The 72,089-nt window shown below is 41.5% G+C and overlaps 1 long non-coding RNA gene across 1 annotated transcript; it reads left to right on the top strand.

Annotated features, from left to right (window-relative positions):
- Positions 1-50,501: 50,501 nt before the first annotated feature.
- LOC130360710 (uncharacterized) lies at positions 50,502-56,263 on the top strand. Its single transcript, XR_008890770.1, has 3 exons — positions 50,502-50,652; positions 55,837-55,970; positions 56,059-56,263. It is a non-coding gene; the product is annotated as an uncharacterized LOC130360710 (long non-coding RNA).
- The last annotated feature ends 15,826 nt before the right edge of the window (positions 56,264-72,089 follow it).

Genomic DNA, 72,089 nt, shown 5'->3' with positions numbered 1-72,089 from the left:
ATTAGCCAAAGGGGTGTGGTTATCAGCGAAAGTGGGCGGATGAAAGCGTGCCTGAGCCTCTGCTGTTAACAGCATTTAGAGAAATACCTTTCATCAGTCACATTAATCTATGCAAGAATGTTGTAGGCATGCTTTGTTACCTCTGCAGAGGTCAGCGTGAAATAAGGGGGAGTTAAAGGGGTATTCCGCCCCTAGACATTTTATCCCCTATCCAAAGGATAGGGGATAAGATGTCAGATCGCCGCGTTGCCGCTGCTGGGGACCCCGGGGATCCCCGCTGCAGCACCGCGCTATCATTACAGCACAGAGCGAGTTCGCTCTGCACGTAATGATGGGTGGTACAGGGGCCGGAGCATCGTTACGTCACGGCTCCACCCCTCGTGATGTCACGGCCCGCCCCTTTCAATACAAGTCTATGGGAGGGGGCGTGGCGGTCGTCACGCCCTCTACCATAGATTTGCATTAAGGGGACGGGCCGCGATGTCACAAGGGGCGGCGCCATGACGTCACGCGGCTCCGTCCCCTGTATCGCCCGTCATTACGCACAGAGCGAACTCGCTCTGTGCTGTAATGATAGCGCGGTGCCGCAGCGGGGATCCCGGGGGTCCCCAGCAGCGGGACCGCGGCGATCTGACATCTTATCCCCTATCCTTTGAATAGGGGATAAAATGTCTAGGGGCGGAATACCCCTTTAAACTGTCACATCACCTATTGAGAATGGTGGGATCCTTTGTTATCTGTATATTGTTGTCACCTTTTATTGTAATCCTGACTGTGAAGAGAATCCTGAAATGCACCACAAACCAGAAGGCTTTTACCATGGTGAAACAAAGAAATAATATGTACAATGGAATCTAAGCTAATAGAAATATAAAGTAATCCATGCTTACAGAACGTAATGTTCTGCTGCCTTATCTCTTACTGCAGACATATGTCATTCATTGCTTTACAGTGCAAATAAACATCGTGAAAAGGGGTTCCCTAGTAGTTCAAAGGGTCTGTTGAAAATAAGCAGGCAACAAGATGCCCCCTTGCTAAAACAGCTGTCATCTGTGGGGAACCCTGACAGTAGGCTTTTATCTTCCCTGCAGAGCCATGACAGAGGAAACTAAAGGGAACCTGTCACCTGTTTCATTCTGCCAAAACCACAGGCAGCATGAAACAAATACAGATAAGGGAATGAAACGCCTGAGCCTTTTAGAATTATTCATTTTGTCTCAGCATACTGCTGACTGTATCTGTTTCCTGCTGTTTGGGCAACATGAACAGGTGAAAGGTTCCCTTTAAAGGGGTACTCCACTTCTAGACATCTTATCCCTTATTGTAATGTCACGACATGCCCCTTGTGACGTCACACCATGCCCCTTCCATTCATGTCTAAAGAAATTAATGGAAGGGGAGTGACGTGACGTAAAGAGGGGGCGTGGCCGTGACGTGACAATCACGGCCGCCCACTCTAAGCGTTCTGAACAAAATGCTCAGAAGGCTGGGGCATGGGAGCACCCCTTTAAGCTATACATGCTTTACTTTGACATTTGTGGGTTTTCTGTGTGATGCAGCACAGGATGGTTTCTCACGAACAGGTTGGGAACAGAGCTCCACCTTTATTAGCTCAGAATTCCCAAATAGGGTATATGAAAATAATTTTTAATATCTAGGCACCTCTTTTGCGAAGTTTGGAAGACTGAAAAAATTAATAAGAAGTAACTGTGGGGAACTGTTATCACTTTCATGCTGCCTGAACAATAGTGTTGGGTGCGAATATTCGCATTTCAAATTTTTAACGTGAATATCGCAAATTCGCGAATTCACAAATATTGAGAATATATTCGCTATATATTCAAAATTACGAATATTCACTTTTTTCCGCATCTGAGCATATTCGCATATTCCTTCTTTTCACTTGTGGGCCAATCAGAATGATGCAAATACACTTGTCAGAGGTTATCAACAACATCCATAGCAACCAATAGTAAAGTTGCCCACTCCTCACAGTTTTCTTCCTTGACTACGCGAATATACGAATATTCACATATGCGAATATAACGAATATGTGAAATTCGCGAATATAGAACGAATATTCGTCTATATATTGGCGAAATATCGCAAATTCGAATATGGGCAATGCCGCTGATCACTACTGAACAACAAGTCATTGGGATATTCCCCAGTGGTGCTAAGAGAAGCCGCTGGTGACCACCCTGATGGCTCATGGTGCGGGCAGCATGAAATTGATAACGGTATCCTTTTAAGCAACATCCACACCACACCCATGACAGAGGTTGGCTCAGTGTCCTAATAGTGACAGCCACAGTATCCACCATAACACAGGCAGCCACAGTGCCCCCATAAAAGTGACAACCACAGTGCTATATCTCTGGATCAGCAATGGTACTGTGCAAGCACTAGGCAAGTAAAACAGCTGCGGATGGCTGCCAATCCTACTTTTCTTAGTCCTAACCATATATATATATTTTTTTTGCAGCCCATTAGAAATTATGAGATGTTATACTGATAGACCCCCAAAGTAATAGGGGAAGGGGGATCACTTCTGCAGTCATGAGCTGCTCTTCATAAGATCACTACTACTGACAAGGATATTATACTTTCAATGCTACCATTATAAAGTATTATGCTTAGTAGCGGCAAACAGGGCTGTCATCAGTGTAACATTTTCCTCTCAATGGAGTTTTTCTTTCAATCTGTGCCTTTTCTATGTAAGACCACTGCAGTACACTAGAGGGAGACAAACACCTTTCTAGATGAGCACATTAGATCATTAGATCAAAAGCAGTTAATAACTGTATTACATTTTATCAGCCACAGTGTGAGAAAACGTACGTACCTGCCTGTAATTGTTCAAAGCTCTTTCACCAGCAACATGTATTCAAAGTCATGCGATGAAATAGCAGGGGAACAATGCTAGGTATTCCTTTTGTTTAGAAAACACAATATACAGCATGTAAGGGGAAATAAAGGGCATTGCCGCTAGTATTATAGTATTATAATAATAGTAGTAATACAATGATATAAAATACTTTGGAAAAGGGACAGAAAAAAGTACATAAAAGGAATCAAGTATCATTGCCAAATCTGTATTTTTAGTGTAGGATCCAGTGAATCATCCATTGTTCTGTATACATAGCAATAGTGTATCTGCCATAGAGGAATGCATCGGATATGGGGCAAGATTCTAATTTTTAGCAACTGTTACAAAGATATATGTGACCATGGTGTAGTATACCAGAAAAAAGTTGTAGTTTTGCAACAGCTGGAGGCATACTGGTTGGGAAATACTGAAATATAAATATAAATCACACCATATATTAATGTGGAGTCAACATAATTATTATTTTATGCAGCAGTATCTTTTGGTGCGCGAGAGTGGTGACATTTAAATATTCATCACAAAGGCAGAGTGGGAAATATTGAGGAAGCAGGGAGCTCCTCACCTCCATTGCACACAGCAGTGCTATAGCAATGGAAGAAAAAAAAAAAAACGCCATAACTCTGCAGCTAGGGCAATGATTAAAGTAAATGACCATTGTTTTTAATGCTGTTCACCTGCAGTATAACCTAGTGCAGTAGGTTTCGTGCGGGTGAACTGGCTGTTATTTTCCCTTTAAATGTGCACCTTCAGTACCATAGACATGTACAACCTATTTATTGTAGGCTGTACACATGTAAAGACAAGAAAATTATGTGGTGCACACAAAGTACTGCAGCAAATGTCTCATCTTTCTGTTACATCTCCTTAAACTGCCCTTTTAAGTACAGCATCAGAATCAAGAACTAAACTCATAACATATATACAGCACTAGAACAAAGCTCAGTGCAGCTCAGTACCCTGCAATAGCAGTAATAGCTGAAAGTCTATCTGGGTCTCACAGTGGTATTCTGGTGTTCTAAAATAATTCATACATTTCCAGGGCTGGTAAAGAAGAAAAAAATTATACCTTCTCCCAGTCCCCTGCAGCTTTCACCTCAACTCCCATAACGGCTCTTGCTATGGGGTCCATGGTGGGAGGGGGTATGGCACTGAATTACTTCACAGCCATAGCAGCTACCTGCAGCCAACTTTAGGGTGAGGTCATATTTATGCAGCTACCCTTCCATTGACTTTATTACTGGCTCTTTTAACCCATATTCAGTTAGCTTTCTTAGTGGTGTAGTGGCTATTGGAAACCAACAATTATTTTTCATTTTTAAAAGGAGAGGATCCTACTCCGGTGAAAAACTTTTTTTTTTTTTTTATAAATCAACTGGTGCCAGAAAGTTAAACAGATTTGTAAATTACTTCTATTAAAAAATCTTAAAGGAGTAGTCCAGTGGTGATTCAGTGGTGAGCAACTTATCCCCTATCCTAAGGATAGGGGATAAGTTGCAGATCGCGGGGGGTCCGACCGCTGGGGCCCCCTGCGATCTCCTGTACGGAGCCCCGACAGCCCGCGGGAAGGGGGCGTGTCGACCTCCGCACGAGGCGGCGGCCGACACGCCCCCTCAATACAACTCTATGGCAGAGCCGAAGCGCTGCCTTCGGCAATCTCCGGCTCTGCCATAGAGATGTATTGAGGGGGCGTGTCGGCCGCCGCCTCGTGCGGGGGTCAACACCCGCTATCTCGGCGGAGAGCCGGGGCCCCGTACAGAGAGATCGCGGGGGGCCCCAGCGGTCGGACCCCCCGCGATCTCAAACTTATCCCCTATCCTTAGGATAGGGGATAAGTTTTTCACCACTGGACTACCCCTTTAATCCTTCCTGTACTTATTAGCTGCTGAATACTACAGTGGAAATTCTTTTCCGTTTGAAACACAGAGCTGTCTCCTGAATCACACGCACAGTGCTCTCTGCTGACATCTCTGTCCATTTTTAGGAACTGTCCAGGGTAAAAGGAAATCCCCATAGCAAACATATGCTGCTCTGGACAGTTCCTAAAATGGACAGAGATGTCAGCAGAGAGCACTGTGCTCGTGATGTCAGCAGACAGCTCTGTGTTTCAAAAAGAAAAGAATTTCCGCTGTAGTATTCAGCAGCTAATAAGTACAGGAAGGATTAAGATTTTTTTAATAGAAGTAATTTACAAATCTGTTTAACTTTCTGGCATCAGTTGATTAAAAAAAAAAAAAAAGTTTTTCACCGGAGTACCCCTTTAAATAAACATATATGATGCAATGAATTGCATGTTTTCAAATTGAATCTTGTCTATAAGTGTGTCATGTTTCCTATTTGTTTGTGTTTGCTAAATCTCCTTTATGGTACATAAACCGTCAATATTTGATCAGGCACATAGATAACACATGTAAATAGGTTTGCACCTCAGTGGTAAGTAAGTAATGATACCATTAGTAAGTAATGATCATTTTACCCACCCTACAAACCTGGACTGCTCACCCCCTGGTTCCAATGAATCTAGAAACCCACAAAATAAACTTGATGGTTGAAGTGTTATATTTTTACATAGTGTAAGTAGTCATTTTGATGAAATAGTATCAATGCTACCAGTTATTTTAAATGGAAGTTCTTGCAATTCTAATCATTGGACTAGATTGTGGTACAATAGTGATGCTATATTATATGTGTACTTACTGTAGAGCACAAGGGAATCCGCTTCTTCATATTATGTAATGCCAATACTACTAAAATAGGGATTACGCAAGAATCTACAAGGATCGAGTGTCTCTAAATAATATTGGCATTACTGCAAATGGAGACTAACCACAGCCAGGGGAATTAAGCATCTTTTAATGTGCAAGGCAATAGCTAGATAATTAGGCCTATAAATAAAAATAAGCAGATCTTCAATGATTAGATTGGTGTCCTCCAATAATGAAATCTGCATACATTAAGTCCCATAAATAGCTTTATTGAGGAATGGATAACACAAGCCCATGTATCTCTGAATTGTTATTTTTATAAAAGACATAAGGGGGAATTTTTCATTGGTCTTACCCTGCCGATCCACAGCAGCCCAGACCTGGCTTACAAAACTGGCTGTAGACAGTATTTTGCAAGAAGTCGCACATTTTGGTGAAACCAGGTTGAAAAGTAACAGAAACAGTCGCAGAAGAGAAACCATACAAAGTGGTTTGTGGTGTCCAAGCACCGGTGGCTGTCCCGTGGTTTTGGACTGTCTCGGGCAGTTTGGCAGCACAAGGTGTTGGGCCCACTAGAGTACTGTTGTTGAGATAATTATGTATTTACTGTAATATAAGAATAATATATTTCCCTAAATTAATTTCCTTATTGTTATATGTACATATTTTTAACATATTTTAATATTTATATATATTTATTTCTATTTCTATTCTATCTATCTTATTTATTTATCTATTTTTCACTTTTATTTATCTTTTTTATTTTTTTATTTATCTATTTTTTTTATCTATTTTATATATATATATATATATATATATTTTAATATATTTATTACTATATATATATATATATATATATATATATATATATCTGGAGGTCTGTATCTTATCTTTTTTATTTATTTGTATTTTGGCACGCGGATTACCTTATTTATCGGCGTATAACACATATTAACATTTTTAGCCTAAAGTCTATCTGCGTGTTATACGCCGATAGACTGTTTGTGACCACGTAAATGCCACTGCAGTTCAATGATTTAAAGCGGGCGCTTTAAATCATTGAACTGCAGCAGCTTCTGCCTGGCCAGAGTCCCACTGCCACTGCCCGATTCCCTCCCCGTCCCCGGTTTTATAGTTATATGTCCCGCCGCTGCCACTGCCTGATTCCCTCCCCATCCCCGGTTTTATAGTTGAATATCACGCTGCCGCCATTGCCCAATTCCCTCTCCGTCCCCGGTTTTATAGTTAAATATTCTGCTGCCGCCATTGCCCAATTCCCTCCCCGTTCCCGTTTTATAGTTAAATATCCCGCTGCCGCCACTGCCCAATTCCCTCCCTGTCCCCGGTTTTATAGTTACATGTGCCCTGGGGACTGCGGTCCTTCATGCTCCGGTGGTCTCCTGATCTGTCACTGCGTAATGACGAGTGATGTCCTCAACACGACGTCACTCGTCAGTCAGTGCGCGGCGCACAGTGACAGATCAGGAGACTGCCGGAGCATGAAGGACCGCAGTCCCCAGGGCACATGTAACTATAAAACTGGGGATGGGGAGGGAATTGAGCAGTGGCGGCAGCGGGATATTTGACTATAAAACAGGGAGGGAATAGAGCAGCGGCACTCTGGCCCCACAGAAAGCTTACTTTAAATCATTGAACTGCAGAAGCCGCCAGAAACAGTTTATCGAGGTACACCTGCACACACACGCACCCTCATTTTTCCAAGGATATTTTGGTAAAAAACTTTTTTACCAAATTTTCCTTGGAAAAAGGAAGGAGCGTGTTATAGGCCGGTGCGTGTTATAACCCGATAAATACAGTATGTGCATCACAGTAACCTCGATATATATATTCATATATAGTGTGAGCCCCCGATCCATATTTTTCCCTTTAACGTATTTTTTACATGTTATTGTGCCTTTAAGAGTGTTACCCATGAGACCCTGCAGTGAACCCCATGTGACCTGCCTCCCAATGAGACCCCAAAAGTCTCCCCTGTATAGTGAGGTACAAAGGAGGAGTTAGTCTCTAGTTTGGTCTAATTCCAGCAAGACTCCTGAGCAACAGCTTGGCTCGGGTGTGCTGTGTGTCATGTGCTCTAAGGAGATGCATACTTATACTCTAATTTCTACCCTGGTCATCCAGCAAGAAAATACTCGCGTTTGGGAAATTCATGCCCCTGTAGAGAAGGCTACAGTATATTGGCAGGACCCTAGCTACCAGAATTCTTTCATTAAACTACTACAAGTCTCAGAATGGCAACAGAGCTCCCAAGGGGTTACGCTGCACTCTCGCACCAGAGGACGGCTGTCTATGCAATTCCACCTGCATTTGCTCAGTAAAGACAGTTATTCGTAACCTGACATTGGTGTATTTATTTGCTCATTGTGTCTGGCCCAGGAGAAGCTGCCTCCAACCTTGGACTGTGTATATGATAACAGTGCCCTGGCGTCACAACGTGAACAGGTACTCTTACTAACACCCCATGGCCGCCACAGGTGTACTGAAGTCTAATTTAAAAATTGCTCACCTACACCATCCTTGGTAAATTTTCCTCATAGGCTGGACACAGAACAGGTACATTTAATATTAACACATACAAAATTCATCAAGTTTTTAATAATAATAATAATAATAATAATAATAATAACAACAATAATAATAATATTAATAATAATAATAATAATGACAATAACAACAATCATTCCTATAATAATACCTAGAGCACTTGTTATTCCATATATCCCCCATCCCTCTTATTAGCATCACTGAATAGATCCTAAATACAATAGATCTGAAACAAAATATAAATGAAAAGGATAACTTTATCCAACATCCAGGTCTTTTATCCCCTAGAGGACATTCAATATGTACGTCACTACTGCCTGATCCTTGGCGTACAGTGACCTACATGTACATCCTATTGTACATTAAAGGGGTACTCCAGTGGAAATTTTTTTTTAAATCATCTGGTGCCAGAACGTTAAACAGATTTGTAAATTACTTCTATTTAAAAATCTTAACCCTTCCAGTACTTATCAGCAGCTGTATGCTCCACAGGAAGTTCTTTTCTTTTTATATGTCCTTTCTGTCTGATCACAGTGCTCTCTGCTGACACCTCTGTCCATGTCAGGAACTGTCCAGAGCAGGATAGGTTTGCTATGGGGATTTTCTCCTGCTCTGGATAGTTCCTGACATGGACAGAGGTGTCAGCAGAGAGCACTGTGGTGAGACAGAAAGGAAATTCAAAAAGAAAAGAACTTCCTGTGGCGCATATAGCAGCTGATAAGTACTGGAAGGATTGATATTTTGAAATAGAAGTAATTTACAAATGTGCTTAACTTTCTGGCACCAGTTGATAAAAAAAAGTTTTTTCCACTGGAGTACCCCTTTAACCCCTTAAGGACACAGCCCATTTGGGCCTTAAGGACGCAGACAATAAAATTTTAACCATAAAATGTATGGTGCAACCAAAAAAATACTATTTGTGTGGTGAAATTAAAAAGAAAAGCGCAATTTTGCTAATTTTGGAAGGTTTTGTTTTCACGCCGTACAATTTACGGTAAAAATGACATGTGTTTTTTATTCTTTGGGTCAATATGATTAAAATGATACCCATGATAACATACTTTTCTATTACTGTTGCGCTTAAAAAAAATCGCAAACTTTTTAACCAAATTAGTACGTTTAAAATCCCCCTATTTTGAAGACCTATAACTTTTTTATTTTTCTGTATAAGCGGCGGTATGAGGGCTCATTTTTTGCGCCGTGATCTGTACATTGATACCATATTTGCTTATATAGACCTTTTAATCCATTTTTTATAAAAATTTTTGGGAATAAAATGTTATAAACAAGCATTTATTTTGGAATTTTTTTTATTTTTACGTTCACGCCATTCACCGTACAGTATCATTAACATTTTAATTTAATATTTGAGATATTTACGCATGCGGCGATACAAAATATGTATATAAAATATTTTTTTAACACTTTTTGGGGGTGAAATAGGGAAAAAGGGACAATTTACATTTTTATTGGGGGAGGGGGTTTTTCAAATTTTTTTTTACTTTATTTTTATTACTTTTATTTTTACACTTTAATAGTCCCCATAGGGGACTATTTATAGCAATCACTCGCTTGCTAATACTGTTCAGTGCTATGTATAGGACACAGCACTGATCAGCATTATCGGGAAGGCAGATCAGAGCCGAAGACGCCGGGAAGGCAGTGGAGCCAGGTGAGGGGACCTCCGTCTGCTGCGCTGAATGAGCGGATCGCCGCGGCATTTTAGTGACCGCGATGCTGCAGATGCCGTGATCTGTATTGATCACGGCATCTGAGGGGTTAATGGCGGACATCCGCGGGATTGCGAGTGTCTGCCATTACGGGCGGGTCCCTCCGATGCTCGCGGTTATGCTTAGGGCGTAAATGTATGTCCTGGTGCGTTAAGTACAATCTCACCAGGACGTACATTTACGTCCTCCGTAGTTAAGGGGTCAAAAGAGAAATGCGGCGCAAAACTTTTACCTTCTCTTTTGCCTGGGCTGCAAAAAAGCAAGACAAAAAAACTTTAACTCACCTTCCTACGTTCCCCCGTTGTGCCGAAATCGCTGTCTCGGTCCTCCAGCTCTGCTTGGCTCCCTGCTTCTTAGTCTTGGAATGTCAAACTGCAGTCAGCATATTGCCGGCCATAGCTATGTCCCGCTTCAGCCAGTGATAGGCTGAGCGCACTGTCATGTAAGTAGCTCTGGCCCCACCTTCTCCCTGCTGCCTGGGCTCCTTACATGACAGTGCGCTCAGCCTATCACCGGCCGAGGTGGGACTTTACTGCGGCCGACAATATGCTGACTGCAGTGTGATGTAGAAGCAGGGAGCTGAGCAGTGGCGGAGGACTGGGATGCTGATATCGGTGCAATGGGGGAATGTAGGAAGGGGAGTTAAAGTTTGCTTTTTTAGTTTTTGCAACCCGGGCACAAGGGAAGGTTAAAGTTTTGTGCCCCTTTAAAGGGGTTATCCAGGAATAGGAAAACCGAGCTAATTTATTTCAAAAACCACTTCCCATCTGTTTCCAGGTTGGGTGTAGTTCTGCAGCTCAGTTCCATTGAAGTGAATGGCGGCAATTTGTAATACCACACACAACCTGGGAACAGACGTGCAGCTGTTTTTGAAAGATATTAGCTCTGTTTTTCTATTCCTGGATAACCCCTTTAAAGGGGTATTCCAACCCAAAACTTTTTTTTATATATCAACTGGCTCCGGAAAGTTAAACAGATTTGTAAATTAGTAGTAAAAAAGAAACAGAAGTGGCACCGATACCTTAAGCCTCCTAAGACCACGAGATGGCCTCGATGCCGGATGAAGCGCATTCCTATGCGTGAAACCGCCGGCAGTCGCCTCTGAGCGCTCCACTGTCCATGTCCTCTGTGTTCGAGTTGTGACCCGAGATGGGAGCAGGATTACCTGGACTGAAGCGGTGAGTGCAGGGCACCTTTGTTCTTTATTTACTAAGATTTGTAAATTACTTCTTAAAAAATCTTAATCCTTACAATAGTTATTAGCTTCTGAAGTTTTCTGTCTAACTGCTCAATGATGATGTCACGTCCCGGCAGCTGTGCATGACGTGAGTCATCAGAGAGCAGTTAGACAGAAAACAACAACTCAACTTCAGAAGCTAATAACTATTGGAAGGATTAAGATCTTTTAATTGAAGTCATTTACAAATCTGTTTAACTTTCCGGAGCCAGTTGATATATATAAAAAATAGTTTTGGCCTGGAATACCTCTTTAAATCTAGGAATTGAGAGCAGAAGCTGCGCTCGGCTCATGAATGATGAGTGATGGCTGCTCTCAGCAGCACTACTTACCATGAATGATAGATATCATCAATCACAGTGGTGTCCATTATTAACCTCTTAAAGGGGTACTCCCATGGAAAACATTTTTTTTAAATCAACTGGTGCCAGAATGATAAACAGATTTGTAAATTACTTTTATTTTAAAATCTTATTCCTTCCAGTACTTATCAGCTGATGTATGCTCCACAGGAAGTTCTTTTCTTTTTGAATTTCCTTTCTGTCTGACCACAGTGCTCTCTGCTGACACCTCTATCCGTGTCAGGAACTGTCCAGAGCAGGATAGGTTGGCCATGTGGATTTGCTCCTACTCTGAACAGTTCCTAAAATGGACAGAGGTGTCAGCAGAGAGCACTGTGGTCCGACAGAAAGGAAATTCAAAAGAAAAAGAACTTCCTCTGGAGCATACAGCAGCTGATAAGTACTGAAAGAATTAAGATTTTTTAAATAGAAGTAATCTACAAATCTGTCTAACTTTCTGGCACCAGTTGATTTAAAAAACAATATTTTCCAGTGGAGTACCCCTTCAAGAGGCATTTAGGAGGTTTCTGACAGGAGAGGTGTCTTTTACCTGCCCAGCACCCTTGCAGTATGACTGTGGGAGTCCGGTCCTTTTCCCTGGCAGCTGAAGTTCTTCTGAAGTCCTCCTTCCTCAATGATCACACTGAACAATGCTGTATGAAAGCATAGCTTTTTTATTTTTTATTTTATTTTTTATTTTATTAAAAGAAGCATTAACCCCTTAAGGACCAGGCCATTTTACACCTTAGGACCGGAGCATTTTTTGAACATCTGACCACTGTCACTTTAAACATTAATAACTTTGGAATGCTTTTACCTATCATTCTGATTCCGAGATTGTTTTTTCGTGACATATTCTACTTTATGTTATTGGTAAAATTTTGTCTATACTTGCATCGTTTCTTAGTGAAAAATTTCAAAATTTGCTGAAAAAATTGAAAATTTTGCATTTTTCTAACTTTGAAGCTCTCTGCTTGTAAGGAAAATGGATATTCCAAATAAAAAAATTTTTATTCACAAATACAATATGTCTACTTTATGTTTGCATCATAAAATTTACGTGATTTTACTTTTGGAAGACACCAGAGGGCTTCAAAGTTCAGCAGCAATTTTCCAATTTTTCACAAAATTTTCAAACTCACTATTTTTCAGGGACCAGTTCAGGTTTGAAGTGGATTTGAAGGGTCTTCATATTAGAAATACCCCACAAATGCCCCATTATAAAAACTGCACCCCCCAAAGTATTCAAAATGACATTCAGTCAGCGTTTTAACCCTTTAGGTGTTTCACAGGAATAGCAGCAAAGTGAAGGAGAAAATTCACCATCTTCATTTTTTACACTCGCATGTTCTTGTAGACCCAATTTTTGAATTTTTACAAGGGGTAAAAAGAGAAAATTTATACTTATATTTGTAGCCCAATTTCTCTCGAGTAAGGAAATACCTCATATGTCTATGTAAAGTGTTCAGCGGGCGTAGTAGAGGGCTCAGAAGCGAAGGAGCGACAAGGGAATTTTGGAGAGTACGTTTTTCTGAAATGGTTTTTGGGGGGCATGTTGCATTTAGGAAGCCCCTATGGTACCAGAACAGCAAAAAATCCCCACATGGCATACCATTTTGGAAACTAGACCCCTTGGGGAACGTAACAAGGGGTAAAGTGAACCTTAATCCCCACAGGTGTTTCACGACTTTTGCATATGTAAAAAAAATTTTTTTTTCACTAAAATGTGTGTTTCCCCCCAAATTTCACATTTTTGCAAGGGTTAATAGCAGAAAATACCCCCCAAAATTTGTAACCCCATCTCTTCTGAGTATGAAGGTACCCCATAAGTGGACCTGAAGTGCACTACGGGCGAATTACAATGCTCAGAAGAGAAGGAGTCACATTTGGCTTTTGGAGAGCAAATTTTGGTCGGGGGGCATGTCGCATTTAGGAAGCCCCTATGGTGCCACAACAGCAAAAAACCCTCACATGGCATACCATTTTGGAAACTAGACCCTTTGAGGAACGTAACAAGGAATAAAGTGAGCCTTAATACCCCACAGGGGTTTCACGACTTTTGCATATGTAAAAAAAAATATATATTTTTTCACTAAAATGTGTGTTTCCCCCCAAATTTCAAAATTTTGCAAGGGTTAATAGCAGAAAATACCCCCCAAAATTTGTAACCCCATCTCTTCTGAGTATGAAGGTACCCCATAAGTGGACCTGAAGTGCACTACGGGTGAACTACAATGCTCAGGAGAGGAGGAGCACCATTGAGCTTTTGGAAAGAGAATTCGTTTGGAATGGTAGTCAGAAGGAGTCATATTTGGCTTTTGGAGAGCAAATTTTGCTCGGGGGGCATGTCTCATTTAGGAAGCCCCTATGGTGCCAGGACAGCAAAATAACCCCCACATGGCATACCATTTTGGAAACTAGACCCCTTGAGGAACGTAACAAGGGGTACAGTGAGCATTTACCCCCCACTGGTGTACAGTGGGCTGTACAAAATTTTTAATTTGCACAGCCCACTGTTCCAAAGATCTGTCAGACACCAGTGGGGGGTAAATTCTCACTGCACCCCTCATTACATTCCGTGAGGGGTGTAGTTTCCAAAATGGGGTCACATGTGGTGTTTTTTTTTTTTTGCGTTTGTCAAAACCGCTGTAACAATCAGCCACCCCTGTGCAAATCACCTCAAATGTACATGGTGCACTCTCCCTTCTGGGCCTTGTTGTGCGCCCCCAGAGAACTTTGCGCCCACTTATGGGGTATCTCCGTAGTCGGGAGAAATTGCATTACAAATTTTGGGGGGCGTTTTTCCCTTTTACCTCTTGTCAAAATGAACAGTATAGGGCAACACCAGCGTGTTAGTGTAAAAAATTTATTTTTTTACACTAACATGCTGTTGTAGACCCCAACTTCACCTTTTCATAAGGGGTTAAAGGAGAAAAAGCCCCCCAAAATTTGTTAGGCAATTTCTCCTGAGTACCCCATATGTGGCCCTAAACTGTTGCCTTGAAATACGACAGGGCTCCAAAGTAAGAGCGCCATGCGCATTTGAGGCCTGAATTAGGGATTTGCATAGGGGTGGACATAGGGGTATTCTACGCCAGTGATTCCCAAACAGGGTGCCTCCAGCTGTTGCAAAACTCCCAGCATGCTTGGACTCCCAGCATGCTTGTCCAGCAATACTGGGAGTTGTTGTTTTGCAACAGCTGGAGGCTCCATTTTGGAAACCGTGGCGTACCGGACGTTTTTAATTTTTATTGGGAGGGGAGGGGGGCTGTGTAGGGGTATGTGTATATGTAGCGTTTTTTTACTTTTTATTTTATTTTGTGTTAGTGTAGTGTAGTGTTTTTAGGGTACAGTCACACGGGCGGGGATTATAGCGAGTTCCTGCTGCGAGTTTGAGCTGCCGCGCAAAATTTGCTGCATCGCAAACTTGCAGCCTGATACTCACTGTAAGCCCCTGCCCATGTGAATGTACCCTGTACATTCACAGGGGGGAGGGGACCTCCAGCTGTTACAAAACTACAACTCCCAGCATGCACAGTTTATCAGTGCATGCTGGTAGTTATAGTTTTGCAACAGCTGGATGCACACGGTTGGGAAACACTGAGTTAGGAAACAGACAATGTTTCCCAGCCAGTGTGCCTCCAGTTGTTGCAAAACCACAACTCCCAGCATTCTCAGGCATGCTGGGAGTAGTAGTTTGGCAACATCTTTAGAGCCAGATGTTGCCGAACTACAACTCCCAGCATGCTGGGAGTTGTAGTTTTGCAACATCTGGAGGACTACAGTTTGCAGACCACTAATACAGTGGTTCCCAATCTGTGCCCTTCTAGATGTTGCAAAACTACAACTCCCAGTATGCCAAAACTGTCCAGGCATGCTGGGAGTTGTAGTTCTGCAACATCTGAAGGGCCAGATGTTCCAGAACTACAACTCCCAGCATGTCTGGACAGTAAGGGCATGCTGAGGATGTGTAGTTTTGCAACATCTGAAAGGGCACAGTGGTCTCCAAACTGTGGACCTCCAGATGTTGCAAAACTGCAACTCCCAGCATGCCCAGATGCCAAGGGCTGTCTGGGCATGCTAGGAGTTGTAGTTTATGGGGTCCCATTACAGCAATGCATGTCGCTTTATGGTGACGTGCATTGCTGTAAAGGGCCCGACCGCGGCTGAAGATATACTCACCTGTCGCCGCCGCCGCCATCTTCCTCGCCGGGATCCGGTCTTCAGGGACGAGGTAAGTACCGGGGCCGGTCCCCAGCACTCCCCCATCCCCCGCCGCGTCCTCCGGTCTTCCTCCCGTCCTCTCCGGACTTCAAGGGGCCGGGCAGGACGGGAGGAAGTAACCGCCCCCCCCTTGCTATTGGTCGGTTAGTTAACCGACGGTTCGCAGGGGATCGGAGGAGGTGGCAGGCTTGCCACCTCGCTCCTAGTTTTCACCATGGTCCTGGCTGTCTGTGACAGCCGGGATCATGCGAAATTACCAGGCGGTCGGGTCCCAGAGACCCGATCAGCCCGGTATAGCCGCAGATCGCAAGGGCGATTTCCCTTGCGATTTGCGGCGATCGCCGACATGGGGGGCCTACATGGCCCCCCTCGGCGTTTGCCATGGATGCCTGCTGAAGGATTTCAGCAGGCATCCAGTTCCGATCTCTGCCCGGCGAGCGGCAGAGACCGGAAATACAACAGGATGTTCTCTAACGTCCTTGGGCAGTAAAGCCCAGGTAGTGAGGACGTTAGAGAACGTCCTATGTCCTTAAGAGGTTAAAATAACCATATTTGGTATTGCCACGTGTGGAATTGAGTGACCTATGAAGATAACATTATTTATCTTATACAGTGAATGGCATAAATGCCAAACAAAGCCAAAGTTTCAAATTGCTGATTTTGGCCACATCACACCCCATAAAAACAGAATAAAAAGTGATAAAAAGTCGCATATGCACTGATAAAAACTGTAGAACACAGCACATAAAATGAGCCCTCATATATCCCTATAGACAGAAAAATAAAAATTATAGGGATCAGAATAGTACAATTTTAAGCATACTTATTTTGCTAAAAAGGTTTGAGGCCACCATAGCTGCCATATTAGGATTCCTAATATTGCCTTCCATAATGCATGATGCATCTGATGAAAGGTCACATGACCTGAAACGCGTCATGTTGCTTATCCAGGAGGTTTTATCGTTTGTATTTTGAGACGCCATGTCGAAGTTTTACATGGATTACGAATAAAGGTGAAGTTTATTATCCCGCTGGCTTCTGCACTTTTCTTCCTCATTTACAAATCTGTTTAACTTTCTGGCACCAGTTGACTTATAAAGACCTAAAAAAAATGTTTTCCACCAGCATTTTTGTGTTGCATCATACATTTTTTGGTAAAGTGAGTGATGGCATTACAACAGACAACTGGTCGCGCAAAAAACAAGCCCTCATACTAGTCTGTGGATGAAAATATAAAAGAGTTATGATTTTTTGAAGGTGAGGAGGAAAAAACGAAAATTTTAAAATTAAATTGTCTGAGTCCTTAAGGCCAAAATGGGTCCTTAAGGGGTTAAAAGCAGTGCTATTTTTTGGCTTATGGGCTTTAGCAGGGACGAGGTGCAAATTACTCTAATACTATGCTGATTTTTTTCTAGCCCCTTTTACTCCTTCATCATCTAAGTGGTTTAGATGATGAAGTTTTTCTATGGGGGCCTAGTACAGAAAAGGACTAAAGAGTATTTCAATTTTAGCCCTTGTCTTGGACAGGCAGCACTTCTTGCTTTCACTGCTTTCATTTTTACACACAGAAAGCACCTGCTCAGCTAATCCCTGGCCTGAACTTGCATTTCCTCCATGACAAAACATTAAGCAGGACTGGAGGATGAGGGCAGACAAGTATTTTTTTGTTGTTATTTTTTAGACAGAAAGAATCCATATCAATTACTTTTGTGGGGCCAGGCCAGTCCTTTAATAATAGTAATTTAATGTGTTGAGCTATAAAAGCAACCTATTACTAGTTTCATGCTGTTCCACCCATGGACAGACTTGCCTGCTGCCTCCTGCCAAAGCCACTTCTATGTAATGAAACATGTTGAGGGGGGCTGAGTAGTGACATTTTTAATACTGTGTGTGGAGATGAACGAATTTTTGAAAAATTAGATTTGGTCGATTCGCGAATTTATTTGCGGCGAATCGCTATTAAAAACAACTATTTTTGGCCTACAAAGAGCCTCAATAGGGTATAGACCACTTTGCCTTGCTGTAAAAGGCATAGGATGTGTACTGGGATAGTGAAATAATACTGTTATTCAGTATGACATGCAGATTCTTTTGGAAATGTTCTTCATGCCATGAGAATGTAGTGAGAAGAGTTAGGATGGCTTCACATCACGATTTGAGTGTGCGCTGCACATATACGATTTCAGAAGCTCATATCGCCTGAAATCATATCTGTGCAGGGACAGGTACTGACAGATACAGAGCCATTAACTATTATGGGGCTGCGGACCCGGTCGTAGTGTGCTAGTGACTACGATCTGGTCATTTTCTCAGCATGTCAGATTTTTGATATGGACTGAAAATCGTGGCAGTCCATGTGTCAAAAATCTAACATGCTGAGAAAATTATTAAATCATAGTCTCTAGCAGACTACGATCGGGTCCGCAGCCCCATAATAGTTAATGGCTCCGTATCTGTCAGTACCTGTCCCTGCACAGATATGATTTCAGATGATTTGAGCTTCTGAAATCGTATCTATGCATCGGAAGGTCAAATCGTGGTGTGAAGCCAGCCTTACCTTCCATTCTGGTCTTCTTACCTGGCTTTTATGGATCAAAATTATTTATTTAAATTCTATTAAGTTTTATTTACAAATTTACAAGTCACTTTTCATAAATTATAAAAAGTCTTTAAACAAAGTCTGCAAACTACAAGGTGATCAGATAAGTGCTAAACATTGTTACATGATGTGCATTCCAGACAGAGCTGTAGCTAGCTCTTTTTGCTCCTGAGGAGAGAAAATTGTGCCCCCTCCCCCATTTTGGATTGGCGCACCCCGTGGAAAAAACAAATTAGCGGGACACCCTTACCGAACAATTTTTTAAATATATTTCTTATGTAGATTACAGTGCGGTTTTGTGCAGCGACTCACAAATGACGTATTCACTGATCAGAGTCATTCTCTTCTTTTCTTCTTACCCATCTGGCACAGGACATCATAATAATCTGTTCCAGCCAAACCTTTTGGGCAGAACCTGCAACACAAACATATTAGTATTAGGCTCTGCACTTTTCCAGCATTATCCTTCCCTTTTCCCTACAAATGACTCCAGCCTCCTCCAAACAGAATGCCACCAGCCTTCCCACAATGCAAAATAAATTATGATTATTGATTCAATTTACAAAGTCACTTTTTTATAAATTAGGTAACATCTGCAAAGTCTGCAAAATACAAGGCTCTTATAACCAGCCTTACCCCATACAGTGACAGAGTGGTGCACATGGGAGACAGGGGTGTAGAGGGGTGTACATGGGTGACAGGGGTGTGTGTGGGGTGTACAGGGGTGACAGAGGGGTTTAGAGGGGTGACAGAAGGGTGTAGAGGGGTGACAGAGGGGTGTACGGGATAACAGAGGGGTGTCCAGGGGTTACAGGGAGGTTTACAAAGGGTGACAGAGAGGAGCTGCAGCATCACCCGTCCCGCCACTGCACACAGACTTCCCTCCTGCCTGGCCTGCACACCTGTGACTCACGGGTGCGCAGGCCTGGGCAGAAAAAAAAAATGTTAGCCCCATATTTCCCACCAGAGTCTCCTGGCACACTGGTTGGGAATCAATGCTTCAGTGTAATGTGTGCTGCGCCCCCTTGCAACAGCGCACCTGAGGTGACTGCCTCACTTGCCTCATCGGAGCTACAGCCCTGATTACAGAACATACAAGTGAAAAAAATACAAACTTCAAAAAACACTAAAATCTGTGATAAAAGTGCTATAAAAAAAGAGGTAGTATTATATGTGACAAGGGTGTATTTAAAAGGGGTGCAGTTTAAGTTGTAGAGATTTCTGCAACAGTCCATTCCATAAACCTGAATGAGGGGAACTCTGAGATTATTTTTTTGCCACCAGTTGGTTTCAAAAAATGTTATCCAGATTTGTTTCTTCTACTTAAAAATCTTAACTCTTAAACTACTTGGAGCTGGAATAACTGAGGCTGCTGGCACCAGACTTGCCCTCCAATTGGTCCTCAAAAAAGGATTTAAAATGTTAAAATAAATTAAATAAAAATCAAATAAAAAAATCACTTTAATCTCTTCAATTGTGACTCCATATGGTCTCCCGACCCTGCTGCCACATGCAGATGCTCTGCAGCAGTGATTCTAATAGCGACGCCTGTAATCTGCATCTGACATTTTTAAATAATATTTTATATAATTTAAACAAATAATTGCTATACTACCCACTGACTGTTGACTGGGGGGGGTCAGATGTCACTTGGGATGAAGTGGATGACCGAGTTAACCAATTAATGATGGCAGATGGGTTGCTGGTCGAGACACGACCGCTAGCTGATACTGGGAGCTCAGGCCTCTCGCTGTGATTCCTGCTGCCACTCGCCCCTAGTCTACTGCGACCTCTGCCTAATGAATTAAGGCCTCTGCCACTCCTCTGTGCACGTCCTGGCACTTCTCTGCCTGACATACTTAGTGCATATATGAGGGGAGTAAAATAAGCTCCACTATGCTTAAAACAGTATTTGTCTACAACACCAGCAGGTGTGTACTTTTGGCTGGCCTTTCACAGTATGTAGGCCCTTGAGACTTTAACAGGAACAAAATAGTACACCACTTAGATGTACGTATGTGGTATGCACTTATGAGGGGAGAAAAATTCGCTTCAGTACGCTTAAAACAGTATTTGTGTACAACACCAGCTGGTGGGTACTTTTGCCTGGAATTTCACAGTATCTAGGCCCTTGAGACCTTAACAGGAACAAAATAGTACACCACTTAGATGTACGTATGTGGTATACACTTATGAGGGGAGAACAGTGCGCTCCAGTATGCTTAAAACAGTATTTGTGTACAACACCAGCCGGTGTGTACTTTTGCCTGGCATTTCACAGTATCTAGGCCCTTGAGACTTTAACAGGAACAAAATAGTACACCACTTAGATGTACGCATGTGGTATGCACTTATGAGGGGAGAACAATGCGCTCCAGTACGCTTAAAACAGTATTTGTGTACAACACCAGTCGGTGTGTACTTTTGCCTGGCCTTTCACAGTATCTAGGCCCTTGAGACTTTAACAGGAACAAAATAGTACACCACTTACATGTACGTATGTGTTATGCACTTATGAGGGGAGAACAATGTGCTCCAGTATGCTTAAAACAGTATTTGTGTACAACACCAGCCGGTGTGTAGTTTTACCTGGCATTTCACAGTATCTAGGCCCTTGAGACTTTAACAGGAACAAAATAGTACAACATTAAAATGTACGTATGTGGTGTGAACATATGAGGGTAGAACAATGCACTCCAGTACGCTTAAAACAGTATTTGTGTACAACACCAGCCGGTGTGTACTTTTGCCTGGCATTTAACAGTATCTAGGCCTTTGAGACTTTAACAGGAACAAAATAGTACACTTTTAAGTTGTACTATTGTGTGGTATGCACTTATGAGGGGAGAATAATGTGCTACAGTACGTTTGAAAAAGTATTTGTGTACAACACCAGCCAGTGAGTACTTTTGCCTTGCCTTTCACTGTATCTAGGCCCTTGAGACTTTAACAGGAATAAAATAGTACACCACTTAGATGTACGTATGTGGTATGCACTTATGAGGGGAGAAAAATGCGCTACAGTACGCTTAAAAAGGTATTTGTGTTCAACACCAGCTGGTGAGTACCTTTGCCTGGCCTTTCACAGTATCTAGGCCCTTAAGACTTTAACAGGAACAAAATAGTACACCACTTAGCTGTAAGTATGTGGTCTGCACTTATGGGGAGAGAAAAATGTGCTACAGTATGCTTAAATAAGTATTTGTGTACAACACCAGCCAGTGAGTACTTATGAGGGCCTTTCACAGTATCTAGGCCCTTGAGACTTTATCAGGTACAAAAAATTACACTACTTAGATGTAGTGTTGAGCGGCATAGGCCATATTCGAATTCGCGAATATTCGCGAATATGTGGACGAATATTCGTCATATATTCGCGAATATTCGCATATTCATAATGTTCTCGATTTATTTTCGCATATGCGAAAATTCGCGCATGCAAAAATTAACATATGCGAAAATTAGTATATACCGTAACTAACATAAGCGAAAATTCGCATATGCGAAAATTAGCATATGCACATTTTCGCATATGCGAACATTCGCGCACCGGTCTCACACAGTAGTATTAGAGCCTTCTTTACACCACACAAGCTGGAAGCAGAGAGGGATGATCACTGTGATGTGTACTGTGAAAAAAAAAATTAGGTTAAAAAAAATAAAATAAAAATACAATATTCGTAATTACGAATATATAGTGCTATATTTGCGAATAAATGTGTGCGATATTCGCGAATAAAATTTGCATTGCGAATATTCGTGAGCAACACTACTTAGATGTACGTATGTTGTATGCACCTATGAGGGTAGAAAAATGTGCTACAGTACATTTAGTACGCTTAAAAAAATATTTGTGTACAACACCAGGCGGTCAGTACTTTTGCCTGACCTTTCACAATATCTAGGCCCTTGAGACTTTACCAGGTACAAAATAATACACAACTTAGATGTAAGTATGTGGTATTCACTCATAAGGGGAGAAAAATGTGCTACAGTATGCTTAAAAATGTATTTGTGCCCAACACCAGCAGTACACACCAGTGATGCAGCACACAGTCGCTGTGTACTACACCCAAAATTGCACTTTCTCTCTCAATCTCACTCCCTTCCCTATCAATGAATGCTTTTCTGTGAAGAATGCTTTTCTGTGAAAAACACACTGCTCTCTGTCCCTCTCTCTGTGCAACAGAATGCTGACTGGACTAAGAGGTGAATCACTGTTGGAAAAAAGCTTTTCTGTGCAATACACAGCGCTGTCTGTCCCTAACTATCTCTCTGCAGTGAAAGGATGAAGTGACTGGCCGCAATATGGCTAATGATTATATAGGGCTGTGACATCACAGGGGTTGCTGGTTGCTGAAAGGCTGCATGCTGCATGTGATTCAGGGTCATTCCGCCTACCCTTGTTCCTGCCCTCCCAGGATTCCTTGCTCCATGACCTGACATGTGGATCCGCCATTTTAGATGCCTTGGAGCCTGGACTGCACTAAATGGAGTTTAATGAAGTGATTTGTGTGATCGAATCGCGGCCATATTCGCATTCGTTGCAAATTGAATTTTTCCTGAAATTCGTAATGAATTCAGATTCATCAGATTTAATTCGCTCATCCCTAACTGTGTGCTTAACCTCCAGAGTGTGTGCTGCAGACACATTCAGTAGGTACATTCCATTCCAGCTTTGTGTTAACCTGTTGGCACACTTGATTCTAGTTTAAAGTATGTGTAAAATAAACAATAAAGCTTATGGGGGTTTTATCAATATAATTAAAATGAGAATTATAAGTTGTTTTTTTTGACCACCTAAGGGGGTTTATCTGCATATTCTTGAATTAACCCTCCATTTGCTGGCCTTGATTTTTGTGTTTAGGCTGGGTTCATATATATCAGGCGTCCGGCACAGTTTACCTCCGGCGTGTACCGGAGGGAAACTGATGATAGAACTGATCCCGTTCATTTCAATGGGACAGTTCACAATCATCCAGCATTTCAATTTTGACACTGGAAGTTTGGAAACGCCGGAGCTGCGTTCCCCTGTCCGCCATCCAGAAACAATGGATGCTGGATGCCATACAACAGATGGCAACTTATCATCAGTTGTGGCATCAGTTGCATCCAGATTTAGGCTGAGTTCACCTATGCTGGATGCCGGACATATGTGAACCCAGCCTTATTATTTTTCTGTACTGCACTACACAATATATTAGTTGTAGACAAACAGCAAATAATAAAAGTGCATCGTTTGGTACTTTGGTTGTATTGAGGGGCATTTCCCAAAATAAGGTTTCCATCATCCGCCAAAGGCAATACACACCAATCAAATGTATATCAAAAACTGAGTTGTTTAAAGTTCTTCTATAACTGCATGCTTAATATACTTTCCAGCTTGTAAATTAAGATTGTAATATTTATAAAAAAAAAACTTTGAGAATTTTTAACTAGGTCACAGTTAACTCTTCAGAAATAAAACAATGTCTTTCTTCAAAAGTTGGTAACAATGTCACTTTAAAGTGACATCCAGTTGTGAAGCAACAAGAATTGCAGGCTTGTCTATGTATCCAGAAGGCGAGCTGAGATGGAAGCATTTCAGATCCCACCAGCAGCAGAAGGCTTAAGTAGTGTTAAAGCAAAAGAAAGCAGGGGGAAACAAACACATGTTCTGCTAAGCTTTACCAACACATCCTGCTGCTTCTGCTGCAATGATACAGCAATACAAAATGAGAGCAGGGCTTCAGAATGCAAACTGGGGGGATAATGGATGGTTAGAAGTAGATTACAGCGCTAATGCAGTACCAGGGGGCCGTGCTGCTGTCAGTTAACCATGAATGCAAAGCCTGAATGGTTTACCAAATGCACGAATGCTGTGCTAGGTATTTAATCCCCTTATAACAATTCATTGTTTTCAGCAAACTGCAAGTGGTCACAACATCCATCTGCTGCTTGACATAGGTGGGAGGAGAGTGCAGAGGTGATCTAACTGAGTGTGACTGGATGAAAAACATGGATATGTACACAAATGTATAGATTGTTGTCTACCTCCAATGGTACAATGTGGTATAGAGAGCCTACTGGGAAATGTAATTACTGGAGCCTACCGCTGGGACAAAATAACATAAAGCCTGCTGTTGTTCTTTCCATTGATATCGACACAGTTTACAATTGTGTGATGTAGTATTAAAAGAATAATGTAAAAATGGAAGAAATAGTATAGCTTATATAATCCTTCATATCTTATAGGTTTTAGTTACAATGCCATATCACTAAATTTATCTTTTTAAAGATATTCCTTCTTACAGAAGTGACTGCGTCTCATCTTACCGATGGCGGATTAATACTATTACACTATTTCAGAACACATTTGAAGGATTATTTAAAGTAAAGCTCCATGGCGTTAAAATACATGTCAAAAGATAACATCAATGAGGGCTTGTAAACTTGGACCCGCTGATTGTCCAAAAGAGTGGCCAGTTACATTCAATTCAGTGGTCTTCCATTGAGTTTCCAAGATGCTAAAATCTCTTTAATAATGGATGGGAACACTTTTGTGTTTATTTAAAGGAACAATTAAAAATCTAGTGAAAGCTAAAATTCAACAGCTACAATGAATTAAAAGGTTACAAACAGTAGCCCAATCACAACTATCTGTCAAAAACTACTATAGTGTGCAGCAAAATACAGTGTTACAAAACATTCTGCCGTATTGTGACCAAAAAAAAATTCCTACTCTGGATGATTTTAACATAGAGAAGGGCATGGACATCTGCCACTTTTGTTCACGTAATAATCCTACCTTGGTAATATAGGGTAGAACACAATATATTTTTTGTGGGTATATGAGTTCATAAACTGTCTTATTGAGGGTAATAACCAGAGGCAAACATTTATACACAAAACTGTACAGTAAACATTTGTTATGTAGATAAAAGTTATGTAGATAAAATATCTGTACCAAGTCCCATCTCTTGCCTCTAGCTCTGTGATTGACACTTTAGACAAACTGGTTGTTGTGCCAGCTACTAGCACTTTGCATGACTCACTGACACAATACAGCTCACACACAAGCAGAAGAATTGGCATCTGAAGCATCAAAGATTATGTATACACTAACCCCTTAAGGACTCAGGGCATACCTGTACGTCCTGAGTCCGCTCCCATTCTATAACGCAGGGCCCCGCATCATAGCAGGTAGGGCCCGGCATCCATGGCTAATAGAGCGTGGCACCGATTAACGCTTTAGACGCGGCGTTCAGAGTTGATAGCTGCGTCTAAAGTGAAACTAAAGTGCTGCCGGTTAGCTCAGTGAAATAGCGGCATTCAGAACAGCTGTAGGACATGAGGAGGGTCCCCTTTCCTTCCTCCTGGTGTCTGATCGCCGAATGACTGCTCAGTGCCTGCGATCCAGGCATGAGTAGTCGAAGCGGCAGAATCATTGCTTAATGGTTTCCTATGAGAAACCATTGATCAAAATAAAAGATCAATGTGAGCAGTGTTATAGCCCCCTGTGGGAGCTATAACATTGCAAAAAATAAATAAAATAAGTGAAATAAAAGTTAATAAAGATCATTTAACCCCTTCCCTAATAAAAGTTTGAATCGCCCACCTTTTCCCATTAAAAACAACAACTGTGTAAATAAAAATAAACATATGTGGTATTGCCGCATGCAGAAATGTCCGAATGATAAAAATACATAATTAATTAAACCGCACGGTCAATGGCGTATGTGCAAAAATATTCCCAAGTCCAAAATAGCGTATTTTTCGTCACTTTTTATATAATGAAAAAATTTATAAAAAGCGATCAATAAGTCCGATCAATACAAAAATGGTACCGCTAAAAACTTCAGATCACGGCGCAAAGAATTATCCCTCATACCGCCCCATATGCAGAAAAATAAAAAAGTAATAGGGGTAGGAAGATGACAATTTTAAACGTATACATTTTTCTGCATGTAGTTATGATTTTTTCCAGAAGTACGACAAAATCAAACCTATATAAATAGGGTATCACTTTAATCGTATGGACCTACAGAATAAAGATAAGGTGTCATTTTTACCGAAAAATTTACTGTGTAGAAACAGAAGCCCCCAAAAGTTGCAAAATGAATTTTTTTCTTTAATTTTGTTGCACAAATATTTTTTTTACCGATTCACCGTAGATTTTTGGGTAAAATGACTGATGTCAATACAAAGTAGAATTGGTTGCACAAAAAATAAGCCATCATATGGATTTTTAGGTGCAAAATTTAAAGAGTTATGATTTTTTAAAGGTAAGGAGGAAAAAATGTGCAAAAGTGGAAAAACCCTGAGTCCTTAACCCCTTAAGGACTCAGCCCATTTTGGCCTTAAGGACTCAGACAATTAAATTTTTACGTTTTCATTTTTTCCTCCTCGCCTTCTAAAAATCATAACTCTTTTATAATTTCATCCACAGACTAGTATGAGGGCTTGTTTTTTGCGCGACCAGTTGTCCTTTGTAATGACATCACTCATTATATCATAAAATGTATGGCGCAACCAAAAAACACTATTTTTGTGGGGAAATTAAAACGAAAAACGCAATTTTGCTAATTTTGGAAGGTTTTGTTTTCACGCCGTACAATTTCTGGTAAAAATTACATGTGTTCTTTATTCTGAGGGTCAATACGATTAAAATGATACCCATTATTATATACTTTTATATTATTGTTGCGCTTAAAAAAAATCACAAACTTTTTAACCAAATTAGTACGTTTATAATCCCTTTATTTTGATGACCTATAACTTTTTTATTTTTCCGTATAAGCGGCGGTATGGGGGCTCATTTTTTGCGCCATGATCTGTACTTTTTTTTGATACCACATTTGCATATAAAAAACTTTTAATACATTTTTTATAATTTTTTTTTTAATAAAATGTATTAAAAAAGTAGGAATTTTGGACTTTTTAAATTTTTTTTCGTTCACGCCGTTCACCGTACGGGATCATTAACATTTTATTTTAATAGTTCGGACATTTACGCACGCGGCGATACCAAATATGTCTATAAAAAATGTTTTTTACGCTTTTTGGGGGTAAAATAGGAAAAAACTGACGTTTTACTTTTTTATTGGGGGAGGGGATTTTTCACTTTTTTTTTACTTTTACTTTTACATTTTTTTACATTTTTTTTTACACTTGAATAGTCCCCATAGGGGACTATTCATAGCAATACCATGATTGCTAATACTGATCTGTTCTATGTATAGGACATAGAACAGATCAGTATTATCGGTCATCTCCTGCTCTGGTCTGCTCGATCTCAGACCAGAGCAGGAGACGCCGGGAGCCGGAAGGAGGAAGGTGAGGGGACCTCCGTGCGGCGTTATGAATGATCGGATCCCCGCAGCAGCGCTGCGGGCGATCCGATCGTTCATTTTAATCGCGAACTGCCGCAGATGCCGGGATCTGTATTGATCCCGGCACCTGAGGGGTTAATGGCGGACGCCCGCGAGATCGCGGGCGTCGGCCATTGCCGGCGGGTCCCTGGCTGCGATCAGCAGCCGGGATCAGCCGCGCATGACACGGGCATCGCTCCGATGCCCGCGGTTATGCTTAGGACGTAAATGTACGTCCTGGTGCGTTAAGTACCACCTCACCAGGACGTACATTTACGTCCTGCGTCCTTAAGGGGTTAAAGGGGTACTCCGCCCCTAGACATGTTATTCCCTATCCAAAGGATAGGGGATAAGATGTCGTATTGCCACGGTCCCGCTACTTGGGACCCCAGGGATCTCAGCTGCGGCACTACGCTATTATTGCTGCACAGAGCGAGTTCGCTCTGTGCGTAATGACGGGCGATACAGGGGATGGAGCAGTGTGGCCTTCATGGCTCCGCCCTTCGTGACATGCTGATGACCGCCAGGCCCCCTCCCATAGACTTGTATTGAGGGGGGCGGGCCGTGACATCACGGGGGGCGGAGCGGTGATGTAACGATGCTCCGGCCCCTGTATTGCCCATCATTATGCGCAGAGCGAACTCGCTCTGTGCAGTAATGATAGCGCAGTGCCACAGCAGCAATCCCGGGGGTTCCCAGCAGCGGGACCGCGGCGATCTGACATCTTATCCCCTTTGGATAGGGGATAAGATGTCTAGGGGCGGAGTACCCCTTTAAGTGGTTAAGATTCCCAGCAGATAAGGTGGCAGCACCCTAATGCTCCCATCCCTCCCCTGCTATGTGCAGTAAGATGCGGGCCACTGCTTCCAGAGTGAAGGGGTGATCCATAACTTAGAAAATGAGCAGTAAACAAAAGGTAGAGAATATCAGCTGTAAAATGAAAAGGAGAAAGTTTAAAAAATAATATATATATTTACAAATATGTATAACTGAATAACATACAATTTAAAAACTGATTATTGAGATGAAAATGTTCCTTTAAGAGGCTCTGTACTTTTAAAAGTCATAGCTTTAACATATACCCTAAAGGTGTTCTATCCGCTACAGAAATATTGTGCTTGTTCAGGAATCTCCATGGTAACATTATATAATGACAGAAGAATACACCATGATGATGCTACTATGGCAATCCCTGGGCAAGCAGTCAGGTATATATTATTTTCATTACTGCAGCATTTAGGGGAGATTAGAAAAACAATGTTGCCTCTATGTGGATCAGACCACTTAAATTCTCTTGTATATGGACAGCAGCGTCATTCACGATTCTGTGCAGGTCAGCCAATAAGAATCGGCACACTAGAAATGGCTTTTTTTCACAATGATTTAACACATTAGGTGGAATCAAAAGAAACAGCAGGGGGCGCCATTCATAACTAAAGACAAGGGTGTTTTTCTTTAATCATTCCGCTTGAAAACTTGTTGATCTATCGTTATAATGTAAAATTTAAGATATATTATATTGCCAGAAGTAGAAGAAAATTGTCTTAGGGATGTTAATATAAAGTTTAAACTTGTTAATATAAAGTTTAAAATAAGGCAGAATCCTATTTCCGCCAAACTTTTCTTGTTCCAGACTAATTCATGCAGATATTGCTACTGTTTTATACATTAATTAGGAGAAATACAAACATGGCTGTGCTAGAAATCCTTCGAGTGCTTGAACAAAGAGCACAGAAGCCTTTTGTTATAGCATAAAACAAACTTTGCAAACACGATACTGAAGAAAAGCAACGCTCCCAGCGGGAGGCATATATTTGTACAGCTACTGATTAATATGTTTGTAAGAAACACATTACATACAGTATGGTCGATGCTACTGGGCTTTCTCATAACTTTAAGTTATTAATATGCTGTTTATCAGCCATAATACTGGAGCGGGGGGGTAGAATGAAAAGACCAGTAAAGACAACATAGCTATTGTAATGATATACATGATCTGACATGAGTGCTTTATATGTGCTGTAACTTCAGACAGGTTACAAATCAATTGTTTGGCAGACTTGGTTTATCGGCAGAACTTTCCATGGTTAATGGAGAACTCCGGAAAAAGTTAACTTATCCCCACCTGCAGCACACGCTCTTCACTGAGCTCCGGGTCCCGTCCCGGTCTGGTCAGACCCCCACGATCAGCTACTTATGCCCTATTGTGGATAAGTTAATTTTTGCTGATGTTCACATCTAAGTTGTGCAAAGAATTGGTCTTCCTACATAATACACATAAAATCAGTGGTTTTCCTATTGCTTTCTTACTACTGCAACTCTAATCATTTACACTGATTTAAAATTGTAATCATTTACAGGAGTTTTAGGGTCCATTCTGCACAAGAAAAAAAGAAGAAAAAAAAAAAAAAAGAGCCGAAACGTCCCTGAACGGGATGGACACAAAATGTGAACGTATCCTAACACTCAAGTTCATCAAATGGCTCATGGGACTCACAAAGTAATAGGTATAAACATAGATATCAGTTGAATTTTCCCATTTCTTACAAACCAAATCCACTATTTAAATAGTTTAACTCCAGATACCTTAGATCACAATTGTGTGATGATGAATTGCATCATATATTTGTGTATATCAGTGTTTTTCTGTCTTGATATATTAATTACACAATTGTGATCTGGAGTTACACAATTTAAATGAGGATTTAGGCAAACTAGAAGAATGGTCAGAACTCTGTCAACTGAAATTTAATGTGGATAAGTGCAAGATAATGCACCTGGGGCGTAAAAACCCAAGGGCAGAATATAGAATATTTGATTTAGGAATAATTTGATAATTTAGGAATAATATTTGATTTAGGAATAATTATTTCAGAAGACTTAAAGGTAGGAAAACAATGGAATAGAGCAGCAGGAAACGCTAGCAGAATGCTTGGATGTATAGGGAGAGGTATAAGCAGTAGAAAGAGAGAAGTGCTCATGCCGCTTTACAGAACACTGGTGAGACCTCACTTGGAGTATTGTGCGCAGTACTGGAGGCCATATCTCCAGTAGGATATAGATACTCTAGAGAGAGTTCAGAGAAGAGCTACTAAACTAGTACATGGATTGCAGGATAAAACTTACCAGGAAAGGTTAAAGGACCTTAACATGTATAGCTTGGAAGAAAGAAGAGACAGAGGTGATATGATAGAGACTTTTTAATACATAAAAGGAATCAACACGATAAAGGAGGAGAGCATATTTAAAAGAAGAAAAACTACCACAAGAGGATATAGTTTTAAATTAGAGGGGCAAAGGTTTAAAAGTAATATCAAGAAGTATTACTTTACTGAGAGAGTAGTGTGTACATGGAATAGCCTTCCTGCAGAAGTGGTAGCTGCAAATATAGTGAAGGAGTTTAAGCATGCATGGGATAAGCATAAGGCTATCCTTCATATAAGACAGGGACAAGGACTATTCATAGTATTCAGATTATTGGGCCAAATGGTTCTTATCTGCCGACACATTCTATGTTTCTATATTAACTGATTAAGGTTTTTTTGTCTTAAGGATACACACAATTTTTTTTCCTTTTCACCTTTTAAGAGTCATAACTTTTTTTATTTTTCCATCTACAGACAGATATGAGGGTGTATAACTTTTTCTTTTTCTGTATACAGGGCTATGGGCTCATTTTGTGCACTGTGATCTTTAGTTTTAAATCTATTTTTGTTTTGATGGAACCTTTTGATCACTTTTTTTCCCCTGCTATATGATGCGACCAAAAATCAGCATTTATGGAGTTTAGTATTTTTTGTCACATTTCATTGTTCAACAGGCGGGATCATAAACATTACATTTTAATAGTAGACAAGTAATTTTATTATTTTTTACGGGAAGAGTTTTTAAAAAATAATATTAGAAACATTTTTATTTTTACACATTTTTAAGTCTCCATTGGGGACTTTTACATGCAATCATTTGATCGTGTTGCGGCGATCCCATGAGCTTCACTGAGCTACCGGCATCTTTCACTTTAGATGCCATGCTTGGCATTGCTCACAGCATCTAAAGGGTTAATGATTGTGGAGGCAGGATTGCCACTGCCGTTTTTAAAGTGGTACTCCACTGGAAAAACATTTTTTTAATCAACCGGTGCCAGAAAATTTAACAGATTTGTAAATTAGTACTATTTAAAAATGTTAACCATTCCAGTACTTATCAGCTGCTGTGTGCTCCAGAGGAAGTTCTTTTCTTATCGAATTTCCTTTCTATCTGACCACAGTGCTTTCTGCTGACCTCTCTGTCCATTTTAGGAACTGCCCAGAGCAGGAGAGGTTTGCTATAGGGATTTGTTCCTACTCTAGATAGTTCCTAAAATGGACAGAGGTGTCAGTAGAGAGCACTGTGGTCAGACAGAATGGAAATTCAAAAAGAAAAGAACTTCCTCTGAAACATACAGCAGCTGATAAGTACTGGAAGGGTTAAGCCTTTTTTTTTTTTATAGAAGTAATTCACAAATCGGTTTAACTTTCTGGCACCAGTTGATAAAAAAATGTTTTCCAGAGGAGTACCCCCTTAACAGTAAGGTCCCAGCTACTGTTATTAACCATCCCTCATCATGTGTGAAGTGAGCACAGCTCCAGCTCTCACTTTATAGGCACTAAAAGGAGTAGTCCGAACACTGTGGCCCCCCTCGATCTCTTGTGTGAAGCCCCTTCCATATATCTCTATGGGAGAGCCGAAGATATACGTAGAGCCAATATATTGAGATATACGGAGGGGGGTGGGGGGTTGTGATGCACCACTCCAGTGGAGAGCCTGGGCTGCATACAGGGGGGATAAGTTTTATTCCATGAGATATCTCGTTTAACTTCTATGTCGTCTAGAGTTTAAAAGTGAATAACATGAAAAAATTTGAAAACTAGATGACTGCGCCAGTGCATCTCCAAAATGGCAGGTCTTATGAAGTGTTACTGGTATGCACTGGTTAGTACAGGAGCATTGCTAGGGTCCTAACAAATCTGTCCTTCAGTGACACTTTTTGCTTTCAAAGGCAACATTCACATCTGATAAGGACCCTACATTTTAGGATTATATTAGCGTACAAAAAGAAGAATATTATGCTGATGAATACCATAGTGTACCTGTGCTGGATCCATTGCATTAAATGGACTGAATGTTTTCTACTACTGACTATGTTTGATCCATTTACATTGTTTCTGTACAGGGCTCTAACTGTCTAGACTATACCATAATCAAGGTTACTTCATAGATACAGTGCTTGAACCAAGCTCAGTAAATATCTACACAGTCAGACGGGTAAGCGTATTGCATAGATATTCTATTTGGAATATGTCTTCCTACTGCAGGGTTTGTGAAACGTTCAATCTTGTAAAACCCTTTTAATCCATATATATATATATATATATATATATATATATATATATATCCAATTAGCGCAGGTCACAGCATAAAAGCAGCAGACTCCAATATGTGTAGAAAGGCTGTGGTCTTTTATTGGTTGCCAACAGTGCAACTTAGCCTTTGTCAAACATAAGTAACAAGAGAACATAATACATATATTTGGTACAAACATTTGTGATAGGTACAAATATAGGTGTATATGCTTACAATTATAGAGAAGCCACATCCCCATAATGCTATCATTGGTCAATTTATACATGTGACAATGTAGTCATGGGGACAAAGACAGTTTATCAACAATCAAGTATATATATAAAGTGCATCATACAGTGTTTAATAGCATCAAGTATATAGTGATGTGTAAACCACTGAAAAAAGTTTCTCTCTCCTGTTTGTAAACAATTAAACAGCGCCTGCGTGTGTATAACCATGCCCACTGTCTCCTTCTGATAGAGGGAACTGTGCCCATAACCACACATACCCATGTTGATGAGGTGCGTATGCGTCAGTTCTTCGTGCACTCGCAGAGCGCTCTGACAACCTCCCGTCCGTGCCTGTCAACAACTGACTTTCGCTACTGTCATACTTATTGTAGGCCCCAAAAATGAATCACTATGTTTCATAGCATAATAGCATGATGTCGGCCATTTTGTTGCATGTTCTAAATAGACCACAATGTATTCTAAAGTTCTCCTATTCAAGTGCTAGTCTGGGAGAAGAATACTTGTTGTCGCTTTAGATATTTATGGCTGTTTAGATAAGACAGATAAGGGGGGTAGTTACATTCTTTAGATATTCACACATCTGTGTTGGAGAATCATACATTTTATTATTATCTTTCCCATAAATTTGATAGTGTTAAAAATGTCTAGTTGGTGACTCTATGTCTGGAGAAACCATGTTTTGATTACTTACACGTGTCAAAAATAATCCCTGAATTTTTATTTATGGCTCCATACGTCAAGTGTGGAGTTGTAGTCCCTTTTGTGTGTGTATGCCAGTGCATCCCAAACAGGGCTGATTATATTAGTGTGCTGTGTATAAGAGGGCCAACCCAGGAAAATAGTAGGATGGGTAAAGGGCGGAACAAAAAAAAAAAAAAAAAAAAGGAGCCGCCCCAAACCAGCAAGGCATGTGGCATGCTGGGATTTGTAGTTTTCAGCACAGCAAGAAACAGGAAATGGAAGCAAAGAACGGAAATAGAGTAGCCAAAACAACAAGAATAGAAATGAAACAAAACAAATAGGGTAAGTCACAAACGGAAAAACACGTTGACCATCGGAGTCATAAGTGTTAATGTCATCTCCGTCATAAAAAGAACTTGTTGATATCTAGAGAGACTCAGATGTGAATTGTATGGCTTTGTCTACAATTCAAAAGGTAATAATTTTGATATTTTTAATAATTTTCCTAATTTAAAATTTTTCATAATTCATAATTGAGTTATTACCGCACGACATTACGGATCTCGGAGTGTCCATGCGCATGCGCAAGGATCTAACACCGATGCCACAGAGAAACTGCGCATCACAATGTGATCCCGTGGATGCGCAGGGACAAAGTGCTCCTAATTACAACATTTAGACAAGGGGCATAACAGAGAAAGAATGATCAAGCAGGATCATCATATGTAAAGTAATTATCTCAGCTAGATATAATGGAAACTTGGATTTGGTGAACCATTGTCTTACAAACAATAAAAAATATATTACAATAAGAAACATATTACAATTATTACAATATATTCATTTATTGCATTTCATACATATACAAAATGAAACATCAGGGACAGGTCAGCGTGGTCAGGGTATCACTATCCATTCAAGTGTCTTTGTGCATAAAGTTGTCTTGTGACTTAAAATTACCCAGAGACATAAAATACCAATTAATATGTTATATTTTCCACACTGAGCAGGAAAAAAGAAAAAGAGAGAAAAGGAAAAAAAAAAAAAGGGGGGGGGGAAGGAGAAAATAGGGGAAAAAAATAATTAATTAAAAAATTATGTAAAAGGGGGTGGGGAGAAAAAGAAGGGAAACAAAGAGGGGAAAGAAGGAAGAAAAAAGAGAAAGGAGTAAAAAATTTATGAAAAATAAAACATAAAAAATAAAAGGTAAAAAAAAAGATAAAGAAAAAATGAAAAATTAAAAGTAAATAAATAAATAATAAATGAAAAATGAAAAAACTAAAATAATAATAGAAATAAATCAGAAGATGGATGGTGAAAACAAAAAAGGAAGAGAAAGAGCTGGAGGAAAGGACAAGAATAGAACAAGGCAAAAAAAAGAATAAAAGGGAAAGGGGAAAAAAGAAGTGAGAATGAAAATAGAAAGGAATAGGTAGAAACAAAAGAAAAAGGGAAAAAAAGACTGCAAAAGAAAAACTTGAGGATATAAACGGTTTAAGGCTAAAATCCATGTTCAACCCCTTGGGATGCATAGTGCCTAACCTATGGATCCACCTTAAAGGGGTACTCCAGTGCTAAGACATCTTATCCCCTATCCAAAGGATAGGGGATAAGATGCCTGATTGCGGTGGTCCCAATGCTGGGGACCCCCATGATCTTTCACGCAGCACCTCATTAACATCAGCCCACGGAGCATGTTCCCTTACATTCATCAGACCCTGAGCGAACATGCTCTGGGGGCTGATGGTAACTACGTGAAAGGCTGATGGTTGCTACATGAAAGATCCCTGGCTTAGTGCTGGAGTGCTTTAATTCCTACTGTCTCAACAGTGTCCCGTGATCTCCTCCCAATCTCATTGGGGGTACATGGTAGATCACTCTGAACCTTAACTGGCTGATGTTGTGCCCCACCTCTAAAAAATGTTTAGGCAAAGTACAATCTGTTTTGCGTGTCCTAATTGAGGATTTATGCCCAATAAGTCTAATGCGTACCTCATTTGTAGTTTTGCCTACATAATAAAAACCACAGGGGCATTGAATCAAATAAATAACAAAGCTAGAGTGACAAGTATATCTGCCTTGTATCTCAATGGGTTGTCCTGTGTGTGGATGGTTAAAAGTGTCTCCCTTTATAATGCTGTTACAATGGCTACATCCCAAACACAGGAAGTTACCTGATTTTAGTGAGGCAAGTACAGTTTGTTGGATATGATTGCCCTTAAGGCTACCAATATCCAACCTGATAAGGCGATCCCTCAAATTTCTACCCTTACGATAGGCCATATCAGGGAACTCGTGTATGTCTGTGGTTTTGCTGACCAAATCCCAATTTCTTCGATAAATATTTGCTACCTCCTTGCTATTACAACTATAAGTGGAGACGAACGGAATCCTGTTAGATAGTCTTTTAGGTTGTTGTTCCAACAATGTGGATCTCTCTATTTTGTCTAATCTGCTCCTGTGGTGATTTAATAAGGTTTGTGGGTACCCTCTCTGCCTAAATTTTGTGTTTATCTCATCTAAACGATTCTCCAATTGTTGTGAAATGGAGACTATCCGTTTCACTCTTAACATCTGGCTCCACGGCTATACCCGGAGCGCTCGTCGTAACAGTAACCAGGAATCTGCAGATGAGCTCTTTGTCAAGAATGTTGGCCTCAAGTTCCCAGGACCTCTCTTCTGGACCACAATTCTCCCAATCAATTTAAAAAAATCTTTTACCTCGGACGACCTTGGAGGCGAGGATCTCTTTGACAGAGAAGACATCAGAGGAGCCAGAAACAGGAGCAGGAACAGTGATCTTGGGAGAATAACGGTTAAGTATGAGAGGTTTAAGAAGAGAAACATGGAAAGAGTTGGGAATACGAAGAGATGGGGGAAGATGGCAGTCCTGGCAGGGGGACAAAATGAGCCATTTTAGAAAAACAATCAACGACCACCCAAATGACTGTATTGCCGTGAGACGATGGAAGGTCAGTAATGAAGTCCATGGCTATATGGGACCATGGCTGTTCAGGCACAAGCAGAGGAAGAAGAAGAGCTGCAGGTTTCTGGCGTGGGGTTTTGTCACGGGTACAAACAGTACAAGCCCGAACTAAATCAGTCACATCCTTCTCCAGGGAAGACCACCAATAGTATCTGGAAATTAACTGCACAGACTTCTTGACACCAGCATGTCCGGCCAAATGAGAGGAATGACCCCATTTAAGGATTTTGAGCCAAAGGCGTGGAGGTACGAAGGTCTTTCCAGGAGGAATTTGCACAAGGGTGGTAGGAGCAGAGGAGATAAGGCACTCAGGAGGAATAATGTGCTGAGGAAGAGTTTCAGATTCGGAGACATCGGTGGAACGTGATAGAGCATCAGCCCTGACATTTTTGTCGGCAGGACGAAAATGTATTTAAAAATTGAAGCGGGCAAAAAACAACGACCATCTAGCTTGGCGTGGATTCAATCACTGTGCAGATTGAAGATAGGACAAGTTTTTATGGTCCGTACAGATGATGATGGGGTGAACGGATCCTTCCAAGAGATGTCTCCACTCCTCAGGTGCCAACTTGATGGCCAAGAGTTCTCGGTCGCCAATCGAGTAATTTTTCTCTGCAGGAGAAAAGGTTTTGGAGAAAAAAATGCAGGTGAGGGTCTTTCCCGATGTTTTTTTTTAAATTAAGATTGCACAAGCTCCGACAGATGAGGCATCAACTTCGAGGATAAAGGGCTTCAATGGATCAGGCCTGGACAGTACAGGAGCAGAGGCAAAGGCAGCTTTGAGGTGGTTAAAGGCTTCCTCCGCCTGCGGTGGCCAGGATTTCGGATTAGCATTTTTCTTGGTTAATGCTACAATAGGAGCAACGATGGTGGAGAAGGGGGGAATAAATTGACGGTAACAATTTGCAAATCCGAGAAAGCGTTGGATAGCTCGTAGACCAGTGGGGCGTGGCCAATCTAAAACCGCAGATAGCTTGTCAGGGTCCATTTGAAGGCCCTGATCGGACACTATGTATCCCAGGAAGGGTAGACTGCTGCGCTCAAAGAGACATTTTTCAATTTGGGCATAAAGATGTTTTTTGCGTAGACGCTGGAGCACTTGACGGACATGGATGCAGTGTTCCTCTAGATTGGAGGAAAAAATGAGGATATCATCAAGATAGACTACCACACAGGAATACAGCATGTCCCAAAAAAATCTCATTGACAAAGTCCTGAAAGACTGCAGGGGCGTTGCAAAGTCCAAAGGGCATGACAAGATACTCAAAGTGCCCATCTCTAGTATTGAATGCAGTTTTCCATTCGTCACCTTCTCTAATACAGATGAGATTATAGGCACCCCTAAGATCAAGTTTGGTAAAGATTTTTCAACAGGGATGTTGAATTTATTGATCAATGAAGCTTCAATGAAATTTCCCATTGAACCAGAGTCCAGAAAGGCCTCAGCAGAGAAGGAAGACTTAGTGGGCAAGGAAATCCGTACTGGTATAGTCAGACGTGGAGAGGTAGAATTCACACCTAGTAACGCCTCTCCCACGTTCACTAGGTGCGTGCATTTCCCTGTCACGGAGGACGAAGAGGACAGTCATTTAAGAAATTTTCAGAGCTCGCACAGTACAGGCACAAGTTCTCGTTCCTACGGCGAGTCCTCTCTTGTTGGGTCAGGCGAGACCGGTCCACTTGCATGGCCTCCTCGGCGGAAGGCACAGAAACAGGTTGCAATGGATGCTGAAAGAGAGGAGCCAGGCGCGGATTACGCCTGGTGTGAACAAGATCCTTTTCCTGGCGAAGCTCCTGGTGACTTTCAATGTAGCGCATATCAATGCGGGTAGCCAAGTGGATGAGTTCAGTCAGGGAGGAGGGTATCTCTCGTGCGGCCAGACAATCCTTGATGTGGCTGGATAAACCTTTCTTGAAGGTTGTGCAGAGAGCTTCATTATTCCAGGCCAACTCAGAGGCCAGTGTGTGGAACTGTACGACATATTCGCCCACTGTAGAGTCTCCTTGGACGAGGTTTAGCAAGGCTGTTTCAGCAGAAGACGCACGGGCAGGTTCCTCAGCAAGACTTGGCAGCGGCACCTCAGTGGGATCCATGGCCGGATCTACTGTCAGAATCCGGACTGGTATGCGGGGAGGACACTGGAAGTGGATCCTCTGTGCCAGAGAGGCGATGGCATGGGCCGTACCAGGGGAACGGAATCTAAGGGGTTACTGGTATTCACCAGAGCCCGCCGCAAAGCGGGATGGACTTGCTGCAGCAGGTAACCCCCAGGTCGTTCCAACCGGTAGTGACTCAACCCCTCTGGCGGCTGAGACTGGCCCGGGACACAAGGACAAGGCAAAGGCAAGGTCAGACGTAGCAGAAGGTCAGGGCAGGTGGCAATGGTTCGTAGTCAGGGGCAACAGCCAGGGACTGGATACACAGGCAAAGGGCTCACAAAAACGCTTTCACTGGCACAAAGGCAACAAGATCCAGCAAGGCCAGGAAGGGGAAGTGGGTTTTTATAGGAATGGGAGTGATTACACTCGATTGGGCCAGGCACCAATTAGTGGTGCACTAGCCCTTTAAATTTCAGAGAGTGGGGCCACGCACGCTGGGATGGAACAGAAGGAGGACGAGGCAGGTGAGAGGATTGGGATGCGACCCGCGGGCGGACGCGTCCCGCCGCACGGATCACATCCCTGCCGGGGATACTAGAGCAGCGCTCCCGGACAGCGGGTCTGACCAGGGTGCTGCACACAGAAGAACGCCGCGAGCACTCCGGGGAGGAACAGGGACCCAGAGCGCTTGGCGTAACATAAATGGGGTTGGACTGTCGAGACTGCATCTCAACAGTTTCAAGAAATCCATCCAAGTTGGATTTCTTGCAACTGGCGGGTTGCGGCCACTTGTGCGTCACAATGTGACCCCATTCACTGAGTTAGCTGCGGCACAGTAGGACATCGCGATCTTGGGTCGCATGATCAATGTCATGGCCAGAATGGCTGTGTAGTCCTAGCATAAAAGGGCTATCCAGCCTTACTTACAACAATGATGGTCCATCTTTGTTGTAAGCCATCAGTATTAAGTTAGTAGAGGTCCAACTCCTAGAATCCCCATCAAACAGCTGTTTGAAGAAACCATGGGGCTTCTATTCAATGTTTACCTCTGCTTATTCTTACAATCATAAAGCTGAATAACACCTTTAAAGGTAATGTATCATTATAAAATGTCTGAATGGCTAAATCACATTTTCAGGAATAATTTTTCATGATTTTAATATCTATATTTTAAAATAATCCTGGCCGATGGGCCTACAACTAAGCTGCGACAGAACACTTTCTAGAGGTCTTTTCCTTATCAACACAGACCGGGTAACATTAAAAGGTGACATCAGTGTACAGATAACAGAGGTATACACAATAGCTGTCATAGAAAAGCCTCTGCCTCCCTGTGAAATTACCTCTTTAAAGGCCACAGAGTACTCCCAAACACCTTTGCCATTTATGCCAATAGGGCAGCTTCCGTTTATTGTTGCCTATGACCATGGGGCTTGCAATAAAGCATATCTTGAAATGCTGTTAAAACAGCTCAGGTAAGATGGCAGTCCCCATAATAATGTACAAAAAAAATTTAATCAGAAAATGGAAACAGATTAGAAAAAATAACTAATTTCAGTATCTGTCTCTAATCAGTAAAAAAAATCTAGATGATACATTCCCTTTAAGGTTGTATTCTACCATTGTATTACTTTTCATATACTTTGCTATATTGTGATTGGTCCCCACCAAGAATAGACAGGTGAGGCACCTTCTACTGTGCTTTGTAAAGACCTCCGTATAAAGGGAAGGAATTGGCAACTTCTCTGGTCATATTTTTGGCTCAGAAAACTAGTTGACCCTCAAGTATTGTTCCGACAATACATTAAATACTATGATACAACCCCCTATGATTTGGATCTGGTTTGCTGTATCTGATGTGCTATTTTATTTGCTTCTGCAGGGAAGATGCTTTACAGGAAACTAGTGTCCTTTAACTTTCTTTATATTCAGAAATCCCTAATACCTTGGCCAAAGTTTGACAGACCTAATGAGATAACTCATACATAGCGGCATCTCTGCTCTTTCCTCTAATTGTACTTGATGGATCAGGTGCATTAACCTGGTGGAAAGGTGACAGCTGGTATTCTGGAACTACTGGAAGCCCGTTCCAGAAATAGCCATGATGTTATTCATTAGAATCATTTTACCATGAACTGCAGCAATTTAGGTATAATAAATGCCAGTGGCACATATGGCATGGCTCAATAATAAAAGCTCATTAAATACGATGCCACATGTGCAGGTATCAATTGTTATAAATCTCTCCATATAACAAAGGATAAAGACAAAAGCATGCACTGGGATGTCATAGCATACTGTAAATTATATTTCTTCCTAACACCTGTAAGACTATCTTTCTTAGGGAATGTTTCCCTTCCTCTGTTCTAGGAATACATTTGGAAAAATAATAGCCGTGTAAGGGAGTAGATCCATTAGGGAGTATTCTCCCCCGCCTCTTGTCCGTAACCCGCTCCCCTTCGCATGTCTCGTGTACGATACATGTACTGCAGTGTACTCGAATAAAGTGAACAGAAGGAATTTTTGGGTGAGTGCTCCATCATTACCTTTTGCTTATAATATTATCTGTGCAATACTTACTAGCACCTTATGTAGAGCACTACCTATATCCTTTTATCGGGACAGTTTTTTTTTCTACTGTGCTATATTGCCATATATCAGTACAATATCATGGCTTAGCAGTGCCAGTGCTATTTGCTTCTCTTGATTGTGGTTTGAAATGTGCCTAAAAGCATAAAGGAGTTATACAGGATGAGAAAAACAGAAACAGTGCCACTTCTGCCCACAGGTTGTGTTTAGTATTACAGATCATCTCTATTGAAGAAAACATGGCTATGCAGCAATACCACATACAACATGGACAGGTATGGCACTGTTTTTGATCCTATGCAACCCTTTAAATTAAACTTGTATGTGAGGCTCTATGAAGGTATGTCCTCAGGTTGTGATGCATAGGTGGATGAAACTAACCATGTTACTGGCAAAATCATCTGCTATGGCTTCTGCTATTCATCTGTATGTGGCAAATGCAACATTAAAGCATACCTTATGAAGATGGTGGGGATTAGCTAGACAATACTAGCGTTCACACCTACGATATTCTGCGTGGATGTCTTTTGTTCTAATGGATGTCATACATGGGACCTTACAGTCACAGATTTGCTGACGAAAATTCACAAGAGGTTGTGAGTGATTTGGGTTTTTTCATGGAAAAGTCATTGATGGCCTATTCAGAGGATGGCCATCAATATCTGATTTCTGGGGTGCCGATACCCAGCCCCCCACCATACAGCTGATCACCACACCCATAATTCCCAGATGTAAACAATGTATGGAACCGAAAGCCTTGGCTCCCTACCTTGTGTAATGGTTGTGCATCTCCCATGATGTGTAGTGGTTGCTGCATCTCTGCTGCCATTGAATTGAAAGGAAGCTGCGCTGCAGTAACCTGACGCCACCACTACACATTGTACAGAACTGAAGCTTCCATCTCCATATATCGTTTACATCCAGACGCCATGGTTCTGTGTTGATCAGCTTTATGGCAGGGGCTGCGTATCAGCATCCCACCAATCAGCTATCCATGGCCTATACTGTAGCTAGACTATCAATATTTTTTCCTGGACAACCCCTTTTGACATTTTCTGTTTTTATATGGGCATATATAACAATGGACATAACAAATGTAATACATTGCTATGTGGAGGCCGGTAACATTCAGTCATATGACGTAATCTGGATCTGCAATATTGGTCGCCTCTTCTGCAGGTACTTCCCAAGTTTGGATGAGAAACTTCCCTTTTTTTTTTTGCATTTTACATCTCCAGTCTATACTTTTATTTTTGAGCACTTGCTTCACTTAGAATTTTGACTGCTGTTTTGTCTCTATGAACTGAAATTGGATATTTTTACAGGGCGGGTCATGTATTAAATACACTGTATCATCTACATTGCTATGTCATTACAATGAGAAAGGGATGTCTGCAACATATTAAAGAAGTTATCCAGGAATCGAAAAACAGAGGTAATTTCATTCAAAGACCGTACCCTGTCTGTCTCCAGGTTGGGTGTGGTTCTGCAGCTCAGTTCCATTGAAGTGAATGGAGCAAAGTTATAATACCAGACCCAAAGTGGAGACAGACAGGGTGCAGTTTTTGTAAGAAATTAGGTATGTTTTTGATTCCTGGATAACCCCTTTATTAAAAGCACTGTATGACTTTGCCATAGATATTTAAACATAGCCACATATTTCTGCAAAGAAAAAATGTTATTCAGGGAGGGGAGCATTCACTATTTATGTGCCTCATACTTCTTTCTCACATACATTTGTAAGATTAACAGATAGTGGGGCAAATAAGAATATATGACTTCAGGATCGGATGGCACAATGTTTGTTTGCAGTCTGTAACCAAAGGTCTGTATAAGAGATGTAGATGCATAATATTTTAGGTAATTTGCAAAGTTGCTTCTTTTGTCATTAGCTGCATATGTGGCTTTTTTTTTTTTAAACATATGAGTAAGGATTACCCCAAGTTCACCACTGCATTGTTATGTAAAAGTCAGCACTATAACCTTTTTTTATTGCTTTTGATTTTTATGCTCTTTTGTAAAATGTTCAAAAGTACTTTTTTGAATGTACATATATTTTCATCGCAATAGTAACATTTAATTTCTTCTGAGAAGAAGTGTGTGTGATACAATCAGCCAACTTTTTATGAAATGTTAGAAAATGTAAGTGTTATAACCAGGTAAGTCCAGTGGTGATGTTTTCAAATGCTCATTTCACATGCTTAATAGTATCAAATGTATTTTTTTTATGTTCTTTTCAAATAAGAGTAAGAAATAAGGATTTTATGCTAGGAAGCAGGGTCTTCATAGCACAAAAGGAGTTATAGACTTTCCCACAGTGAGAAGGCTCTGTAGCAATGGCTGACATGTTAATAGCATCTACATTCTGTATTTATCTCACAAATCCCTCTGTTCTGATGCACACTCATTCTGACATCCACTGCTCAGGAAGAGGCATGTCTGCGGCAAACATTAAGCCCACCCTCACCATGCATTTACTTTATTTGAGTCTGCTGTGCGGTGCTGGATCTCTTCATCCAATTACTGCAGGCTGCTCTGTAACCCCCTCCTCTCTGTTTTCAGACAGGAGTAACCACAGAGGAGTGCTAGTCCCATCCCCACTCAGGGTGGTTTCACACCACATTTTGTACTTACGGTTCCCGTATATGGCTGGGAGGAAGGGGGGGGGCTTACTCGCGGCGCCCGTGCTCAGTCGTATAGGGGAACCATATTTAATGCATGTCTATGAGCCGACCGGAGTGAACGGCAGCCTCTGGTCGGCTGCGTTTTCGGTTTCCGACTGTAGGCAAAAACGCGGTCGACCACGTTTTTGCCTGCAGTCGGGAAACCGCATACGACCGAAAACGCAGCCGACCGGAGGCTGCGGTTCACTCCAGTCGGCTCATAGACATGCATTAAATACGGTTCCCCTATACAGCTCAGTGCGGGTGCCAGGATTAAACCCCGCCCCCTCCTCCCAGCCGTATACGGGAACCATAAGTACAAAACGTGGTGTGAAACCACCCTTACTGGACTTTGTCCATGCTTGTGCTTCAGCTGGGACAAAGAGGGTGCTGCAGCCACACAAGATTATGTTCTGGATGGTATTTGGACCCGTAGTGGTCTTTCTTTTTTTTTTTTTTTAAAGCCTTGATTAATATAAGAAGGAAATACATTTGTTTTATGAAGTATATTAGAAGGGTTATGGCTTTGCCAACATGAACAAATTAAAAAAGTTTTTCATTTTGACAGTGCCCATTTAAGCATGACTTGATTACAGCTGCTGCAATAAATAAAAACACAAAGCAACCTGGCAAATCTAAAGTGCACCCAGAAAAGCCTAGCTGAATGTGGAGAGTAGACATTAATAGACATCCTATTAGCAGGGCAGAGGAATCTGGGGGTGAAAAAGGAGACAGAGAAAGGGCGCTCTGATGGTGTAGTAAATTTAGATGATATAGGTGTGTGAAAAAAGGCAGAAATACCGCTCACGTTGTTACCTTGTGCTAATGGCAGGCACAACTCTGAGTAGCGCTTCAAGTAGGTTGCGGCATGGTCCAGGAGCCGCCGATCATTGGTTGCTGGCAGCAGTCAGGAAAGTAGCTGGAGGCAGGTTGCGGGAACCCCTGGTGGGGGTGATCCCAAAATCCCGACTTGCAGGATCGGTGCTTCACCTGGATGTTGAAGAAGTATATAAATCATATAGAGGCAAATTGGTAGATAGCTGAGTTGGCAGGACAACGCGTTTCGAGAGGGGATTCCTCTCTTCGTCAGCCTTACCCCACATGGAGGGGTGTACATGGGAGACAGGAGTGCAGAGGGGTGTACATGGGTGACAGAGGAGCATAGAGGGGTGACAGAGGGGTGTACGGGGTAACTGTGGGGTGTACAGGGGTGACAGAGGGGTTTAGAGGGGTGACAGAAGAGTGTAGAGGGGTGACAGAGGGGTGTACGGAATAACAGAGGGTGTCCAGGGGTTACAGAGAGGTTACGAGGGGTGACAGAGAGGTGTAGAGGAGTGAAAGAAGGGTGGGGGTACACTACCTGAAGCTGAGTAGGAGTCTGTCAGCGCCGCCCCAGCTCTGTCTCTTCATCCACATAATTCTGCTGAGGGACCAGGGAGAATCCAGAGTCCTGCGCTGCTTTCCAGGAGAAGGAGTATACACGGGGATCAGAGCTGCAGCATCACCCGTCCCGGGAGTGCGCACAGACGGCTCTTCCACCTGGCCTGCACGCCTGCGACTCACTTACAGCGATGCATTTTTGTGTCATCTTTCCCACTGGAGTGTCCTAGCATCCCTGCCAGGGCACCATAGTTGGGAATCACTTCCAAATGTAATGTGTGCTGGACTCCCTGTACCGGACATCCTTAGCCGATGCGCCCCCTTGCAGCAGCACGCCTGAGGCAATCGCCTCAGTTCACCTATGGAAGCTACTGCCCTGGAAACAGATGGGGTGCACATGGGTGTCAGAGGGGTGTAGAGATGTGATAGAGAGGTGTGCATGGATGACAGAGGTGTAGAGGGGTGTACATGGGTGACAGAGGACCGTACAGGGGTGTAAAGGTATGACATGGGTGACAAAGGCGTGTAGAGAGGTGTACAGGGGTGACAGAACGATATACAGGGGTGAGAAGATGTGTAGAGAGGTGACAGAAGGGGTTCAGTACCTGAAGTTGAGTAGGCCTCTGTCGGCGCCGCTCCTGCTCCTTCCCTCCATCCACATCATTCTGCTGAGGGACCAGGGAGAATCCAGAGCTGCTTCACAGGAGAGGGAGGATACATGAGGATTGGAGCTGCAGCATCACCCGTCCCGACACTGCACACAGACTTCCCTCCCGCCTGGCCTGCACGCCTGCGACTCACAGGTGCGCAGGCCTGGGCAACAAAATCAAAAAAATTTTGCACCATATTACCCACCTGGCTCCTCGGTTGGGAATCAGTGCCTCAGTGTAGTGTGTGCTGGACTCCCTGTGAAAGCAGGTGCAGCAGCTAAGGCCAATGCAGTCCTTGCCGCTGCGCTCCCTTGCAACAGCGCACCTGATGTACAAAATGTACAAAATTGTACATTTGTGGCCACTTCATAGACCATACAAAATGAATAAAAAGTGATCTAAAAGTCCCATCAAAACAAAAATGGTACTGCTAAAAACCACAGCTCACAGTGCAAAAAAATGAGCCCTCATATAGCCCTGTATGCAGAAAAATTTAAAAGTTATAGGGGTCAGAAGAGGACAAATTTAAACATACTGATTTTAGCGCCTGTAGTTATCATTTAGTAGTAGTAGTAAAATAAAATAAAAAAATCTATATAAATTGGGTATTCTTGTAATTGTATGGACCTACAGCATAAAGATAAGGTGTAATTCTTACCGAAAAGTGCACTGCACAGAAACAGAGGCTCCCAAAAGTTTCAAAATGGTGGTGTTTTTTCACTTTCACCCCACAAATAATTTTTTTTTGTTTAGCCATAGATTTTGTTATGAAATTATTGATGTGATTACAAATTACAATTTGTGGTGCAAAAAATAAGCTCTTATATGGATATGAGTCTGTAGGTGCAAAATTGAAAGCATTTTTAGAAGGGGAGGAGAAAAACATTTAAAGTGCAAATATTTTAAATGGCCTTGTTCTCAAGGAGTTAATTACTGAAATAGACCCCCACCTTTTAATTCAGAAAGAGTTTGTGCAGAAGCTGAAGTTTGCATTGTCACTCTGCAAACGCATTTATCTATCTATCTATCTACAGCAACAGAAGAATGCAAACGCATTCTTTGTCTGTATCTATCTATCTATCTATCTATCTTTATCTATCTATTTATCTATATCTATTATCTATCTATCATCTATCCATTTATCTATCATCTATCTATCATTTATTTATCTCTCTATCTATTTTCTATCTATCTATATATCTATCTATCTATCTATCATCTATCTATCTATTATCTATCTATCTATTATCTATCTATCTATCTACATAAAGAAAAACAGCAGCACTCCAGGTTCACATAGAAAAAGTGTAAGGCTTTTATTCCCCACACATCAGAGCGACGTTTTGGCCGTCTCACACGACCATTGTCAAGTTTGTCATTGTCAAGGCTTGACAATGGTCGTGTGAGACGGCCGAAACGTCGCTCTGATGTCGCTCTGATGTCTAGATATCATATCTATATGTCAGAGTGGTGTGATTTTTCCATATCTATCATATCCTATTGTCAATCTATCTATAGAACAAAGTCCGGGATGAGCAGCACCTCAGTGAAGGAACATGGTTTGGAGCAAAGCAGAAAAAAAAAGCCCAGGTCAGGGGCCTACAGTTATCCACAAAAAGAGAAAGTTAGCTGCAGCACACAAAAGTACATTTTCAAGTGGTTTTATTCCATTCCATAGCAACGTTTCAGCCGCCCATGCTGCTTGAAAAAGGCCGCATGGGCAGTTGAAACGTTGCTATGGAATGGAATAAAACCACTTGAAAATTTACTTTTGTGTGCTGCAGCTAACTTTCTCTTTTTGTGGATAACTATCTATATGTTATCTATCTATCCATCTATCTATCTATTTATCATCTATCTATTATCTATCTTTATATCATCTATCTATCTAGATATCCTATCTATCTGTCAGAGTGGTGTGAGTTTTCCATATCTATCATATCTGATTATCTATCTATCTATCTATCTATCTAATTAATTACTGACATAGACCCCCCCCTTTCAGTTCAGAAAGTTTGTGCAGAAAACTAAAGTTTGAATTATGTCATTCTGCAAAAGCATCTATCTATCTATCTATCTATCTATCTATCTATCTATCTAGCTATCTATCTGTCTATCATTTATCTATTTATCTATCTATCTATCTATCATTTATCTATCTATCTATCTATTTATCTATCTATCTTCTGTCTGTCTATCGGTCTAATATCTATCTATCGATCTATCATCTATCTATTATCTATCTATCTATCATCTAAATCATATCTGTCAGAGTGGTGCGATTTTTCCATATCTATGATATCTGTTTGTCTATTTGTTTATCTATCTATCTATCATCTCATATCTGTTTGTCTATCTATCTATCTATCTATCTATCTATCTATCTATCTATCTATCTATCTATCTATCTATCTTCTCTCTGTGTGTTTGTACTAGTTTCATTTATTGTGAAGAGTATTTGTATAATGTTCCATCTCCTGTTTATACAGCAATAGAAGTGTCACAGAACAAAAGAAGAAAGTTGATGTTCATTTTTTCTGCACCTCCTTCCTTTTAAAGGATTTTTGCATTACTGTGAAAAACTTTTGGCTCTTGTTTTTCTATGTTTATTAACCATGCCAACATTTTTAATCTAACACCACTGTTAAAGATTGGCAGGCTTCCAGGGAAATATATCAGCCAGCCTTATTAATTTCATGCCAAGTGCTGGAGGCGTGAATGTAGAGAACGCTGTTTGACTTTGGATAATAGGAATCAGGCAGCTTAAAGGCAGGGGATAAAGATCAGGAGCCCTGTGTCTCAGGAGGAGGAGCAGGTGCAGGCTTCAAGCAAGGCCTTCAGGCCCAAAGGGGCAGCCAATGCTTGAAACAATCTGCAGTGTCTTTTTTTTAATTTGGCATGTGCCTCTCACAGCTTAACAGACCGCTGCTCCACAAAGAGTGGTAAACAGAGAAAGGGAAATTAAAAAGATGAGTCCCAGGGTAGACAAAAACAAATTAGGGCAAACAAATTACACAGAGTCAACAAATAAACAAGGGAACATCTGTGAATATATTTATGGGCCTTTCTGATTCTGAAAAAAACTACCTGAGAAATGTTGCTTGGATTGTGTAATATGTGATCTTTAAAACATCCCATTTTTAAAGTGACTTGCTGCCTAGACGCCTGCATCTGCTGAACCACGTTCCATTGATTGTTCATGTGCATTGATACTTTATGAAAATGCAATGACACTCTGTCACAGCCTTGTAGCAATTCTTCAATCAAATGACTGTATGGAGTTTGGTTTTTATGTAATATATTTTCTTTATATATAAGATATTGGTTAGAATTGGGACCGGAAGTAAATTGAGTCTTATATTTTATAATGAAACATTAAAGGTGTTGAGCTGTTTCATTAAAGCCACCATAGAAATCAGCTGATCACTGCTGGTCCTGATCCTGGAACCCCCAGCAATCAGCTGGTTTGTTGAGCCTGACCCCTAGTGTTAGATGTGTTACATGGCAGCCATTCAAATTATCATTTAAATGAGAACTACAGCTGGAAAATGTCCTTTTTTTTTATTGTAGATACTAAATGTATAAATATACTTGCATACTTTGACACCTTTATTTATATATGTATTAATTAATTCATTAAATAGTTAATTAATTAATTAATTAATTAATACATTTTGTTAAGTTATATATTTATTTTTATAAAATAATTTTTTTCCAACCACTTACATGCCACTAGAGGGAGCTAACTGCACACATATTTATAAAGCTTCAATTGAATCTAATTAACTCAAGGCTAACTGTATAAATCTGTATCTCACCAGCAGAGCCGCTATCAGGGGGGTACAGCCAGTATCATAGTTAGGGGCCCAGTGCAGCAGCCACATCACTGTAGGGGGGGACAGAGGGTGGGGCACTCCAGCCTGATAGGGGGCCCACCGCTTCCAGCACCATCTTCTTTTTTCTCTTTTTTTTAATTTTATTTAGTCCACTGGCTCTTTAAAGCCAGTGTAGCGGCCCACAGCAGGGCTTACTTTCTGGTAGGAGAGCAGAGAGCGATGCTCCTCCTACTCTCTCCTCCCCCTCATGCTCCTATGCATGCAGCCCTATTGGTGGAGCAGGCACATGTTTCCTGCTCCACAGCAGACTCTAAGGCCTGCTTGCGCCACTGGAAACAAGAAGACTTCCCCTACCCATCGGCAGGTGACTTTTCTAGGGGGAAATAGATAGATATCTCATATCTATCTATCAATCTATCTATCTAAAATCGGTCACATGATACCTACACAGAGATCAAGGTAGTGAATGCTGGAATGGCGTCTGTAGTGTGTGTAGGTGAGTGTAGATCCGTCCCTATGGCAACATTGTTTTTAGCCAACACTTTTTAGCACATACAGCTGGCACTTAATTATCCTGATTTACAGGACACTGGCAAAAATTTATTTTATATCACGATCGATATGCGTATAGTATTATGTATGATATTGCACCTTTATGTACTTTATATTCATGACATGACATGTTTTGCGTGTATCTTATGATGAATGTATTTGACATTTGTTTGTATATTACGGTAATTTATGAATTGGATAATGAGTTTATTTGATGTTGCACCTTATAAAATGCGGCCTTGCTTATTTGGACACCATGCTTGATATAGATGGTGTGATACCGTCGAAATGTCGTGTTTGTAAACATGGGTAAATAAAGCACTGCTGTGTTTCACTGAATGACCTCAGGTGTGCTGCCGGATTTTTGCTTCATCTGGTATCTATCTATCTATCTATCTCATATGTATCCATCTATTACTCTATTTATCTATCTATCTATCAATCAATCTCATATCTATCTGTCTAATACTTTATCTATCTATCTATCCATCTATCTCATATCTAGGGGCAGACTGACAGATCGGGCACCCAGGCACTGCCAGGCCTGAGAGACGCTTGCCGATGCCAGCACCTTTTTTTCCCCTTAAATCTACCTTCAGCCTACTTAGAGGCCGGGCCAGACCAGAAAGGGGCCCACCGCTAGCCCCTGACCCCAAGTCTAGCACTTACTCAAATGTTGGAACAGGCTGCAGGCCCATTAAAATCAGCACAGAGGCTACTAAGGGTAGCAACTATCTACTGGGGGCACTGTCTAATGGGGGGCAATGTCTACTGGCGGTCAATATCTGCTGGGGGCAATATCTACTGAGGGCAATATCTACCTGGGGGACACTACCTACCTGGGGGGTGCTATCTAAGGGGGACACTATCTACTGGGGCAATTACCTACATAGGAGCATTACCTACCTGGGTGCATTATCTACTACCTACCAGGGACATTACCTACCTGAGGGTACTACCTTCTGGAGGCACTACCTACTACCGACCCACCTGGAGACATTACCTACTACTTACTGGAGGCATCACTTACAACCTACCTAATGGTGGCATTACCTACTACCTACCTACTGGGGGCATTGCCTATCTAATGGGGGCATTACAGACGGACTGGGGCTTTTATCTTAAAGGGTAAATTCCCTACCTACCTTCTGGGGGCACTACCTTATAGAGGAGGGGAAATTACCTACTCACCACCTCCCAATCTCCCTACCCTTTCCCCCAACACACCTACTCCCTCATACTATGCAGGGCACGTAGGGGGCATTATCTGGGGCATTGAGGGTAGGGAACAGGGGGTTAATGTGCTGAAGAAATTTGGAGCCTAATATATTTGTTGTCTGGCAGATTCTGCTGTGATGAGTCATTGGTTGGAAGGAGACTTTATGGCAGTCTGAGCAAGACAAAGAAGAAAAAGAAAGAGAACTACTTCAAGAAGATGCCCCCTGTGAGTCAGTAAATGTAATTGCACTGTAATCACTTATACAGTGTGAAGTCCCTGTGTAGAGCTGGGTCACCACTATATGGGCTTTGTAGGGTCTATGTTCAGTGACTTTTATACAGTCGTTATGTGGTGATAGTGGTAGTGGTCATGGTGTGGCAGTACAATTCTACCTTGTGTACTGGTAATATTGGTATACTGATTCCAATGTTACCAATAATACCAGTACACAAGGTAGAATAGTACTGCCACACCATGACCACTACCACTATCACCACATAACGACTGTATAAAAGTCACTGAACATAGATTTTGTTAGTAACAGTATGATTGTTATATTTATGGTGATAATATTTTGTACTTCCTTCCTCATTGAACTAAAGGGCTCTTGTTTTTCATAGACAGTGAGGAAAAGAGTGGGCAGGCTTGGGGGCGGGCCAGGGGGGAAAGGGGGCCCAGAGGAAGTTGCTGACAGGCAACATAACCCGTGGGGTCTAGGGGGGCACCTGCCTGGTCCATTCTCCATCTGCCGTCTCTAGCCTTGCTTTTCCAGCATTTCTCTGAATTTACAATTACAGGTTGTATCTTTGTTATGGTTCTGAGGGAAGTGATATTGTTATATTTCATTGCATTATTTATTGGTTTACCTAACAGGCTATAGTGACTGGTACAACAACACTATGTTTAGATAAAGCAGGTGTCCTGGGAGTGGTCTTGCCCCCCCCTCCCCCCCCCCCCCGTTTGTGTAGTGGCCACATATTTGTTGGGTGTGCCCTGCATTGTGTATTCCTTTTCTCTTAGTTGTAGTGTTTGTGTTTTGATACACATAGTGGCACCCCTGGATCTGAATTGTAGCCGAGCCCACTTGTCTAAGTGTATGCAATGTTGAGCTTTGTGAAGACGTGTTGGGGCACAGCTAAGATGCATGATCAGAAAGGGAAAGCTCCAGCTTATACAGAAGATGAAAAGTTAGGTATAGTGTTTCTCACGAGTGTGTGCCGATAGGAGGGTCGGAATGAAGAAGATGCTGTTCATAAGCAGAGTAGCTGTCCTTACATTCACAGCACTGCTCAAGTTGTGGTGCGCCAGAGGTGAGTTGCTGGGACTTGTTGTACTACACAGATATGTCACTGGTGGTGCAAGCAGTCAACAGTCCCATGTAAACCCCAAGCACACTCAAAACCTTTGTAAATACAGGGCTGCAATAAGTGGTAGTATGGCGGAATCCTCAGGGTGCATCCCAATGTAATGTGTGCTGGTGATAAAAGTCACCATGCCCTAGGGGTTTGTAACACATTAACATAGTTCAGAAGGTTAAAAAAGACAAACATCCATCAATATCAACCTGTGGCCATATTGTGTCCCTACTGTGTTGACCCAGAGGAAGCAAAAAGCTATTTTGAGGCTGATGCCAATTGCCACATACCAGGGGTAAAAATTTCTTCCTGACTCCAAAAATTAGAATAAATCTCTGGATAAAAGTTCTGTCCTATAGATCTAGTATCCAAAACATTTCTGCATGTAATATTATTACTATGCAGAAATGCATCCAGGCCCCTTTTGAACTCAGACATTAAACCAGACATAGAGAAGCAAGGAGACAGTGCAATGCAATTTTACTTGTAGTAACTTCAGATGGTACAAAGCAGTAAAGTGTTCTTTAACAACTCCCAGGCTGTAGGCACTGAAGGGTTACTAGTGCGTGCAGAAGAGAGGTTACTGCTTTAGTCTTTCAGTGAAGGAAATTTTGCTTGGAAAGGTGCTTGTATGTTTAGGAGTTCTGGACTCAGCGATCAGGTATAGCCTGACGTGTTCCTTGTCTCTTCTAGCGACATAGATGTCAATGACCGACATCAGGGATCCCGCTAATGTCAATCATTAAAGTCTTAAATGCAGGCATGTAACAAAAAACACATATGAACCAGCTCATCCCTCCACTGGATAGGGACTTGGCAGCAGCAGCGTGAATATGTGAGGAAGCTCGGAAGAAAACACTAGAGCCGGGACTCCAGGTGCAGAAACTCCAAGGAAAATGTAGGCGGATATCCAGCTCCCAAACAGTTAAAATCCAACTTTAATGAAAAAAACCTGTGTAAAATCATACAGGTGGAAAAATTTTGAAAAAACAAAAGATAAAAGCACAAACGAAACACCAACACGTTTCGACCTGTTAACAAATCTTAATCATGGCTTAATCATGGATTAAGACTTGTTAGGCCGAAACACGTTGGCGTTTCGTTTGTGCTTTTATCTTTCGTTTTTTCACAATTTTTCCACCTGTATGATTTTACACAGTTTCTTTCATTAAAGTTGGATTTTAACTGTTTGGGAGCAGGAAATCCGCCTACATTTTCCTTTAAAGGGTAGCTCCCACCATCCTATTTTTTTTCTGTCCCTGCCTATTGCCAATCTATCCCTAACACCCTCCCTGCTTTTAATTTTTATTTTTACTATATTAAAAATGCTTTTTGTCTGCCTGGCAGTGTGCTCACTACCAGGCAGACTTCCCCAGCAGGCACCACGTCACTGATGCCTGCTGGGGGGGGACTTCCGCCCTTAGTTCATCTACACAGGGTGCCTCCAGCTGTTTCATCACTACAACTCCCAACTTGCCCTGACATCTATTGGCTGTCAGGGCATGCTGGGAGTTGTAGTATTGAAACAGCTGGAGGCACCCTGTGTAGATAAACTATTAGTTACATGCGGCGCTAGCCCGTCCCCTCCGTCTCCCTCCCCCCCGCGCCATACCCCGTTCCCTCCATCACAACCCCCCCCCCCATTTACACTTACTGCAGAGTCCGGCAGCGGGCGTGCAGGGACAGCGGCGGCGACGAGGCAGAGGCGGCGACGAGGTGGAGGCGGCGGCGATGTGCGGGAGGAGTGGCCTCCCAGCCAGTGGCCGGGGAGCCAATGCGCTCGCTCCCTGCCTGTCTGATTGACAGCCAGGGAGCGAGCGCAGGCTGAATGAAAAGGACCGATGCGGTCCTTTTTCAGGCGTGACGTCACGCCAGGCTGCAGCCGGCCACTAGGAGGGAGACCCCTAGTGGCCGGTTTTCAAATGTAAATTAAACAATTTTAATTAAAAAAAAATAATAAAAGTATATTAGAGATATGTTGTAGTACATAAGTACTACAACATTTCAAAAAATAAAGTTGGTGACAGTGCCCATTTAAATGCAGGCATGCAGCATTTAAGAGGTTTACAACAGTAGTGGGGCCTGTCACTTCTTCGATGTGACTTTAGGAAGGCAATCATTTTCCATGAGGGCCAGAGCACTTTTGAAGGCTGCCCACTTGGCGATCTGCTCATAGAGTCTGCCCTATGCTGCACAGCTCAGGCTGAAGTGAATTGAAGCTGAGCTGCAGTAATCCGGTGCCACCACTATAGAGGCCTCTAACACCCGTAGATCCAGGTGCCCCAGCTGTGCAGAACAGCTGATCAGGGGGGTAACAGGTCTCAGCACCCAGCTGATTAGCTATTGATGGACTATTCTGTGTCAGCAAATCAATTAGTTTTCCCTGCAAACCCCTTAAAGGAACTCAAATGATAAAAAGGAAATTGTGCTTATACATTTATTTTTTTAACTGCCATGTACAATGTTCAGTCATTCACATATTCGTTTCCTCCTTGTCATTTTGGTTACTATGATACTGGAAACCCTGAATGATGGATCTTTATTTACACTGAAGAATACAAAACTAGAAACCCCTTCTAGGCAGGAATATCACAGCAGCGTGTTGAGAGAACAATGAGTTGACAGATGAAGAAAACACAAACTTTCGGATGTTTTACACATTGTCAAATCACTTGAGTTGTTGCCAAGGTAAATGAAGCAAGATTTCTTTTTATTCTTAAATTCAGCGTTAATGCGTTTAGCAAACACTTTAACTTTCGCTTTGGTTTTCTTTCAGCCGATGTCTGTGAGAAATTATTTCTTCACCTAGCGTGATTTGTGTAAGTGACACGCAGCTTCAGGAAGTTACACCTGTACACGAGCGGGGGTGTCATTTGCCCGCGCCATCAACTGTGCATATCCAATTCGCTTGTCAATCACCATGCCAGACAGGTGATCTCTATCACATTCAAATGTAGGAGAGAGCAAGAAAAAATAAAAATGAATCCTTATTTATTATATTATTTATTATAGTTGTCAGTTCTCTTTTACTTTGGCCACTGGAGGTAACATTGACAAGTCATGAGGAATTACGGTATTCTAAATCCAACCATTGTCTTTTTTTTTTTTTTTTTTTTTTTTTTTTTTGTAAATATTTTTTATTGAAACTTTTGTCATTTTTACAACAAACAGACAGGGAACATCATGGTGCAACATATGCACAGAATATACAATTTTACGTAGCACTGTCAATGGGTCATGCCCTAGCATTTCCCTGGTGAACACACAGTTAAACATTAGAACAAAACCAGGCCTGGCATTACCCTTACTAAGTCGGTTTCTTCACGTGTCATTTATGGTCTCTGATCCATGACATATTCTATCATACATACTTCCAGTTACACTCTGCTTAAACTATTAAAATAATTCTAATCTCTGTTCGAACCAAGTTTGTGTATGTCGTGAATGAGCAGAATTACAAAGTGTTTCCGTCCTCCCATTTGTACGAGATTATGTGATAGTCTGTTTTAACTTGTAAATTAATGTATCTTGTGATATGGAGATTTCAACCAGCAGGACCACCTAGCGGTAAACAATTTAAGTCTATCTGCCCCCAATGCTAGTATATGTTCATATGAGCATGTCACTTGGATTTTCTGTATTAACCCTTCAATTGTTGGAACTTCAACAGATTTCCAACGACTCACCACTGCAATCTTAGCTAATATGCAAATAATACAAAATAAATCTTGAACCTCCCTCGGCACCACACCCATGTCCAAAAACAACAGGACAGTCTGTGGAGCCCACGGCGTCAGTGTACTGAATAACTCCCTTAATAGTAATCTGCAGGCATTCCAGAAAGGTCGTATCAGGGGGCAATACCACAATATGTGGATGAGCGAACCTCTCTCTCCGCATCCCCTCCAACACCTATCCGAGACATTTGGGTATATCGAACTTAATCTGTTGGGGGTATAGTACCATCGCAGGAGGGTCTTAATTGCTGATTCAATATGAGAGGAACATTGTAGTGCTCTGTGAATTATTGTAAAAGCCCCTCGCCATGATTCCAGTGAGAAAGTACAACCTAATTCCCTCTCCCATAGTTTCAGAGGGTATGTTTTCGAGAAATCATCTCCATGAGATAATCTATGGTAATACGGTTTCAAACCCTTGAGAGGGGAAGAGATAGTTTTAATTGCTGTGCTATCTAGAGGTCTATCTACTGGTTTTAAGCTGTTAAGAAAATGACGAATTTGCAAATATTTATAAAAATCTTGTTTAGCTATATTATAAGTATCACATAATTCTGCAAAAGTAAGTAATGTGGAGCCCCTATGGAGATGTTTAACCTGCAGAACTCCCAGTGTCATCCACCCAGAGAGGTCAACATCAGGAATACTACTTTGGAGAAGAGTTAATGGAATCTCCCCCCTATTCATTGGACATGTGGTGGGGGTCCGTGATATATATTGAGCCCATGCATTGTAAGAAGCCTTGACGAAAGGATTAATAAAATTAGGGGGGGGTATATTCCAATATGGTAAGACCACCAGGTCTCTAAGTCTGAAGGGAGTTATTGTCTGTTGTTCAATATGCACCCACGGAAGCAATATCGGATCCTCCCACCAATGCCTCAACATAGATACCAAAGTGGCTGTATAGTAGCGTTTCAGGTCTGGCGACCCCAAACCTCCCATAGGCTTGGATTTGGTAAGTATATGTGCAGAAAGTCTAGGGCGTTTTCCAGCCCAAATATAATGGGAGAGTAATGATTGAGCTTTAGTGAAAAAGGAAGAAGGAAGAGATATTGGGAGTGTGCGGAACAAATATAAGAACTTTGGAAGAAGAAGCATCTTGAAAGCAGCTACTCTACCCACCCAGGACGCCTCCACCTTCGTCAATCTGCTTATCTCATGTGTCATTGCTGTCAGAAGTGGGAGGTAATTTTCCGCATATAAAGACTTGTGCGGATAGGAGAGTTGTATTCCTAAATAATGAATAGAAGTGAGGCGCCAGTCAAAAGAATAAGAAGATTTTAGTGTGGCCAAAAGAGCAGTTGTGAGTCGTATCGGAAGTGCCTGTGTTTTTGACGCGTTTAGTTGATAGTAAGAAATATCGCCAAATTTATGTATAATGTCCATTACTGCCGGGATGGACACTAAAGGTTTGGTGAGTGAGAGTATGACATCATCCGCATATAGTGCAATTGTGTGTTCCGTGCCACCTATGGATACCCCTCTAACTGCGGAGCTTTGGCGGATAGCCTGAGCTAACGGTTCCATTGACAAGATATATATTAGTGGTGATAAGGGGCAGCCCTGTCGGGAACCGTTAGATATATAAAAAACTTCTGATAAAGTGCCATTTGCCATTACTTTAGCCGACGGGCGGGAATAAAGAGAAGCCAGGGCAGACAGAATGGGACCCCCCAATCCCATGTGTGAGAGGGCCGAGAAGGCATACGACCACCGGAGGCGGTCGAAAGCCTTCTCCGCATCCAGCGCCAATATGACCGCAGGGGTTCCCGACCGCTCCAGATGTGCAAATATATTCAACAGCCGTCTGGTGTTGTCCGAGGCTTGACGCCCTGCCACAAAGCCAGATTGATCAGTAGAAATCAGTTGGGGCAGAATTTTTGAAATTCTCGTAGCTAATAGTTTTGCATATATTTTAATATCTTGATTTAGGAGAGAGATGGGCCTAAAATTTTGAGGTCTGTCTGGAGTTTTGCCTGGCTTCGGTAACGCGGTAATAGTGGCCTGTAAATTTTCTTCCGGCAGTACCCCCCCAGACATTGCTGCATTGCAAAATTTAGCTAAATGAGGGGAAAGAATAACTTGAAATTTTTTATAGTAAGAGCTAATGAATCCATCGGGACCGGGCGCCTTCCCCGAAGGAAGTGATTTAATCGTTTGTGTTATTTCATCCGTAGTTATCTCTAGGTTTAACATCGAAAGTTGTTCTGGAGACACTGAGGGAAGGTGAAGGCTAGATAGAAAGTTTGCTGTTATGTGTGAGATGTCAGGTGGCGAGGGAGTGTTATCACGTAGATTGTACAGTGAAGAATAAAAGGTCTGAAACCCATTAGCAATCTCAGTTGGGGTATATAATCTCTTTTGTGTTACTGGGTGGATAAGGTAAGGTATACGGGCCTTAATCTGCCTTTTCTTCAATCTGTGAGCTAGCAGTTTTCCCGCCTTGTTGTTTTGTGAGTAATAATGAGCTTTTAGTTTGCGGTAAGATTTTTCATAGGACGTCAATAAGAGACAGCGAAGATCTTTCCTCAAGGAGGCGACCTCAGAAGCCAGAGTCGCCGAGGGAGCAATTTTGTTAGCTTGTTCCACTATATTTAGGCGGTTCAAGACTTCGGTCATCCGTTTCTCCCGCTGTCTCTTAAGTGAGGCTCCATATTTAATACAGTACCCCCTAATTACTGCCTTATGGCAATTCCACAGAACAATAGGATCCTCTACTGATTCTAAATTGTGTTTGAAATATTCTGTTATATCTTTTTGAAGTTGTGTACCGTATTCAGAGTGTGCCCATATATAAGGGTTGCTCCTCCAAATGTATGAGGGGGGGGGAGGATATAGTGTCTGCAAGCTGCAATGTGATAACTGCATGATCAGACCATTTGATTGTGTCTATAGTAGATGTCAGTGCATTAGATAGGAGAGATCTGTCGAGAAGAAACATATCGATTCGTGAGTAAGAGTTATGGACACCGGACAAAAAGGTGTAATCCCTTTCCAAAGCGTGTTGTGCTCGCCAGATGTCGTATAGCTCCTCCTCCACTAATAAAGAAGACAGAGTAGTACAGGGAAAACGAGAAGTAGAGGTAGTGTCCAAAGTATAGTCAGAGACAGTGTTGAAATCTCCACACAAAAGTAAAGAGCCCCATGGGGAACTGCGCACTTTTTAAAGTAAGCGTTTAAGAAATGTTATCTGGCCCTGATTGGGAGCATATACCGCCACTATGGTCAATGGTGCTGCATTGATATTACAACGTAAGATTACATACCGACCTTGAGGATCCGATACCGCCTCCCTAAGCTGAAAGGCCACTGTATTACGTATGGCGATCGAGACACCCCTTGATTTTGTACTATAATGAGAGTGAAAAAAATGTGAAAAAGCTGGATGCATAAGACGGGACTCATCCACAGACAATAAATGCGTTTCCTGTAAACATAGAACATCACACTTTAAAGATCTTACTTCTCTCCACAAATGTGACCTTTTATGTGGAGCATTTAGCCCATTCACGTTAATACTAACGATATTAATGACTATCTTGGCATTGTATAAGTATCTATAGATATGCAAATCCAGAGTATGGATTCAGGGGGACAGAACGCACCTCCCAGCCAGCGTGCGTCTGTCTTTTTTGAGCAGAGTGAACACTGAAGACCACACACATAAAAAATGCCAGCCATTGGAACATATAAACAGGTAAACATAAACGTGAAACAAATAAAGGTAAGTAGGGACGGCTTCAGCCGAACACTGTCCCTCAAGGAGTGGGGGTTAGAGTCCACTCTGAAACTGTGGGTCACCGGTAGTGCACCCGAACCTGCAATTGGTAAATAAAAGCATCCAACACCGATTCAGTTTAAGCTACGTCCCAGTCTTTTTGGATTGGGTTCGCCCTTGTAGAAACTCTCGAATGTTCAGGGGGGTCCATAGGTATTTTCCATGAAGCAAGCAAGGATTCGCCTTCCGTGTAGGTTTTAATCACATGTATAACATTGTCCTTTTTGATAAGCAATCTCGTTGGAAAGCCCCACCTGTAGGGCATGTTAGCCTTTCTCAAAGCAGAGGTTATTGGTGTTAATGTCCTGCGAGCTTGTAGTGTCGCTGCCGACAAATCAGCATATACAGAGATATTTTGGTATGGCGCTGGCAACCCGTCATTGCGCCTGGCTACTTCCATCAGCTTTTCTTTGATATGGAAAAAATGTATTCTTGCTAGAGTGTCTCTCGGAATTGTATCATTCAGGTGTTTCGGACGGGGGACCCTGTGGGCCCTGTCAACTATTATTTCTTGAGGTGAACAATCAGGCAGGACATTCTTTAACATAGTGCGAACATATTCCGGGATCGCCGCAGGAGCCACAGTCTCTGGTACACCCCTTAACTTGATGTTGTTGCGGCGGCTGCGGTCTTCTAGGTCCGCTACTTTAGCTTTTAATGCCATAATGTCATCTTCTGCCTCATAATGCATATCAATAAGGGAGTTATGTGAATTAGCAAAGTCCCCAAACTTGGTCTCTAAGTGATCCACTCTCTCTCCTATTGCATTTATATCAGCCTGCAAAGGGTGGATTAATTTGTGCATGTCTTGTGAGATAGTGGATCGCAGTAGCATCAGCATGTCCCTCATGGATGTGTCAGTGAGGGATTTATTCAATACTGTCATCTCTGCTAGGGGGTCCTTGAGTATTGGAGGTCCCTCACCATCTAGCAGACCAGCTCTCACCTCCGATACCTTGTGTGCTGAGGACAGCGTTTTGGTATGTCTGGTCGGGCTACGCCGGGGTGATGTGTCTGGGGAGTCTGTCTGCAGCTCCGGCGAGGAGCCGCAGCTTCGCGGGCCCGGGTCTTTCAGACAGTCGGCAGCGGGGGATGAGGTAAGTCCGGTGCCTCTCACCTGTCTCTCCGGCGATATCCCCGCTACATGTAGCGCCGTATTTGATGAGGACCGCCGTCGCAACGGGGACAGCGATGCGATGATACGCCTCTGGGCTCTAGAGGAGGCCGCGGTCTCTTCCTCCCCGGCGCCATCTTGGGCCTGCGCCTCTCGGGGAATGAAGCTGAATTTAGCCAGCGATCTGTGTCGGAGCGGCTTCTTCCTCCTCCCCGGCATTCTAGCAGGTATTAGGAGCGGGCAGCAGTAGGTATTCGGCGTGGATTCTTGCTTTATCAGTCGCTTTAGCAGGTTGGGAGACGGAGCTCACGGATCACACCACCATGCACCACAGCAGCCAGGCCACGCCCCTCTCCAACCATTGTCTTATTGGGGGAGATTTATCAAATCCCTTCCAGAGGAAAAGTTGCTGAGTTGCCCATAGCAACCAATCAGATCACTACTTTCAATTCTGAAAAGGCCTGTGAAAAATGAAAGAAGCGATCTGATTGGTTGCTATGGGCAACTCAGCAACTTTTCCTCTGGACACGTTTTGATAAATCTCCCCCATAGTCTTTATGCTGAGAACCCTGCTGGTTAGCTTTGGTAGATCTGTTTTAGATTGTTGGTATAATTTCCACAATGAAAATACGTAAAAAACTACAATATAATACAAGTAAATGGGGTTTCAAAATTTAGTGCACACGCACAAGATATTTTCTCTGTGGATTTAATGTTATGGAGCTGCAGCAGATTTTCACCATGAATTTTATTTTTGCAATAAAAAGGATAAAATCTGCAGCACAATCAGTGGTTAAAACAAAATAATATAAATGAGGAGTTAGGCCTCCCATTTGCGGTGATAGCTCCATATATAAGTAGAGTTGGTGCACAATATGGAGCCAGTGTGAGAGGTTCACAAATATAATATTCTGCACAGACATTTTCCCACGTGCAATGTGCATTTTTTCAAGCAGCAACAGGTTAAAGAGAAATAAACAGCATTACCACAGAGCACAGAAATGTTACCCTATGGTATTAGTTTCCTTATGATTCTTGTATCGCGAACCAAAATAGATGCAATAGAGAATGAGATTTTCAGCCATCAGCTTACCTTTGTAGTCAATTGCACTTTAAAGATCAGGTATATTAGATTAACAGTGATTTCAGTGCTGAAGCTATGCATTACATACGGTATTACAGTACAGGGTGGGCCATTTATATGGATACACCTTAATAAAATGGGAATGGTTGGTGATATTAACTTCCTGTTTGTGGCACATTAGTATATGTGAGGGGGGAAACTTTTCAAGATGGGTGGTGACCATGGCGGCCATTTGGAAGTCAGCCATTTTGAATCCAACTTTTGTTTTTTTCAATAGGAAGAGGGTCATGTGACACATCAAACTTATTGGGAATTTCCCAAGAAAAACAATTATGCGCTTGGTTTTAACGTAACTTCATTCTTTCATGAGTTCTTTACAAGTTTCTGACCACTTATAAAATGTGTTCAATGTGCTGCCCATTGTGTTGGATTGTCAATGCAACCCTCTTCTCCCACTCTTCACACACTGATAGCAACACCGCAGGAGAAATGCTAACACAGGCTTGCAGTATTCGTAGTTTCAGGTGCTGCACATCTCGTATCTTCACAACATAGACAATTGCCTTCAGATGACCCCAAAGATAAAAGTCTAAGGGGGTCAGATCGGGAGACCTTGGGGGCCATTCAACTGGCCCACGACGACCAATCCACTTTCCAGAAAACTGTTCGTCTAGGAAAGCTCGGACCTGACACCCATAATGTAAGCAAGATGGTGCACCACCCCATTATGGGTGTCAGGTCCGAGCATTCCTAGATGAACAGGAGCAGTTAACCCTGACAGTTAACCCTTTCAGTGCTGCAGTCAATGTGAGAGAGGGAGCTCCCTCTGTTCTCCTATGAGACCCTGCAATGTGATTGTGGGGTCTCATTGATAGCCATTGAAACCAGAGACCTCTGAATGGCCCCTGGTTACCTGGCTATGGAGGCCGATCAGGCTCTGCCTGAGGCAGAGTCTGATCTGCTATGCGTGTCAGTGAAACACTGACAGCTGTCAGTTTTACACTTTCAGGCATAATATACTGCAGTACAGATCTGTAATGTATTATAAGTGTCAAGTCCCTTAGTCGGACAGTAAAAAAAAAAATTCTAAATAAAGTAAAAAAAATAAAATAAAATAAGAAAATGTAAAGTAAAAAGTAAATATAAATAAATAAACAAACACAATCCCCATTTCCCCATTATGATTTTTTTTAGCCCCCCCCCCAAAAAAAAAGATTATATACACATATTTGGTATCATCCTGCCCGTAATAACCCAAGCAATAAAACAATCACATTATTTAACCCATAAAATGTACGCTGTAAAAAATTATAATAAAAAAACTCGCCAAATTTATTGCCTTATGTTAATGCAGCGTCTGTAAAACTAAAATAAAAAGTGATCAAAATGTTGCATGTACCCCCAAATGGTATCACTAAAAACTCCAACTCATCCCGAAAATAATGTGCCCTCACACAACATTTTCAGTATAAAAATAAAAAAATTACGTCTCTCAGAAAATGGCGACATACAAACATGAATTTTTCTAATCAACAAAAGTTTTTATAGTATAAATATGATAAACCATATAATAAAGTACATAAATGATGTATTGGCATAATTGGACCAACCTGCAGAATCAAATTATCATGTCATTTATACCGCACGCTGAATACAAAAAAAATAAAATAAAAAAAAAGAAGGAATAATCTTGCTAAAATTACTGTTTTTTTAATCCTGCCTAACTAAAAATGTTATAAAAAGTGATCAAAATGTTAAATGTATTCCAAAATAGTACCATTGAAAACTGCAACTTGTGCCACAAAAAACAAGCTCTCACAAAGCTCTATTGGTGAAAAAAAAAATGTTACAGTTCTCAGAATAGGGTGACACTCATATCATGGAGCTAGAGTGCTCCATGACATGAGTGTCACCCTCTTCTTAGATCTGTAACGTTTTTATGGGACATTCCTAAATAGATCAGAATTAGGGGAATACATTTTTGAGTTGCATTTCTCTGTCAGCACCCACTGGGTTACAGAAATTTTTTTTTGCAAAATAATATATCTGCAAGAAAAAGAAAAAAAAAATATTTCCACTTCCACTTTGCTTTAATTTACGTGAAACACCTAAAGGATTACCAAAGTTCCCAAATATCATTTTGGTTACTTTGGGTTGGTACAATTTTATATTGGGGTGATTTATGGGGGTATCTAATATACAGGCCCCTCAAATCTACTTCAAAACTGAACTGGTCCATAAAAATATCTGATTTTGAAATTTTCTCAAAAATTTTGAAAATTGCTGCCAAACTTCTAAGCCCCATAACGTCCTAATAAAGTAAAAGGATATTTAACAAATGATGCCAAGATAAAGTAGACATATTGTAATTGTGAATTAATAACTAATTTATGTGGCATGAATATCTTTCTTACAAGTAGAAAATCTGGAATTCAGAAAAAATGCTAAGTTTTAAATTTTTCACAGAATTTTTGAGTTTTTCACAGAAAAATGCTGAATCTATGGACCAAAATTTACCACTAACAGTAAGTACAATATGTAATGAAAAAACATTCTCAGAATCACTTTGATAATTTAACATGCCCTGAAGTTATTACAACATAAAATGGGACAGGTCAGATTTGAAAAATGAGCCTTGGTCCTTAAAGGGGTACTCCTCCCCCAGACATCTTATCCCCTAACCAAAGCATAGGGGATAAGATGTCTGATCGTGGGAGTCCCACTGCTGGGAACCCCGCAATCTCTCCTGCACCACCCCCACCATGATGGCACCATCATGATGGCATGATGGTGCCAGCAGCTGGACCCCCACGATCAGACATCTTATCCCCTCTCCTTTGGATAGGGGATAAGATGTCTAGGGGTGGAGTACCCCTTTAAGTCGGGCCCTGTTCTGAAGATAGGGGGGTACATTTTTAATACCTGGATAACCTCTTTAGTGTGAATCCATATGTACAGTTAAATACTTCCTTTTCCCTTCCATTTTTGTCTAATAAATCAAGGGGGGTGGAGCCTATCCAAAAGGTGTTAACAGGGGTCTTCTACAGTCAGTTGTTGTACAGCCGACACAAGGTCGTGAGGGGAGGAGAGAGGAAACGTAGATGACACATGATATTTTATATTTTTCTCTGTTTTAATTGTCATATCAGACAGAATAGAATTAAGGGAAAGAGAAGATTAATGAGGAATTACTGGAATTTATGTGATATTGTTAATATGTTATAAATATTTGTAACATGCTAACTTAAATATTAAGCATTTTTTTCACAGTTAGTGTAACATTGGATGTGGAGAGGATATGCCTTTGCAGTGTGTGACTGTTTGCAAGCAATGTCTTTGGTAGAGGAAGGTGAGTAAGGTCAATATCATTAATTGGCTCAGTATCAAACCACCTAGTAAAGCACTGTGCTGTGAAAAAAGGTCCCAGGGGATGAATCTTACACTGAAGCCATTTAAAATTGTACTAGCAGACTAGGGTTATTAACCTTTTACTGCTTTTAGGCTTCATTCATAAACATAATATACAGATTTTAGTATGTGTTCACATCTTGTTTTTATAAATGATAGAGGTGTACATCATAAGCATTCTATGGTCCCCATGCACCCAGGGTATGAGAAAAAGAGTGTGCCCCTTTTCCCATAAAAAAAAACACAGTGTAAATACAAATAAAAATAAACATATATGGTATCGCCGCGTGCGGAAATGTCCGAATTATAAAAATATATCGTAAATTAAACTGCACGGTGAATGGCGTACGCGCAAAAAAATTCAAAAGTCCAAAATAGGGCATTTTTGGTCACTTTTTATATCATGAAAAAATGAATAAAAAGTCCTATCAATGCAAAAATGGTACCGCTAAAAACTTCAGATCACAGCGCAAAAAATGAGCCCTCATACTGCCCCATACGCGCAAAAATAAAAAAGTTACAGGGGTCAGAAGATGACAATTTTAAACGTATTAATTTTCCTGCATATAGTTATGATTTTTTTCAGAAGTACGACAAAATCAAACCTATATAAGTAGGGTATCATTTTAATCGTATATCGGACCTACAGAATTTAAAATTAGGTGTCATTTTTACCGAAAAATGTACTACATAGAAACGGAAGCCCCCAAAAGTTAAAAACAGCATTTTTTTCAATTTTGTCTCACAATGATTTTTTTTCCCGTTTCGCTGTAAATTTTTGGCCAAAATGACTGACGTCATTACAAAGTAGAATTGGTGGCGCAAAAAATAAGCAATCATATGGATTTTTAGGTACAAAATTGAAAGAGTTATGATTTTTTAAAGGCAAGGAGGAAAAAACGAAAATGCAAAAAAGGGTAAGGGGTTAAGTCCTCCCAATATCACATATTGAAAACACCCACTATTGTCTAAAGTACAATAAAAAAAATAATAATTGGCATTGCCACGTGTTGAAATGTTCAAACTAATAAAAGGAACTTGGGAACTGTATTATAATGCTCAGAGCTGCAAACATAGGCAGGTAGCTGATAAAACAAAATATACCTGTCTTTTAGCTGATGGCTTTTGCAAAAAGGGGTGGACACAAGGGGCAATTACATGGATTTAACAACCCTATTGAGCCCCTTTCAATCATATAAGCCTTTTCAGGATGCCCCCATACAGTTGAATACTGTGGTGGTCTACTTGTGTGAGTGCTGCTTTTAACTATAAGGGTATGTTCACACTACGTAATTCTCGTGAAATTCCGCAAACAGAATTACGTGCTGTGAACATAAACATCAGTTTGAATGGGTTTCCGCGAGACTTGTTCACACTGCGGAATTTCAAATCGTTCCGCACAAAGAAAGAACATGTTCATTCTTTGCGCGGAAGTCCGGGAAACACTGCATAGCCATCAATGGTGATGGTGCAGTGCCGCGCGGTCCTACTGCCGAAGTATTGCGGTGGCGGCCGCAAGAATGGAATCTCTGCTTGCGGAATTCTGCGAGCGGAGATTCCGTTCATAATCCGTAGTGTGAACATACCCTTAGTGTGTCGTAAGGAAGCACTTACTGTTAAAAGCAATGCTCATCTTCTATGTCACAGGCATTTATGCCTTCAGCCACTAGAGGTCTGGATGCACATGTGTAGGATGATGTCACTCACATTTTACGTGTGCGTCCCGAAGGAAGGGAAGTTCCAAGGTCTTTAGTGGCTTCAAGTAGAAAAACAAGAAAAGAAGGTGTAGTTCAGCTCACCACTCGTTGCGTATATCAATGGGCAGGACTGCGGCTATCATGCGGTACTGCAAGCGGGCTTGGAGCACAGACAGTGCGGGCCGTATCCCGGATGATATAGAGCACACAAGGGAAGTACTTTTACTTCACATATATAAAAACATGGGCACAAAGAAAAAACACAAAAATCTATAAGTGCATTTCAAAACAAACGCTGACGCGTTTTGAACTTGCTTACGAGTTCTTAGTCATGGCAAATATTGATAAAAGAATGAAGGTTTTTATACATACATACCTGAGTGCATGGGAGTGACTCACAGTAGGGTTGGCATGTGATGTCAGTTCTGGTGTAGCCGACTGCGGGAGCATTAAGTGATAGCAGGTGTATCATCATATCTTGCAAGACGGTGAACATCCAGGACTGAGGTAGTCAATAGCAACCCACTTGGTAGTAAATGGTGTAACAAATGCACCACCACATTGGCTAAATCTGCCATAAGAGACATGTGTACAAACACATGGTTGTGGCAAATTGCCATATTTGGGGCAGATATTGGGTTATACTGGGGACTCCAGTTGTCATGGGAGACCACAGCAGAAACAGTAAGACAACACAACTGCATAGACTCAAACATATTGGGGCATTGAAGTGAATAAGAGACATGAGACCATGTGAATCATGGATTAGGCATATGCTAAAATAAGTAGAAGTTCTAAATATGCCCCAATATGGATGTAAAACACAGCTACACCATTCGAATACAGCCGCATCTGTAGGCAAATGTCAAGTGCAGCCGCACCAATATGACACAGCTGCGTCCATATTACTTCTAATTCAAGTTGTGTTGTGTATAGGTTACAAAAAGGAAATACAGTATTGGCCGTAAATGTTGGAACTCGAGATGAGCGAATTTACAGTAAATTCGATTCGTCACAAACTTCTCGGCTCGGCAGTTGATGACTTATCCTGCATAAATTAGTTCAGCTTTCAGGTGCTCCGGTGGGCTGGAAAAGGTGGATACAGTCCTAGGAAAGAGTCTCCTAGGACTGTATCCACCTTTTCCAGCCCACGGGAGCACCTGAAAGCTGAACTAATTTATGCAGGATAAGTCATCAACTGCCGAGCCGAGAAGTTTGTGACGAATCGAATTTACTGTAAATTCGCTCATCTCTAGTTGGCACCCCTGAAATGTTTCAAGAAAATGAAGTATTTCTCACAGAAAAGGATTGCAGTAACACATGTTTTGCTATACACATGTTTATTCCCTTTGTGTGTATTGGAACTAAACCAGAAAAGGGAGGAAAAAATGCAAATTGGACATAATGTCACACCAAACTCCAAAAATGGGCTGGACAAAATTATTGGCACCCTTTCAAAATCGTGGAAAAATAAGATTGTCTCAAGCATGTGATGCTTCTTTAAATTCACACCTGAAAGCAGATAAAAAGGAGAGAAGTTCACTTAGTCTTTCCATTGTGTGTTGGCCAACAGAAAGAGGAGAAGAGAACTGTTTGAGGACCAAAATTATGGAAAAATATCAACAATCTCAAGGTTACAAGTCCATCTCCAGAGATCTAGATTTGCCTTTGTCCACAGTGCGCAACATTATCAAGAAGTTTGCAACCCATGACACTGTAGCTTATCTCCCTGGATGTGGATGGAAGAAAAAAATTGAGGTATGGTTTCTACGCAGGATAGTCCGAATTATGGATAAGCAGCCCCAAACAAGTTCCAAAGATATTCAAGCTGTCCTGGAGGCTCAGGGAGCATCAGTGTCAGCTCGAATTATCCGTCGACATTTAAATGAAAAGAAACGCTATGGCAGGAGACCCCACTGCTGACACAGAAACATAAAAAAGCAAGACTACATTTTGCCAAAATTAACTTGAGTAAGCCAAAATCCTTCTGAGGCTTGATTCACACTACAAAATTAATCCGTTTTAAAGAGCCATACTAAGTTCCGTCTGAAAATCAGCTGAAAATGGCAGTTACAAAATCCTATACAGCAGTTAGAAAATCCCATTATAGTCTAACGGCTGTATAGGATTTTGTAACTGCCGCTTTACAGCTGATTTTCAGACAGAACTTTGTACGGATCTTTAAAAACAGAGTAATTTTTTAGTGTGAAAGGGGCCTTAGAAAAATGTCTTGTGGACAGATGAGACCAAGATAGAGCTTTTTGGTAAAGCACATCATTCTACTGTTTACCGAAAAATGGAATGAGGCCTACAAAGAAAAGACGCCCTCTGGCACTGGGCGTCTTGAATGTGTGCAAGGCATCATTAAATCTGAGGATTACCAAAGGATTTTGGGTCGCACTGTAGAGCCCAGTGTCAGAAAGCTGGGTTTGTGTCAGAGATCTTGGGTCTTCCAGCAGGATAATGACCCCAAACATACGTCAAAAAGCACCCAGAAATGGATGGCAACAAAGCGCTGGAGAGTTCTGAAGTGGCCAGCAATGAGTCCAGATCTAAATCCCATTGAACACCTGTGGAGAGATCTTAAAATTGCTGTTGAGAAAAGGCGCCCTTCCAATAAGAGAGACCTGGAGCAGTTTGCAAAGGAAGAGTGGTCGAACATTCCGGCTGAGAGGTGTAAGAAGCTGATTGATGGTTATAGGAAGCGTCTGATTTCAGTTATTTTTTCCAAAGGGTGTGCAACCAAATATTAAGTAAAGGGTGCCAATAATTTTGTCCAGCCCATTTTTGGAGTTTGGTGTGACATTATGACCATTTAGTTTTTTTCCCCTCCCTTTTTTGATTTAGTTCCAATACACACAAAGGGAATAAACATGTGTATAGCAAAACATGTGTTACTGCAATCCTTTTCTGTGAAAAATACTTCATTTTCTTGAAAAATTTAAGGGTGCCAACATTTACAGCCATGACTATATATGGGTGTATCAAAAAAGCAACTTCGAGTTTCATGCAAAAAAAATTAAGTTTCATACAAAATAGAAAAGTAAAAAGATACATATAAATAGAGATACTAATAATAACTAAACAGGGGGAACCAAGATATAGTTCTACAAAAGGTTGCTAGGAGAAACAACCTTGTAAGATGAGGGTTGGAACATGTAGTCAGAAATAACTGACCAAATAATGCATAGCCACAGCAAAATAAATGTACAAATACATTTTCCAAGGATTTTGATTGGAAAGTATACCAGACAGTTATATTAACAGATGTGCATAAGATAATTTCGATGATTGAGACCGCTTGGTGCATGGGAGTCCAGAGACAAAATCCAGAATGCCTCCCGTGACAGCCCAAGACGGGCCCAATCCCCTCCCCTTCGAGGCTGTGCAACTTTTTCTATTCCCATAATGGTGATAGTGGATGGATCACATGCATGCATTTCTCGAATATGTTTAGTGAGACCAGAGGAAGATCTATTTCTAGGCATGATATTGGTAGGTAAAATATGTCTCATGTGTTCTGCTATGTGGGTCTTAAGTTTTCGATTTCAATCATTGCATGTAGCTATGTATATTACATGATCAGAGTTACAGTTAATTAAACTTTTAATGCGGTAAGTGCGGTTAGTGACACAAGATGTGAATTGTTTCATATTGGACATCAATTTGCACATTGGACATCTGAGTTGATTGCACTTATAACATCCAGTAGTAGACAGCCAAGTATTCCTGTCTTGGGGGGGAGCGATATTTGCTAGGTGACAATCTATCTCTGAGAGACCGTGTTCTTCTAGCAACGACCCTGACCCGATCTTGCAAAATTGTAGACAGAGTTGCATCTTGATGGAGAATAGGTAGATGTCTCAAAAGTACACTTTTGATATTGAGTACGGTGTTGAAAAAGTAATCGTCTGCTGAGAACCCTTAGAGGGAGATTTATTACATGGTTTGGAGGATTTGTTGGATAGATAATCTGTTCTTGTTTT

The sequence above is a fragment of the Hyla sarda genome, chromosome 3 (assembly GCF_029499605.1).
Source record: "Hyla sarda isolate aHylSar1 chromosome 3, aHylSar1.hap1, whole genome shotgun sequence".
Classification (NCBI taxonomy): Eukaryota; Metazoa; Chordata; class Amphibia; order Anura; family Hylidae; genus Hyla; species Hyla sarda.
Note: the sequence above shows the minus strand (reverse complement) of the source record. Positions and strands in the feature narration are given on the sequence as shown.